The sequence below is a fragment of the Hevea brasiliensis genome, chromosome 4 (genome assembly GCF_030052815.1).
Source record: "Hevea brasiliensis isolate MT/VB/25A 57/8 chromosome 4, ASM3005281v1, whole genome shotgun sequence".
In the NCBI taxonomy this organism is placed as follows: domain Eukaryota; kingdom Viridiplantae; phylum Streptophyta; class Magnoliopsida; order Malpighiales; family Euphorbiaceae; genus Hevea; species Hevea brasiliensis.
In genome coordinates, this window is record NC_079496.1 from 10,078,336 (window position 1) to 10,148,401 (window position 70,066).

General features: G+C 35.7%; 8 protein-coding genes across 16 annotated transcripts; 6 read left to right on the forward strand and 2 right to left on the reverse strand.

Moving 5' to 3' along the window:
• The first annotated feature begins 734 nt into the window (after positions 1-734).
• LOC110648876 (E3 ubiquitin-protein ligase bre1) lies at positions 735-6,590 on the forward strand. 2 transcript variants are annotated; one of them, XM_021803244.2, is made up of 5 exons: positions 735-1,104; positions 1,719-1,999; positions 2,078-2,162; positions 2,262-2,350; positions 6,464-6,590. In XM_021803244.2, the coding sequence occupies exons 2-5, from the start codon at positions 1,742-1,744 to the stop codon at positions 6,494-6,496; spliced, it is 465 nt and encodes a 154-aa protein (XP_021658936.2). In that variant the 5' UTR covers positions 735-1,104; positions 1,719-1,741; the 3' UTR covers positions 6,497-6,590. The 2 variants fall into 2 exon arrangements, with proteins under 2 accessions (XP_021658936.2, XP_021658935.2); XM_021803243.2 differs by lacking the exon at positions 6,464-6,590 and adding an exon at positions 5,840-6,202 and having other exon boundaries at positions 740-1,104.
• Positions 6,591-7,966: 1,376 nt separating this feature from the next.
• Positions 7,967-14,513, forward strand: LOC110648868 (uncharacterized). 2 transcript variants are annotated; one of them, XM_021803228.2, is made up of 12 exons: positions 7,967-8,084; positions 8,186-8,294; positions 8,387-8,450; positions 8,686-8,787; positions 8,863-8,927; positions 9,304-9,363; positions 9,760-9,839; positions 10,198-10,414; positions 10,606-10,661; positions 13,184-13,309; positions 13,512-13,695; positions 14,224-14,513. In XM_021803228.2, exons 1-12 carry the CDS (start codon positions 8,035-8,037, stop codon positions 14,347-14,349), a joined length of 1,239 nt encoding a protein of 412 aa, XP_021658920.2. In that variant the 5' UTR covers positions 7,967-8,034; the 3' UTR covers positions 14,350-14,513. The 2 variants fall into 2 exon arrangements, with proteins under 2 accessions (XP_021658920.2, XP_021658921.2); XM_021803229.2 differs by having other exon boundaries at positions 8,698-8,787.
• A 1,348-nt stretch (positions 14,514-15,861) lies between these two features.
• Positions 15,862-16,947, forward strand: LOC110648874 (F-box/kelch-repeat protein At3g06240-like). Its single transcript, XM_021803240.2, has one exon. It carries the CDS (start codon positions 15,886-15,888, stop codon positions 16,945-16,947), a length of 1,062 nt encoding a protein of 353 aa, XP_021658932.2. The 5' UTR covers positions 15,862-15,885.
• Positions 16,948-16,964: 17 nt separating this feature from the next.
• LOC110648873 (uncharacterized) lies at positions 16,965-19,805 on the reverse strand. 2 transcript variants are annotated; one of them, XM_021803239.2, is made up of 2 exons: positions 18,001-19,805; positions 16,965-17,187 (listed from the first exon to the last, which is right to left on the reverse strand). In XM_021803239.2, the coding sequence occupies exon 1, from the start codon at positions 19,431-19,433 to the stop codon at positions 18,090-18,092; it is 1,344 nt and encodes a 447-aa protein (XP_021658931.2). In that variant the 5' UTR covers positions 19,434-19,805; the 3' UTR covers positions 16,965-17,187; positions 18,001-18,089. The 2 variants fall into 2 exon arrangements, with proteins under 2 accessions (XP_021658931.2, XP_021658930.2); XM_021803238.2 differs by having other exon boundaries at positions 16,965-17,198.
• A 399-nt stretch (positions 19,806-20,204) lies between these two features.
• LOC110648872 (probable magnesium transporter NIPA2) lies at positions 20,205-26,937 on the reverse strand. 4 transcript variants are annotated; one of them, XM_021803236.2, is made up of 9 exons: positions 26,261-26,937; positions 24,786-24,965; positions 24,488-24,544; positions 23,774-23,864; positions 23,407-23,567; positions 22,539-22,666; positions 22,317-22,454; positions 21,553-21,645; positions 20,205-20,966 (listed from the first exon to the last, which is right to left on the reverse strand). In XM_021803236.2, exons 1-9 carry the CDS (start codon positions 26,307-26,309, stop codon positions 20,736-20,738), a joined length of 1,128 nt encoding a protein of 375 aa, XP_021658928.2. In that variant the 5' UTR covers positions 26,310-26,937; the 3' UTR covers positions 20,205-20,735. The 4 variants fall into 4 exon arrangements, with proteins under 4 accessions (XP_021658928.2, XP_021658926.2, XP_021658927.2 ...); XM_021803234.2 differs by having other exon boundaries at positions 26,149-26,936; XM_021803235.2 differs by lacking the exon at positions 26,261-26,937 and adding an exon at positions 25,136-25,527.
• Positions 26,938-27,430: 493 nt separating this feature from the next.
• On the forward strand, positions 27,431-34,024 carry LOC110648871 (uncharacterized). Of its 3 annotated transcripts, XR_009148173.1 has the most exons (8): positions 27,433-28,236; positions 28,837-29,277; positions 29,427-29,943; positions 30,991-32,003; positions 32,345-32,629; positions 32,793-32,927; positions 33,376-33,449; positions 33,686-34,024. XR_009148173.1 is itself a non-coding variant. In XM_021803233.2 (5 exons), exons 1-5 carry the CDS (start codon positions 27,705-27,707, stop codon positions 32,398-32,400), a joined length of 2,559 nt encoding a protein of 852 aa, XP_021658925.2. In that variant the 5' UTR covers positions 27,431-27,704; the 3' UTR covers positions 32,401-34,024. The 3 variants fall into 3 exon arrangements, 1 of the variants encoding a protein (XP_021658925.2); XR_009148172.1 differs by having other exon boundaries at positions 32,345-32,927; XM_021803233.2 differs by having other exon boundaries at positions 27,431-28,236; positions 32,345-34,024.
• A 22,843-nt stretch (positions 34,025-56,867) lies between these two features.
• LOC131179192 (uncharacterized) lies at positions 56,868-63,035 on the forward strand. The gene is made up of 2 exons (XM_058145284.1): positions 56,868-57,289; positions 62,240-63,035. The coding sequence occupies exons 1-2, from the start codon at positions 56,977-56,979 to the stop codon at positions 62,281-62,283; spliced, it is 357 nt and encodes a 118-aa protein (XP_058001267.1). The 5' UTR covers positions 56,868-56,976; the 3' UTR covers positions 62,284-63,035.
• Positions 63,036-64,794: 1,759 nt separating this feature from the next.
• On the forward strand, positions 64,795-66,836 carry LOC110651983 (chaperone protein dnaJ 20, chloroplastic). The gene is made up of 2 exons (XM_021807465.2): positions 64,795-65,578; positions 66,445-66,836. Exons 1-2 carry the CDS (start codon positions 65,135-65,137, stop codon positions 66,592-66,594), a joined length of 594 nt encoding a protein of 197 aa, XP_021663157.1. The 5' UTR covers positions 64,795-65,134; the 3' UTR covers positions 66,595-66,836.
• Positions 66,837-70,066: the final 3,230 nt, after the last annotated feature.

Here is a 70,066-nt window from a genome sequence, read left to right on the forward strand (position 1 = left end):
TTTAAAATTAATTTTTAAATAATTTAAATATTTGATTAAAATATACTTAAAAATAATTGTAATTTATCAAAATAATAAAAAATAATATATTTGAGTGGTTGATAATTACCACGATAATATAGTTTTTTTATTTGGCCAAAAAATATTTTTAAAATAAATAAATAAATCATAAATAAAATAATTTTATTTATGACTTTTAACTTATTTTAAATAATTTTTTAACTTACAAGTTAAATAAAATATTAATTTATTTATATTTTTTACTATAACAAGCGGGTATTTGATTTAATTATTTATTTTTAATTTTTGACTTAAAATATATTTTTTTAATTATAAGTCAAATTAAAAATAAATAATTAATTATTGAGAAAATTACTTAAAAATGACACTTAAAAAGTTTAAGGGTTTAGTTTAAATGTGTTTAAAAGTAATTTAATTGATTAAAATATAAAAAAATATATAATTAAGTGTTATAATTATTTGAATAAGATAATATTAATATTTTTAAAAATTATTAAAATAATATAATATTTTAAAATTTTAAAATAAATATATATAATTTTTTATGATTTATAATTTATTTTAATTAATTTTGTTTTAATTTATAAGTCAAATCGTATACAAATTTACTTACCTTTCTACACTTATAAACATGATTGATTTATAATCCAAATTAAACACTATCTATGCTTAAAAACAAAAAAAACATCTAATACAACGACATCGTTCTGAAGTCGGAAGGGATCAAAGTGGAAAACGAAATTAGAAGGAACCGGCAAACCCATCACCAGCAAGGCAATCAAAATTGGCGGCAGAAGAAGCAAGCACGAAGGTAATGAGGAAAGAAAAAGAAAAGGTAAGATATTAATTCGAAACTAAAAGGTAGGGGCCAGGCCATTAGACGACTTTAAAAGGGATTTGTCTTCCAAATAAAAAGAAAAATAATAAATAAAATATATTGAATAAAAGTGAAAATCCAGAGCTATTAACCATAAAACTCGTTTATTCCTGCTCCTTCTTCTTCTCTATATTGCCAGCCGCCGATCAATTTCTTCCTCCTTCGAATCTCAAAATATCGTCTCCAGCTCTTGATTCTCTCCTCAGGTGCGCTCTCTACCAATTATATTTGTTTGAACAACTCGCGGACCCATTATCTTTTATGTATACATTTTTTTTTATTTTTGATGCGTGCGTCTAATTGAAAACTCATGTTGTATGTATTTGGGGATAGAATTTTTATTTTTATGTTTACAACGATTAGATGTTTTTGTTTGATTGTTTTTTATATGCCAATGTGCGAGAGTTGATATGTGAACTGCGTAATGGGGATTTGATTGGGTGATTGATGTATGATACGAGTTCTCACTATTAATTTACCAGTCTTTGAAATTAGAAAATTTTCTTTACCAGTAATTTGCTTACAATTTTTTTCCCATAATATTTTCTTGCATTTTGATTCTTTCAATTTTGTTTGGGTTATTTTTCATTGGGTGTTGAGGGATACAAGTGTTTTTATTGTTAAATTGCATGTGAGCACAATTTTCCCCTCTTCTTTTTACCCATAAACTTTTACAATGTAGATGCCTCTGTGCAGTACGTGTTGAGATATTTGAAGTTTTTCAATTTCTTGTGGTATTAGCATGCAAAGTGAATTACTTGACACTAAAGGTTTTATTCAATTCAATAAGACAATAACATGCCCTTTTCTGGGTGTTTAGGTTTGTTGTGCTTTGATGATAACATGGATTCCTGGGAACTGAACTGTTTAGAAGGGAACATGACAAACTCTCAAAGAAGAGGATTGGATCTAGACTTAGATCTTAACTATCCTCTTGCTCCTCAAATTAGGGCTCTTGACTTGTCGCTTGGTTTATCTATTTATACTAATTCTCAAGAAGTTCAAGCTCAACCACATGGATGGTCCAGCCATCAAACTACAAATGTCATTGACGTCCTTGATGATGAAGTTACTATAATCTCCCCAAGGACATTTTCTCAAGTATGTTATTATTTCATCTTATATCATTTTAAAATCTTTTCAGGTTGTTTGCCCTAATGGTTTTACCTCTCTTGTTAGGCTAGGGAAAATTCTGAAAGAAACCATTCGCATGGAACGCGTGAAGTGCTTGGTGAAGCTACTGGAATTCTTACAGGATACACAGGTAATTGACCCTTTTATTCTCCATATGCTTTTATTCAATTTGCATATTTTTCAGATCTTTAGCTGCAACTTACGTTTGTATGTAAATTGTAATTAACAGCTGTGACCACTTTATGCACCAACTGCAAAAGAAGAATATCTGATGATGGTGAGCCTTGCTTGAAACCAGAAACAAGTAACAAGAAGAAGGTATTTACAGAAAAAATTGTCTAATTTAATGATGTGTTCCTTGTTTGATCATGCTTTTTTTTTTTTCTTTTAATTTGTGGTGACTGCACGACATCTCTTCTCTATAGTCTATTTCTTGATGCTTTGAAATCTCAGATTATATCAGTTGTTGAGTGAAACTACACTACCTTTTCCTCCATTGAAATCTTTGTCTAATGGACTTGCCTTAGTCTTTTAATGTAAAAACATAGATTGAATGGATATCATTCATTAAAGCTTTGAAATTTTAATCTTGACATAGGGGTTGAGTATTGCATTTTTGGTTATCACTAGTCAGTTATCTTTTGTCTTAAAGTAGTTGGTGATACTTTTTCTCTTTACCATTTGCTGCTTGGTATTTCATTTCTGATGCAGCATGAAGCTTACGAAAAGAACACTCACACAACAAACAATGTGTTTGAGAGAAAATTTCAGCGGAATTTTATTAATGAAATATCTAAAACTTGAAAATACATAGAATTAAGGGCTATTTATAGAGTTTTGTTCTCCTAAACCTAATAGGAATATAAATCTGCTATTTAGAAATTTTAGATAAATTAGAATACAATAAGAGATCTAGATAAAGTAGGAAAAACTAAATCCTAGTCGAAACCGGAAAGTTAAATCTAGTCCTAATTAAAATAGGAAAACTAATAATTTGAATAGAGAACTTCTAAAATTGAAATTCCAATTAACATAGGACTCCAAGACATGTTTGGATTACTTGGAATGTGTAAAATTGCTCCGCATCGAACTCCTCCACTTGGAAAAAAAAAATTCCCCACAATTTTGCACTGTCAACTTCCATACCACTCTTCCCACTTGGAATAAACTCATCCTCGGACTTTAAAGTATTGAAGAATCTTGAACTTCATTAGGGGAGCACGCCATGACCATATTTCTTTATTAGTCGATGTTGATAATGGTGGCCCAAGTAAGATTGGATTGATTAACTTCCCGTTCTCCGTTGTATCTACAAAACTCCTGGACAAACAAAATCAATAGGAACAACAATTATTAAAGAGTTAGAGAAATCTTCATTGTCTTTCATCTCCATGATAAGCTCTAATATTTTCTTAATGGATTGTTTTTCCCCATCTTCCATTGGGATCTCTAGGAGGTGATATTTGTAATTCCCTAGGACACATTCCTCAAGTTCTTCATCTTCAATCATAGTAGAAGGAAATTCAATTAAATTTTCTAGTTTAGATTCTTCAGACTTAGGCTCCTCCACTTCAAGTTACGTGTTTGAATTCTAAAGCTCTCTTTGTTCTTCATTTTTTCACCTCCAAGGAGTTTAGTTGAACTTTTTGTTGACAACATTGTTTCTACTGGGATAAATCTGCCCATAATCTAGTTAGAACACTTGCAACGACCTACAATTTTGCATCGTCAACTTCCATACCATTCTTCCCACTTGGAATAAACTCGACCTTGAACTTTAAAGTGTTGAAGAATCTTGAACTTTGTTAGGGGAGCACACCATGACCATTTTTCTTTCTTAGTCTATGTTGATAGTGGTGAACCAAGTAAGATTGGATTGATCAACTTCCCGTTCTCTGTTGTTTCCGTAAAACTCCTTGACAAACAAAATCAATAGGAACAACAATCACTAAAGAGTTAAAGAAATCTTCAATATCTTTCATCTCCATGATTTGATATTCTGTGATCTCCAATATTTTCTTAATGGATTATTTTTCCCCAACTTCCATTGAGATCTCCAAGAGTTGATATTTGTCATTCCCTATGGCACATTTCTCAAGTTCTTCATCTTCAATCATAGCAAAAGGAAATTCAATTAAATTTTCTAGTTTAGATTCTTCAGACTTAGGCTCCTCCGCTTCAAGTTGCATGTTTGAATTCTAAAGCTCTTTTTGTTCTTCATTTTTTCTTTTTTCACCACTAAGGACTTTGGTTGGACTTTTTATTGACAACATTATTTCTGCTGGAATAAATCTGCCCATAATCTAGAGGCAAAAATTTTTTTTCCAATAAATACTTTGTCATGTATTACGTACGAACTGACCCTTTCCCTTCTCACATCTTTCTAGATTATAGCCATTCCTATCAAGCAGAAGTACCACCTTTCAATCGATAAGCCACCAATTGGACGCTTTTTCGAGTGTTATATCCATATAGTCGAAGAATTTGTCCACATTTGTGATCCAATCTAAGAATTTTTCTGTGTTGGGATCCCCATAGAAATTAGGAATGTCAGTTTTCAACTGATAATCTGCATCTCTTCTCCTATCACCACCATACCTTTGATGCCTATTGAACCATATTGCCTACGTGTAGGAGAATGTCTGTTGATAGAGTCATCACTAGCTGCACAATCTTTTGGCCTTCTATTATCATATCAATCCTTGTTACACTAGACGTTGCTCCCATTGTCGCAATGTTGTGTACCTATGATCAAGGACTCTAGCTCCTCGATTACCGTCACAAGAACCATTGTAATTGCCACCTCTATCAAGATAAGCCATCTCGATTGGGGCAATTTCATTGTTTTGATACCACTTGACACAGCGTGAAGCTTAAGAAAAGAACACTCACATGATACACAATGCGTTTGATAGTTTGAGAGAAAATCTGAGCAGAATTTTATTAATTAAATCTCCAAAACCTGAAAATACATAGAATTAAGGGCTGTATATAGAGTTTTGATCTCCTAAACCTAATAGGAATAAAAATATACTATTTAGAAATTTTAGATAAACTAAAATACAATGAGAAATCTAAATAAAGTAGGAAAAACTAGATCCTAGTGGAAATAGGAAAACTAATAATTTGAATAGAGAACTTCTAAAATTGAAATTCCAGCTAAGATAGGACTCAGGATGTGTTTGGACTGCTTGGAGTACGTAAAATGCTCTGCATCAATTTCTTTGCTCTTAAGTTGTTTAATTTACTATCTGGCTTTAGCAACCATGTAATTTGCTATTGTTTTTCACTATAATTGAGTGGACTTGTATCTGACTCCCATTTTTAAAAATCTGTTAAATTAACAACATAAACCATGTATAATTCTTATATATTAAGGGAGTCACTATTTTCAAATCTCAGGCTTTGGGGACCCCATGTATTTGAGAGGCTTGATTATATGTTTGTCAATGTTTCTTCTTCCTTCTTTTTTTATTTTTTTCTCTCTTGTTCTTTTCTCTCTTTTTTTTAAACTTTCCTTTCTTGCTGGCTGAAAGGCTCATTTTTATTGATCCTTTTGGTTACCCATACAAATTTTTAAAATAAAGTGACTATTATTTGAGCCTTGTGCTTATTTTATTTTTGTAAAATTTTTCATAAGCACTGATAGTAGCATGCTCTTTTTCTTTTTGGGATATCAGAAAGCTTTTGGGCTTTAGTAAAGTCCCTCTTTTGGGCCAATTGTGAATGAGTGTAGCTATTTTCACATTCATAATAAGCTTTTATCTCGTTCCACTGTCTTAACTCATTATGAACTTTGATTGGCAGGCAAATAATGTATCTGTAATTCAAGAATTGTTCCAGCCTGTTCCTATGGCTGAAGAATCTATCTTCAGTTGCCCAGTATGCATGGGCCCCTTTATTGAACCAACTGCAACAAGGTGTGGCCACATCTTCTGTAAGGAGTGCCTCTTGAAATCATTAAAATCATTACATAACAAATGCCCAACCTGCAGGCAGAAGGTTGGAAAGCGAGGCATCATTAGGGTTTACCTTCCAACCACCAATTGAATGAATTTAATGAAGTTGCTAATTATTTAGCTAGCTGCAAAAGCCCCTCATCATTGTTTTTGTAGTTCTCACCTTTACTGAATTAGGTGACATTGTGTGTGCGTGTTTTTTTTTTTTTTTTTTTTTAATGAGTATTGCAATGGGGTTTTGCATCAGCGGAATTAGGCTGACCGTTAGTCTGGCTGACCGGATCTTTATTTCCTTTTAGGTAGGTTCTTCTATGAGTATGGGAGATTTAGGAACTTAGAAAAGTTCTTTTGATTTGAAACATAAATAATTAACCTCATGCCTTCTGTGGCAGATTTATGATGTACTCCATTTTGATTGATTTTATTATTATCTGTATATAATTTAATTAATTACTTTCGTCTTCTTTTTCAGACTTGGATATGTAAGCAACTTTTTGTTGGATGATTTCTTCTGGCATGGCTTTAGCAAACTGTTGTATTTATTCCATAATTTTGGGAAAATCTTGTTAAGTAGTGCACAAAGTTCTGTAGCATTTTGTTGTTTCAATGTTTCTACAGCTTTTCGCCTCTTCAGCTGGGTTGTTTTAGTAATGTTCAGCTGGGTGGTTTAATTTTTGGTCTATACATTTACAGTGATGACTATTTTATGCTGTTCCGTCAAGAATAGGCGAACGAGTTGGGCCATCTTTCTCCATCTTATATTGTTTTAACATGCATCTGACTTATATAAATATATAAATATTATTTTTGAACATATATAATTTTTTTTTTGAAACACATAAATTAGGATTTCATGAATTAAAAAAAAAAATTAATACAAATAGCATGGGGAGGACAAACCCCTCTGTCCTAAAGATTAGACATAGAACAAATTATCATAGCCAATAAAATACGATCTTAAGTGAAACTCTATCAAGACAAACTAAATGGTGAGCATGACGAGAAATTTGATTTTCAAAGTGGCCAGTCTTGATTATCTAAGGATATGTTGTATATGATGAACACAAAGATTTGAACTACTAATTTTATTGAAGGAATGTAGCACATTACTAGGCTTCAATAGAAGAAGAACAAATTGCACGCTACTCCATAAGATGGAGACGGACATTAACCACAACAAACAACCAATAAAACACCACTCTACCAATAATCATCAGGTCTTTTCATACATTTCAATGATAATTAATTATTTAAAAAAAAAACTTGAAAAAAAATTAGGGATTTCATCTTTAATATTTTTTTGAGGAAGATATTTCTCTAATATTAACAAATAGCTTGTAAAGAGTTTGATTAATATAAACGGTCATCAGAAGTAAACCAGAGTATTCATGCATCTCTAGCCAGCATTTTCTTTTACTCTTCTGAGCCTGCCCAAAATCCCAATTCCAAATAGTGGAGATAAAAATGATAAATATATATATATATATATATATATATATATATATATATATATATATATATATATATATATATATATATATATGTGTGTGTGTCCTAATATGAAAATGCAATAAATTAGAGGAAATTAATATTAAAATATTTATAATTTTTGGATATTAATATAAATTTAGTTTTAAATAAAATTGAATGATAAAAAAATTTTTATGTGGATAAAATAATTTTTTATACAACCAACTATAATTAATTTAAAATTAAATTTTTATGAAAAATTTAAAATTAAAATTGAATTATTATTATTATTATTATTATTATTATTATTATTATTATTATTATTATTATTATTGTTATAAACTCCAGTACAGTGTAACTACAGGGTATAGTTCTTGCTTAAAAAAAAAAAAAGAATAGCTTGAAGTTAGGTTTAAGCCCACATGGACCAACCCATTACCAGTCACCGCCAGGCCCAATATGCTGGACTTCATTTTTAAATTTTATTTCAAATGTATAAGCTGGAGCAAATGCTTCTTCGTCGCTGTTTCCCTCCATGGTATAGCTTGAGCGCGAGATTGGATTTCGCCAGAGATGGAAATCGTTCCCTCTTCAGTACCTCTTGATCTCGACACCATTCGCAGGTCTTTCTCCATCTCCCTCTTTATGTATATAATTTCATTTTTAATTGTGTATAATTTAGACTTCAACTCTTTTTTTTTAAAATTTTTTTTTTTAAATTCAGTGGTATAAGAGAGCTCGAAGAAATTCAAAATTGCAATGATGATATTGTCTCCCAAATGCACCCTTCAGATTCAGACCAATTACTGAAAGATTGTGCTCTTCAGCTCGAGGTAGTTGTGAGATCCTCTGTACTTTGTATTACAATTTTGCCTTTTTTTTGTTTTTAAATTTTGCGCCTAATATGAGAATTTTGATTATGCAGAGCAAAGTTCAGCAGATTATGTCTGAGTGCTCTGACTTCAGTTTCTTGGGGATTGAAGCTTTGGGTAAGTTGTTATTTATTTTATTTTATTTTATTTTATTTTTTTATAACTGGAGTTCCCAGTGATAGAGAATAAAATATACACAGTAACACAGATACTGTTTTGAAATATGTTTTCTGTTTTTAGGATGCGAATTTTACTGTTATTTGACACTGAAAATTTTTGCTGTAATTTTTATCCATGCATGTGAAAATCTATGTGTAATTTTGATTTTGGATTAGAGCATGTGTTGATGCAGATGCATTTGTAGAGCATCTGAAAGAGGAACTAAACGCGGCAGAAGCTGAGAGTGCTAAGATCTCCAGTGAAATTGAGGTTCTTACTAGAAACCATGAGGAGGGTAAGGTATCATTGTTCCGAATTTAACATTTAGTTATGCATGTGTTTTTGACCTGGGTTCATTGTATGTTTCCAGATTCTACTCAGTTGGAGAGTGACATTGAATTGTTGAAGTATACACTAGGTCTTATATCATCGCAGGTTGGTTATCGATTCAAATGGAAATGTTTGTAATTTTCAAGAAAGATTCTTTTGCCATAAAATGCATTATGTTAACTTTTGATTTAATTGAAACAATGGTCCTTCAGAGAGTGAAGCAAGAAAGGGTCTGTTGACCTGAGCTAGGTTGTTGGATTAAAAGTTTGTCAAGCGTAACTTAATGGTGTTTGTTTTAATTTTTGAGATTACTTTTCTTGAATTCTCATGTTATTTTATGAATAAAATATTTAATTTGAATGCAGCATTCAGAAACTAAGAATCAGAAATGAATAAGAATTTGTGACCATCTGTGCACTGCACTCTTCTATAACTTTATTCTGAGGTATCTGGCATCCCATTTTCCTGTACCTCTTGTTAGGATGCATTGAGAGGAAAAGAAATAAATTCAACAAATGCAACTGGAGAATGCGAGCTTCAGGTATCGATTTAATATGATCGTTCAATTTACTACCATTTGCACCCTGGATATTATAGTTTAAATCGGATGAACAGATTCATAAAATTTATATGATTTTTTTCAGCGTGTTCAATCATATGATACAACTTAGCTTGATTAATTGATTTCTGTGTGATGATTGAGTTAACACTATGACATTGTGATGTATAGGCTGCTTTCTATATATATATATATATATATATATATATATATATTCTAGTGCATTACAGTTAGATTGTCAAAATCTACCTTGAAATTCTAGAATAATATAGCAATCATTTATTTTTTACTTGCCAGTTATCTGATTTATTTTTGGAGTTGTTTCATTGAGCTAATGTTCATCAATACTGGTTTTGAGATTGTTTGCACATCTTGCAGGTTTTAAAGCTTGATAATCAGATTGAGGAAAGCCAAGTGATGTTGAAGTCTTTACAGGATCTTGATTCAATATTCAAAAGGTAAATCAGTGATTTTACATTTATCTTATTTACATAGATAATGTGGTGAATTTAAGTTCCTCACTGTAGCCATAGCCTGAGTCCAAATTGTGTCCCGAGCTTGTCTTGGAGGAACAAGCCTCTTCACAACTATCATTATTAGTCTTTTAGTAGTAGGAAATCTAATTAGTAAATTTGTATTTTTGTTGGACTATTTAGCAATTTCTAATTTTTGTTCCTCTATATAAGATTGTAGCCTTTACAGGCACCTTTAGTTTTTTTTTTGAATTAAAGTGTTTTGGGGATGAGAACCTATGGTTCTACATCATAATGTCTTTTGCATGAGTCTTTTACATGCTTTTTTAATTGTTGTTGTCAGGATTGATGCTGCTGAACAAATTGAAGATACATTATCAGGTCTAAAGGTCATTGATTTTGATGGTATCTGTATTCAATTGTCATTGCGGACCTATCTTCCAAAATTAGAAGATTTATTGTGTCAACAAAAGATTGAAAATGCTGCTGAGCCATCTGAAGTAAATCACGAGTTGCTGATAGAAGTCGTTAATGGAACTATGGAGCTTAAGAATGCTGAGGTGTGGATACCTTTTTCTCTCAAAATAGATTTCACTATTCTTCTCATTCATCTCACTAACTGAAAAGGCAGAAATAAGGAGGAAAAAAAAAAGAATGGGATAACTGACCTGCATGGACGCTTAGGTAGCTAGCTCCTCTCTATTTATTACTGTTTGATGGGTTTTCTTACACTCTTATCAACTTTTTCCAGATTTTTCCAAATGACGTGTACATAAGTGATATTATTGATGCTGCAAAATCTTTCAGGTTTGTTTTTATTTGTATATTTCTTTCTGGTTCCGAATTTGTATTTGTGAAATTAATGCAAGAAACTAGTTTTCCAAATTTTGGGTAAAACTATCCTCTAAAATTTGGTTTTGGCCATTTGCATCAAGTTCAAAACTATGCTACTGCTCTACTGGATGCCTTTTAACAAATCAAATAATTTCATGTACTTGTTTATATAATCAATTGTATTTGTAACTATATCTTGCCTAAGCCTAGAACTTTTTCAGAATACCACAAGGAACTACATTGCTATTGTCCACTCCTAATGCCAAAAGATGAATTATGCTGGAATATGGCTAACATTATGTGCATTCTTGAAATAAGACACTGTTGTCAAACAAGTTATCCATCTTTTGAAACCATTATCAGATATTGAATCCTGTTCTCTAATCTATTAGGACGCCGGCTGATTGGAAAATAATGTTTGGCAATGAAAATATGACAATTATGGCTATGAGGTGATGTTAGGGGTCTCTTTGTTTTAAGCTGTTTCTGTTATGTTCTAAAGATGAAAATTGATATAACTTCTGACATGAGACAGCTTTAGGATACATGAGTTAAGGGCATAGTTATTAAAGGCTCAAGGCATACTAAGGCACCAAGGGGTCCTGGAGCTTAGGCACCAAGGGGTCCTGGAGCCTAGGCGCAAGGCACAAGGTGCAGGTGCAAGGCGTAAGGGGCAGGCGCGCGCCTGGGCTATGTGAGGGGCAAAAGTTAAAAAAGTTTTAAAAAAATCTATAAAAATCAAATAAATGTGAATATTTCATCAAACTTCAAATAACATAAAATTAAAAAAATAATAATAAACATTCAAGTAATAATAATTTTGCAATCCAAATAAAATAAAAATAAACTACTAAAAGTTTAAATTAATATATTGAAACTTGAATAATCTTTTCATGTCTCAAAACTAAAGTCAAACAATCATAAACACTTTCATCTCTTAATACTCATTTTCAAAATTAATATCTTCATCATCTTTCTAAGAACTAAAGAGTATTAGTTTTCAAGTTAGTGGATGATACTTTTCCTTTTTCCTTTGACATATATCTTGAAATAGGTGTAAATATAACTTTTTTTAAAAAAAGATAATAAGAGATTTGGTAGTGTTGAAAATGGAAATATGTGAGGTTTGCAATCTTGGGTGTGTTGGTTTGATGAGTTTTTTGATGACTAGTTATCACCAATGATACTAATTTCGAAAACTTTCTAGTGTGTTAATATAGGATTATGATAGATCGACAAATATCAAGTTTAAGTGCTAGTGCTTTTTGTCAATGGAAGTACTCGTCAAGTGTGGAAATAAAGATAGCATATCTTTCCAAAGCCTTGTGCCTAAAATAAAGACACACGCCTAGGTGCATAAGGCGCTAGGGTTGAAACCTGGTGAGCTCTGAGCCTGAGGCGCGCTTTAATAACTATGGTTAATGGCAATGTTATAAGTTGATAACTTTTTGCTACAATAATTTGCGCTCTGCTTTGCTATGTAAAAGGAGCAGAAAAAATTTACATATGTCAAAGCATGAGTTGCCTTTAACACAAGTGCAAAATTCTACTTTGATTTCCAAAGGAATTGTATTCATGCCTGTCAGAAAAGGAAACCTCCTTCAGGTTGGCTTAGCTGACAGTGGTCATAATGGGCCTGATGGTTGCTTGCTTTTGTCCCAACGTAAATGATTTTTTTTCCTCAAATATTTCTTTTATTTTTTTTTTCAGTAGGGGAAAAAAATCATCTCCAGTTGCTTCAAGATTTGTTCTTGTTTGCACAACTCTTTTCTTATGGGATTGTCAGTTGTTATCTCAATGCCATATATTTGGCCTTTGAAAGTCTAGATTTTCCTGTCCTGGTTGTGTAGTGGGATCTCTTGCTGTAATAACTTTGTGTTTGATTTTAATTATGTTAGTGGCATAATTATTAAAGGCTCAAGGCGCACTAAGGTGCCAATGAGTCTTAGAGCCTAGGCGCAAGGCGTAAAGCGTAGACGTGCGCCTGAGTGAGGTGGGGCACAAAAGTTAAAAATTTAAAAAATCCATAAAAGTCAAATAAATGTAATGCTTTTCTTTTTTTTCTTTGACATATATCTTGAATTGAGTTTGCTGGTTTGAGTTTAAGTGGTAGTCCTTTTTACTAATGAAAGTGCTCGCTAAAAATGGAAATAAAGAAGGCATACATTTCTAGAACCTTGTGCCTCGAACAAAGGCGCATAAGGCGCTAGGGTTCAAGCCTGGTGTGCCTTGAGCCTAAGGTGTGCTTGAAACACGCCTTTAATAACTATGGTTAGTGATACTAGTTGCTAGATTTACATTTTTGTGCAAAACTTTTTTGGCTACTTTAACCAGCATTCAGCTGTACATCAATGTGAAAACTAGTAATGCTTGTAATTTCAGAGATATAATGCGTATTAATTCACATTCATGATTATGTGAACCAGTTGATTATACTTGCCTTGGAATGCCATTGCTTCAGTTTCATAGTAAACTATTGTTTTGCAATGTTGCAGGCAATTATTTTCACGCTCAGCCATGGAGACTAGATCTTCATTGGGGTGGTTTGTGGGAAAAGTGCAAGATAGAATCATTCAGTGCACCTTGAGAGGTTTGTTAGTGAAGCATGCAAATAAATCAAGGTAAGATTGCCTTGTTTAAGGTCAACTTTTCAAGTGTTGACTTCTGAAATTGACTCAGATCTATGGTGGTATGAATGGAATAAATTGACAGTCTGACACAGATATACAATAATTTGTATGAAATAATGCAATTAGCTTTCAAATAGTACTTTTATTCTCTTAATCTTTTGCAGAATTTAGAATAACTTAGCTCATAATGCAGACACTCCTTTGAGTACTTGGATAGGGATGAGATAGTTGTTGCTCATTTAGTTGGGGGAGTTGATGCGTTCATAAAGTTATGTCAAGGTTGGCCCATATCAAGATCTCCACTGAAGCTTTTGTCGCTCAAAAGTTCAGATCTCCATTCAAAGGAAATTTCATTAAGCTTTCTTTGCAAGGTTGAGGTGCGCATTCATACTTGCACATTCATACTATCTTGCTTCTGGATGAATTGAAATAGTATCACATATTAAGAATTTGATCTTTTAATTGGTATTTTTGTAAATATAGAAATTTAATCCTATACTTTTTAGCCGTTTTACAAGTTTAGCCCCTCATTCGTACTTTTATATAAATTATAGATAGAATAGATAAATAGACAGATAGATAGATTATAAATTATAGATTATAGATAAATTAAACAAATTCAATCCTGCATTAGGCCTATTTAAGTAATTCTGCATTTTGTTATCTTGAGTTCCTAAAGTAAGGAAACAAGAAATACTGAAATTTACAATCATGGTGAGAGAAATTTTTACTGATAAATTGATGATGTATGCATGTCTGCACTTTACATTCCCATAGAAGGCAAGTTTTGTTCAAACATCTTCTTGGAAAAATGTTTATAACAAGGTATATATAATGGTTTATTTGTTAATTCTTTTTTTATTATTTTTTTAATTTCCTTTAGTTGTTTAATTTCAATTGATTAGGAAGTGGTGAACTCCTTGGACGTAAACGTGCAGCTAAACTTGTTGAGCTTTGTGGATGCTATTGAAGAACTACTCGTTGAACAAATGCGCGTAGAACTGCATTCTGACAGCACTTCTAAAGTATGACTACTGCTGCTCCATAGATCATCTTCAGATTGTTTTGAAGGTGTTATAGTTTAACTCGATTATGCATATATTTTTTGAAAATGTTCTCTTGCTTCAGAATACTTGATGGTTTACCATTTGATTGAATATTAATTTTTAATATGATAGTTCATGGTTTCAAGTGATCCAGGTTTCACATGATGAATTTGCATCATAATCAGGCTTGTCCTTTGCATAGTTCTTCCAATAAATGAAACTCGTGATACTTTTAGTTTTTTGAAACTGCGAAACTCGTGATACTCACGGCCTGTTTGGCATTGCTGTTGAAACTGCTGTTGAAAAAATCATTTTTTTAAATATACTAGTTAGAGAGTGTTAAAAAATAATTAAAAATTAAATTTGATCAGTTTTAGTTATAAGAACACTAAAATAACAAAATAGCTTTTTTCAAACTGCTTTTCTCAACAGTATTTAAAATGGTACTTTTATTCAGAAAAGCATTTTTAGATTCTGAAACTCAATGTCAAATAGGGCCTTAAAGCGCACAAGCCAATTCTTTCTGCCAGTAATCCTGTTGCTTTTGGGATCTACAAATTACTTTGAATTCTTGCCGGTTCATTCTGTGGGCTTCATAATCAAGTGGAAATATGTTCCTTTTGTTTGATACAATTAGCTCTGATTATGACTTGAACTCGAGACCTCAAAATTTTGAAACGATTGGATTAAAACTCATTACTTCTAATCATGTGTATTTGCAAGTAAGCTTAAATGATTATTATTATCATTATTATTATGTCTCTAATTAGGTATTATATGCATTAATTTTCAAATATTAAGAGTTTAATCTTTAAAAATTTAATATGATAAAATTAAGTCAATCTAATCAATATTTTCTTGCAAAAATTAAAATAAAAAGTCAATGTATATGGAGAACTTTCTAATTATAAAGGGTCCATTTTTTTTAAATTAATCCACCTCTGCGCATGCTTAACCTGTTATAGCAATGATCAAAAGACCGTTGCTATTTAAATTTCTCATTCTATAATTTTTTTTTTAATTTCTTTAAAATAAATTATAAATGATAATTTTGTTCATTGTAATAGTTATATTTTGAGAATATTTTAAAAAAATTAAAAAAAAATTGCTCATATATATTAAATATATTCTCATTTTCAAACTTACCAATATTTTCCCACCCTCAATTTTAATATAGAGGAGACTGCAAAGTTTCAAGTCCATAATCTTTGCTAGTGTATCAAGTATCAACAAAACTTGACTAGTTCAATTTGGATATCCAAGTCAATGGCCTGGTTTGAATAAATCAAAATTAAAGAACAAAAATGAATTGGTCTAATAGGGTGATAAGAAGAAAATTGGGATTCTAGAAGTTCTACTTGTGATGAAGCTCAAAACAATGGAATTTGTCTAATTTGATAGACCCATGAACAAGACTTGGATCTTAAGTTTATATTTCTTAAAGAGTATAAATAGAAACTAAACCAAAAATTTGCTCAGAATATTAACAGGGACTAATTCAAACCAAGCTGAAGATAAGTCATGTCCAAGCTACCTCAGGATCTCATTGTCGAAATATTCTCTAGGCTACCAGTCAAGCCTCTGATTCGATTTAAATGCCTGAGCAAAACATGGCGCTCAATGATCTCCGATCCTGAATTCGCCAAGCTCCAGCTCAATAGAGCAAAGGAGAACCACAACAACTTTAGTTGCCAGAAACTCCTCCTGTCAACTTGGCCTCCTCAATCTGTAGACTACGAGGCATTCTGTGATGGTAATGTCAGAATCCTCAGTTATCCTGCTATAGTGAAAGGTCCTCTTGACAACTTTTACGTTGGAATTCTGGGATCCTGTAATGGCCTGGTTTATTTACTCGATGATTATGGCAGCATGTTCTTGTGGAATCCGACAACCGGAGACTACAGGGAATTGCCAAACCCCAATGGTGCAATCTATCGTATGTTCCGCTATGGACTCGGTTACAATTTCTCTACTGATGATTATGGAGTATTATTTGCCAGCCAGTTTACTGCTAATGATTCTAAAGAAACTATAGTTGAACTTTACACATTAAAAACTGGCGCCTGGAGAAGAATTAAAGAGATTGATGCAGTTTCTCAATCATATGGAGGATATGGAATTTTTTGGAATGGAGCTCTATATTGGTTGGAAACAAAAAGAAGTGATCTTCATCAAGTTTATGTAATTGTTGCATTTGACATGGTGGAGGAGAAATTCCAGGAAGTCCTGCCACTACCGGACCATTTCAACTCCAATTGTATTGTAAGTTTGGGGGCGTCAGGAAATCGGCTGTGTATATTTTGTGAATGCAGAGGAACCAGTTTTGAGGCGTTGGTATTGAATGTGAATGGCATTGAAGCATCTTTGACCAGATTGTTCAGTTTCCCACATCACAAATTTCCTGGATATGGAAATAATGCTTTGTGCTTGACAGAGAATGGAGAAGTTTTAATGGACTGTGATGGATGGGAAATATACTTGTACAACCCAAAACAAGGTACAATGCAGAGACTTCAAGTAATGAATTATAGAGATTCAGAGTCAGAGCTATATATAGAAAGTCTAGTTTCACCCAATAATTAAGAGACTGCACAAGAAGCTTTCTCAAGTTTATGTAATGGATTGCATTGTATTAAATTCAGAGAGAGTGCTAGACAAATTACATTTTAATTCATGTTTAATAGGAGCTTATACAAGAGGACTTAAATCAATCTGACAAATGCTTAGATAACCCTTCCTTCTAGGTTGGGCGCTCCAGGTTGGTAGTGAGTGTTGTGCTTTTACTTTGAAGCAATGTTGAAAGGTAGGCTGTACTTTCTTCGCCTGTATGGTTGCTACACCAGAAATTGTAACGATTCAAAAAGAAGAACTAGATGTTCTACCAGTAAATTCTGTTTTTCTTTTGAGAACCAGCAGATATATAGATACGGCTATATAACATTACGTGGGCCCCTGCTAGCAACCCATTTGTTACATAACATTGGAAGCAATCCTATGAATCAAAAGTGATCAATTTAAGGAAACTCTGCAAAACCATAGAAGAACAAAAGATTACCAAATACTAAAAGCAACAGCAAACAACATCCACAGTATCAAACACTCCAACAGAGAGTATTGCTCTAATTAGCACTAATTCTAACCATATTATCTGCAAAAGCATTCGCTCCTCGAAGCTCCAATACCTAAATCCAACATGCTAATTGAACTGTTTTTCTTTCTTTTTTTATTTTTTATTTTTTCTCAATTCCCCTTATTCTTCTTCTTTTATTAGAGGCCTGCAAACCCAGATAGCACTAATTAGAAACTCCTAGAACAAGATTCTTCACTAACTCAACAACAACTTTTGGAAGATCCTTCAGAATAAGCATTTTGCTTCTATACACATTGAAACTCCACCCTCGATCTCTTTAACTCATTAAATTCATTTCTGTTATGGTCCTTTCTCATATAGGATAACAAAGAGAGGAAAATAAAAGAAGAAAGAGGTACACAAAATTCAGAAAGACTGATTTATATTTCACAAATATAGTTACAAGAGAAATGGAAACAAATAAATATATTCCTTATTGACTTAAATTTTCACTTAACAGATAGATTTACAAATACATGGTAAAATGCAATTAATAATTCTCTGACCTTTACAACTTGTCACCATCAAAAACCTGCTAGTGTATTTCCTTGTTACTTGAGCTCACCATGCAGATGATGGTGCTGAGAAAAAGACATCATCCATCGACAATAAATTGATCATCTTGAGTATCTCCATCAACCCTGGTGTGTTCATGTACCATACCATTCACATGATGCAAATTCTGCATCATTTGTGAAAGATAATGGTTACTGGCACCAGTATGATCAGAAAGCCCAGTTGGATGACCTGTCCACTGTGAAACAATCCCAAGCAATTGGCTAGTAAGGTTCTGTTGCTCATGGAGAACTCGGGCCTGAATCTGCCCCATTTCTGCTCGGTGTTGACTTAGCATCCCATCAATCCTCTTCTTCCATTCTGACCTCCTCCGATTCATCCTCTCCTCCCATTCTTTCTCTTGAATCAAATCCTCCTCTCTTCTTCTTCTTTCCCTCTCTTCACTCTCCTTTTCCATATCTTCCCATTCTTGATATCTTTGCCATCTCAACTTTTCCCTAGCCTTTTCCCTTTCTTCCCTCTCTTTTTCCTTCTCTTCCAACTTCCGTTCCCATTCTTGCTCCCTCTCCATTCGAATATTCTCCCTCCTCAGCCTCTCCCGCCCTCTCTCTGCTTCATGTTGCTCAAACCGAGCCTCCATTTCCCTCAACTGCCCTATTTGGTTTGAAAGGAAACCAAACACCCTCTTCTCCAATCCCTTCAACACCTTCCTCTTCTTCTTTTTCAAATTAGACACATTAGCATCCACTTCTTCGTACATGAAACCATCATCCCCTTCCTCTCTCACCCGATCATTGCTATTATAATTTTCCTCTGCCTCTTCTCCTTCATACTCAAAACCCAAGCCCAGCATCACATTCTCACCTCCATCAATCCCAGGAAAATCCCCATCTGCCGAATTACCGATTTGCCCAAACTCTGCGATCTCCATCCCCCTACCAGCCCCCAATAATTCCGCACCATGTTCCCTATCCTCATTCAAGACTGCCGTTAAACCACTCCCGTTACTACCATTAGAACTATATGCCATAGGAACATCCCCAAAAACCTCCTTGTACAGCAAAAAATTGGACCAATGTGTAAGCCCTTCCAACCAGTCAAACTCATCTCCATTACTGCCCTCCGCACTACCAGAATTCTCTGCTGCAGAAAGCTCAGGCTTCTTGATCTTTTGCTTAACAAGCAAGTATTGGTGCCTCATATTTTGTACCTTAGTGGACACATCTTTCCAAGTCCACTGCCAAGGGTAGGTGACAGGATCGCGAACATGGTGCACATAATTCACATACAAAGCAATGGGTTTATATTTCTTCTCTCGAGTTTTCATTTTGGCGAGGGTCCCATCAGAGACCATCTCACCATATTTCTCAATTAGGGTTCTCTCTTCTGCTTCCGTCCATTTTTTTCTTCTCGGCGGCACCATTAGACAGCACTAACAATATCAATATCAAGATCAATACCAACGCCACCAATACCAACCCTAACACTCAATTCTTTGATAATGGACACTCCAAGATTATCACATACCAAACCGTGTTGCATAGAACAAGCAGCCCAATCCAGGCCTGCCCAGACGACGAAACCAAACGAAATTGAGCAACAACAGAAAGGAACAGCACTTACCCGTGAGGTGGAGATTGTAGAATTATTGAGGAGAATGAGATGGCTTTCTGCAAGCTTTATGGAGGAGGATTTTCTCGGAAAAATTCAGAGAGAAAGTGAGGGAATTTGTGAGAAAGTGATATATGGGATTACTGCTTGGAAGTTGGAAATGAAAGTGAATTTTTCTTTTCCTTCCGTACAGTCCAACAGATTAAAAAAAAAAGGGAAGGGGCCACGGTAGATGCGATTTTTACTGCCATGGTAAAACTGAGGCATAAATACTATAATAATTGGGAAGCAATTCTCTGTGGACCAAAATTTTCTTTCTTCCTTTTTCTACTTTTCTGAATTAAGAGAACTGTGGACCAAATTTCTAACATTTTTTTTTTAACTGTATTTCTTACATACATTATTTAGGAATTAAAAGAATAAGTACTCGAATCTAAATTTATCAAATGAATAATATACCTAAAATCAATCATAAAGTTGGAGGAATTCTTCATTCATAAAAAAAAAAGCTTAAAATTTTTTTAAAAAATAAAATTTTAATAATTATACTACCTTCTTTCTCTAAAAAAATTAAAAAACAATGTCTAGAAGCATTTCAATTCTTTCCCTTTCTTTTAAACAGTCATGGGTGAAGTTTTTCTTCATATATAGGAATTAAAATTGTTATAATATGATGACAGATTGCTTATTACAGTAAACTTCAATAATAAATAAAGAGAGAACAAGGAAAAGGTTTTGAGTCAACTCAAAAAAAAGCACAAATAAGTGCAATTCTTTCACAGATTCAAGAATCAACTGATCTGGCACTAGTCCTTGTAAAAACAGCTGCCTCACAAAACAGTCATCATCTTTCCCAACATATTCACACACAACTCTTGTTTTCTCAAGAAAAGTGAGAAAGAAAATGTCACCAAGTATATCAGAATCCAAACACATATCATTTCGCATTGCAAATCCCCATCTCTTTATTTTTCAATATAATTTTTCCATCTTGGCTTTCTAATCATCAAGCATATGTGTATCCATCAGCTAAGAAAATGTTTTCTCCTCCATATGCTTGGTGACAAGATCTTTCAATGTAACTGTTCAATATTGTCTCTTGCATTGCTTAAAACTATGATATGTGCTGCTGTTCAGAATTCATGCCCACGTGGGAATTTGTGTTTGTAAAAGCTGGAGATTCCCCTGATGAAGAATTCGTATTTGTAAAGACAGGAGCTTCCCCTGATGGACTTGGACGGCCTCCCATATCCTTTGTTCTGTGAAGGAGAAAGGTACCAGACAGGATTGTGACAAAACCACACAATTCAGTTACAATCTGTGATGCTTCTTGTGAGTCCCATTCCTGTGTTTGTCACCAAAGACACAGCAAAAATACATGATAATAAGTTAAGCCTTAAACCCAATGAAATTTCACCAAATAGACAATGAAAATCAACAAAAAGAAAACTAAAAGAATTATAGTGTCAGATATCATAAGCTCTGCAACATTCATCGTATGGAAACTGAAGCAACTTGCAAAAAACTTCACTATGAAGTGGAATGTTTGAAAATTTGTGTAAGCCGATAGAATTTAGACCCCACCAGTTAGATTTTTAATCAGTGCAGACACAATGGAGCACTAAGTTAGTGCCATGCTACTACCATTTTGATTATTTCCCCAAGTATAGGTTCACATTCCCACAAATACAGCTATTATAGTGATGGAAGCACCAATAAAATCTATTATTATTACTACTAGGTTTAATTGTTTGTGAATTAGACCACGTGCATATAAAAGAGATGATGAGTGTCATTGGTAGGCACCATATAGTATTGCAGATGTGCACCTTCATGAAATGTTAAATACAACTTCATCATCCAATTTTTTTCTACAACTCCAAGGACCTCACACCCCCACATGAAAATCTGGAAAACCATTAGAATATTACCTTAAACATGATCATGCTGGCAAGGATGGTGAAGGTTGTAAACATGACATAGTAAACTGGAGATATAACTGCTGTATTGAAGGTGTCCAATGCCTGCAAAGATATAGGAATCTGGGTTAAGCAATTGCCTAGCAGGAGCGGAATATGTTTCTGGTTAGTGCTGCAAATTTTGAGATCAAAATGTTTCCACTAAAGAAGAAATTGAAGAATTTTAAAAGCAGTTTGTACGTGAGTATAATTTTCAATTTAGACAGGTAGAAAATGAATGGGAGGATTTAGGAACCCTTAAAACAAACAAAAAGAACTAGCTTCTACAAATGTTGTGAAAGAAAACAATCCAAGACCATCATGAATAATACAATTAAATTGTACCCAAATCAGTGTTCCTTTTCCTCTTTGAATTAAGCTACATCCTACGCAAAAATAAAAAGGATAATTTGTTTCTTTTCCCAACAAAACAAGTTAAAACTTATAAAAGCTACTTTTAATTAGATCACAACATCGAATGGCCAAATGCCTATGCTATCCACAATCTCTACCCTCTGACATGTGGTTCATATGTAAATTTAACCACAAATAGATGTTATGTAAAAGGCTAGGTCATCCATAGTAGTAGTAGATCAATGGAAGAAATGAAAATACAAGAAAGAATATGTAAATGATTGCTACTATATCTACGGCTCTAACAACCAGACACTCAGAGCAACATTGGGCACTTTCATACAAATCTAATATTAAACTCAAGGATAATCTCTAAAATTTACCTTGTTCAAGTAGTTCACCTGCAAAAGACAGCAAAAAACCACTATTATAGTAAACAGCCATGTCTGGAAGTAGATAAATTGATTCAGTCCAGAAAAAGTGAGTTTTAAAGCAATTCCCACTGCTTTTACGCCCATTACCTACATTAATACAAATGATTATTAATATCAAGAATTAAAATGAAAGTTCCTAATCATTACAACCTTCAAATATGATAGACAGACCGTAAGAGAGCCCATGAGAGAGCAAATTCCAACATAAACAACCATATGGGTTTGCCCATAGCGTGGTACATATCGGAAAATGAGTACAGCAACAGCAATTAGTACTAGGCCAGTGTAGACGAGAAAACCTGCTAAAAAAAATATCAGTTTCATGTAACTAAAAAGATTTGATGAAATTTTAATTGAGTATAAGATGTCCAAGAAATTGCTTGTTCTTTTATTGTTATTAAAAGCATAAGGTAACAAATCCAGTATTTTCAATCTTCCTCAAAAAATAAATATGTTTTGCTTTCTTAACCAGAAAAGAGATGAACATAAGTTTCCAAATCATGGCCCTTGTGAATTGGATTGGTATACATGGTACATGAAACTCCACATACTTATGCCTATACCTTGAATGGCATCTAAATCCACAGACTTCATTCATTTTCTCACAATAAGATCATTGCAAAGCTCTTTAATTGGCATGGTTTATAGTTTCAATCTGCACCAAATGATGGCATCCACTGTTTTCACATGCCAATGAAATCAAGTAAAGAGTATTCATTTAATGTGCCATCTGCAGTTTTCAGCATGATCTCCATCTGGTTAAATGAATCTGAAAATGTTCAAACAGATCTGCTAACAAAAAATAACTCTCGCAGAATCTATTACTTCTTTGCTTAAGAAGTAAAATCTTGAATAGAACGTAAACTTGGATTAGCTTCATGGTTCCGTTACGCAGACCATCATCATAGAGTATGAGCAATAAGCATGCAATATTTCTTCCTTTTTCTTAAATTTCCTTCTTTTCATGTCCTTAAAAGAAAATTAAGAATAAATTTGAAAGTACTGAAAGAAAATGACTGCAATATAACTTCCAAAATACCTGGCTCCGTAGCAAGGTGCCACACTTCCTTAACTGATTCCATAGCTCTTTCCTGTGGAGCATGCAAAACAATACTTGTAGAGCCCACCACACAAAGAACACAGCCAAGCACACCAAAGATATGCAATTTCTCCTTCAGAATAAAATGGGCAAGCACGGCACTGCAGAATAATATTTTAATCAGAAAAGTACACACCATTCATCCATACACATGCAACTTAATATTGCTCTACCTACTGAATCACACATAAATACACGTAACTATAAAAAACACATATAACTGAACTGCCGTAAATACAATATATGAAACAGGAAAAGGTAAAAACATCTCTTGATTGTACTAATGCAACAGAAAGATACATCATACCTGAAAATAATACTCAAAGCTCCCAAGGGTGTGACAAGAATTGCAGGTGCAAATGCATAAGCTGCAAAATTAGCTGCTTCCCCAACAATCACTACAAAAATACATATCAGCATTAAAAAAAATAAAAAAGTTGTTAGACTGATCAGCAGATAATAATCCCTAATTAAATGATTCTATCAACAAGTAAAACAGTGCATCTTCTTAAAAAAAGTGTTTCATGGCTTTACTATGTCTCCATCTCAACCTCTCAATAACCCAGAATAGAATGCAGAGAAATTCAGAAAACAAGATGTTCGGGAGAACAGTAAATTTTGAGATCAAAATTGTTCAAAGTGGCCTAACTTGGATGAACTTAATCTAGATCAACTCAACTCAACTCAACTAAGCCTTTATCCAAAAAATTTGGAGTCGACCATATGGATTCGCTTTTTCCACTGTAAACGATTTTGGGTGTGAGCATATGTCTAGATTAAGTTAGGCCACTTTGAACTTAATATAGATCAATATTTATAAAATTAGTCCTTAAGCTCAGTTGCATTCTTCATTGCATAGACATTTGGATTTGAATTGAATCATAAAATTTTAAAACACAATCTTTTAGTTATCACAAGTTTACTATTGCTCAATGGTATGTGTCTGAGTGAGTGTGAGCATATGTCTAGATATTTCCACAACGTTTATAGAGGCACAAATTGAAAGTACTGTTGAACTTACTAGATATCATCCCAGCCCACCACCATGGTTCATACAAGTATGAATGCCCTCCCATGCCTGATGACATATAATTAACCACAAATCCGAATACTTAAAAAATAATAACAAAATTCAGCAGCAATCAATGCTTAAATGCAATAGCTGTACTAATTTTCATACTATTATTAGAGTGCATGTACAAGGATCAAATTTTTGACAAACCTTCATTCCCATGCATATGGCTATTATACATTTTTACATGTGTGGGTTTTTGTATAAAAAAAAGAAAAAAAAGTGAAGTAATACAAACGAATTGAACCTGCTCTAGTTCCAGTTGCCCCAGCCTTTTTGAGACCTTTCTTTTTTACAATAAAGCTAGAACCAATAAAAATGCTCGACGAAATGGCCAAAACAAGTCCATGAAAATTGTCAGATGATACCCCCATTGATGAAACACAATATCCGAAATTTGCAGGGCCAAGATCTCCAATCCCAATTCCTACACCCATAAAATCCAACATTGTAACAAAATTGCAGTCAAAATGCTATCCGAGCCTTGTTACCCTGTGAACATTCTAATCTTCATATTGGATTACACAACATAAAACATACTCATACGTGTAACAAAATCTCACCAACCCCATGTTAGAAAACAATAAAGACACCCACCTTCTCTTGGCACACTGCAAAATGGGAATGGGGCTAAAAACCCACTTCCATGATGCCAAGAAATGGATGGTTTGATGGTGATCTTTGGGAAGGAAAGATGAATAAGGTAATGGGTTTGGGGTCTTTCTCTCTAGAAATGGAAAGGGAGAAAAAAAAAAAGTTCAGAAATAAAAGACTGTTAAGAGTTGTATCTGTGTGAAGAAGGGATTGAATAAGCAACGGTAAGTACAATGGAAACGAATCCATATAAACGAATCCACAAATCCCGCGTTCTCCTCCATACAATAAATTAGCTGTTAATTAGATGACATGTGCTCTTCTTACTAATTAGATTTTCTTGTTTCAAAAAACAAATTTCTTTTTGTTTGTTATGGTCAAACCAATATTTTAATTTTATTTTATGCTAATTTTTTTATAAATAACAATTACTCTCAACAATTAATCATTAGTTAAAATAAAAAATAAAATATTTAATTAAAATTTTTTAAATTATTTCTGACTTGTGAAATTTATAAAATATTTACTATACCCTAAAAGAATTACATCAAAATACAATTTTTCGATTTAATTCAGAATTGTAAAAAGTAGTAAACACCTTATTAACGGTCTTCCTTAACTTTTTTATCATAAACTTATTTTATTATGATTTTTTAATTTAATTCAAAATCCCAAAAGCCATAAAAGCCCTACTAACAGTCCCCCCCCTTAACCGACCTCAACAAACCCCTTTACCCCAGGACCCAATTTTCTCAAATATAGTATGTTATTGTTTGTTTTCATTTTCTCTATTTCATCGATATGAATTTCTCTCTTATGCAAAATTTAGAGCCATGAAGTAATCAAATACAATGCCTACTTAGTTGTGAGTCCAGCCACTTTGCAATACCATTTGACTCTGGTAACAACGCGTAGGCATGCTTCCAATTTAGTTGGGAAATCAGGAAATAGACTCATCAAATAAACTGACCTTATATAATGAAGTAAGCTTTAGATAATTATTTCACTAAATTGACCTTGTATTGATCCTTCAACCAATCAAACAAAGTCATTAATCTCACAGACCAGAGTAAATTACAATTAAGTTTTTTTTTTTTTTTCTGGTAAACTAAAGAAAGAGCTACAAACCACAACTACACAGCACAAGCTCGAGAATGAACAACACCAACACTATCATGAGAAAGCCACTTCAGCGAACCCGAGGGAGGAGACCTGAATCCGTGCACACCCATTGGCAAAGAGTGAGCTTCCTTAGCCATCCAATCAGCACTAAAATTAGATTCTCTGTAAATATGGGAAACTCTCACCAACCACTCTCTATCCAACATCTCATGAATCTGATGCAGCAGAGAACGAATACTAACCGGAGGTTTTTTAATTTTCAGCACAAAATGAACAACGCTCAAATTATCGCAATCAACTAGCAATCTCCGAATAACTAAGTCCGAAGCTAACCTTAAACCTACCAATACAGCCAAGGTTTCAGCCACGTTTATATGACACTTACCCAAATTCATCATGAAACCCCCAACCTAATTACTATTGTCATCTCTAATTACGCCACCACCAGAAGCATATCCAGATTCACATAAAAACGCACCATCCGAATTCAGCTTAAACCACGAATTAGGCTGTTGAATCCAACCTCTCTAACTATCCACAGTGCTACGCTTACCCTCGTCAAGACAACCAATAATTCCCTGGGCATTCGAAAACACCAAGGCCTTGTGTAAAATGAACTGCAACAACTCTTCAACAGTACTGTGGTTACCTCCAAACGCCACTCTATTTCACTGTTAATAAATCAGTGCATATATAAACTCCATTAATTATTTTTTAATATCTTGTTTCAATAATAAAATAATTCATATACCTAAATTTTATATTTAAGTAATTATTTTTTTTATATTTAAATAATTATATAATTTTAAAAAATATTATCTTTTATATTTATAATTATTTAAATATAAAATAATAAAAAAAATATAAAATTTAAATATATAAACATATTGTTAATAAAATAGAATTTCAAATACTAAATTATTTTAAATTAAAAAACAATTAATCACAAGAACTAATTTATTAACATAATTTAAATTTAAAAATTAAATAATTACTAAAAATAAATAAAAATTAATTTATAAATTTTATTATATCTTAAAAACTTAATTATAATTTATCCCATTTTTAATTGCAAATAGATTAGAAAGACTACTATGTAGTTTTTAGCAAATCAAGGGACTAACTTGTCATTTGGCCTTATTTATTTTATTATTATTATTATTTTATCTATATGCTTCAATGCCCTAATGCCCGTTCTGCTGCTATTTTTCTCTGTTCAATTCCTTATTTTTCCAAACTCGAGTGCTCAGAAATCCTCCAACTTTTCCCCCTAATCAAACAGGATTGAGCAGGTTTCGACTATTCTAGTGCCGCCTTCCCTATTTTTGACCCAGTTGTGCTCGATTTGTTCGTTTGAAAACTCAACGAGGTTTTGAGCGGATGAATCCGTCGGGGTTTTAGGTTGTTAAGCTTCATTCTCTGCCTCAAAGCTTTTGGGGTTTAATTAACAATGACCGATCGCATCAACAATAACAACGCTGCTGTTAAGCCGATATGGATGAAGCAAGCCGAGGAGGCCAAGCTCAAGAGCGAGGCCGAGAAAGCTGCCGCTGCAAAAGCCGCATTCGAGGCTACGTTCAAAGCCGTGACCAACAATCCTGATAAACCTTCAGATTCTGATTCAGAAGGAGAAGCAGAGGAGGACTTGGCCGATAAACCTGTGGGCCCTGTGGATCCTGCCAAGTGCACTGCGGTTGGGGCGGGCATTGCTGGTGGGACTGCTTGTGCTCCCTCTACATTCATGGTGGTGACAAAGGACGCGGATGGAAGGAAGGTCCTGCATGGGGGAGCACAGATTAAGGTGAAGGTGTCGCCTGGAGTGGGTGTTGGGGGTACGGAGCAAGAAGGGATTGTGAAGGATATGGGGGATGGGACTTACACCGTAACTTATGTGGTGCCCAAAAGGGGGAATTATATGGTGAATATTGACTGTAATGGCAAACCCATCATGGGTAGTCCATTCCCCGTTTTCTTCAGTGCTGGTACTCATCATTATAACTTTTCTATAATTTTATGCAAGTCTTTGTTAGCCATGCAATACCAAATATCATTGTGTATACTTGCTACCGTTTCTCCTTCATTGGAAGTTCATTCTCGTGTTTGGTGATCTGTTGCTGGGACATTAGAGGTGGACACCATTTTGATATGCATACATTTGGTTGTTTGTCGACTATTCTGAATGTCTGGTTTCTTGTGTACTTTTGAATTTTGTAGATTGTGCATGACTTGGGGAATGGTGTGATTGATTTCTGGATTATATGAGAAATATCGGTATTTGTTTTACTTGTCCAGTTTGATGCAATGTAGAATGTTCGATTTCAGTTTGTATGGAAGTGAAAGGTACAAATGCGGGGAAGATTTTTCACCTGTGGAATATGAAGTAGAAAAAAATCTAGTGGATGGTTGCAAATAATTTTGAAATTAGGAAAATTATGTCTGACTGCCAGTTCCCTTTAGTTACCATTGTTTGCTTGCCACTCATTTTGTAGTTAAAATGTTCTTGGCTCACAATTCTTGCATCCAAGCCTAAATAACATTTTCTTTGGCAGAGAATTTTTAAATATTGAAGTGTTGTTGTGTAGGTACTTCAACTGGAGGACTTCTGGGTGTGGCTCCTGCTTCAACTTTTCCAAACTTAGTTAACCAGACCATGCCCAACATGCCAAATTATTCAGGATCAGTTTCTGGGGCATTCCCTGGATTAATTGGGATGATTCCCGGCGTTGTTCCTGGTGCTTCTGGTGGTGCAATTTTGCCTGGAATTGGAGCATCTCTTGGGGAAGTTTGTCGAGATTATCTTAATGGCCGGTGTGCAAAAACTGACTGCAAGCTGAACCATCCACCGCACAATTTGCTAATGACGGCATTAGCTGCAACAACCTCAATGGGGACCCTTAGTCAGGTGCCTATGGCACCTTCAGCAGCTGCAATGGCTGCTGCTCAAGCCATTGTTGCTGCCCAAGCTCTTCAAGCTCATGCTGCTCAGGTTCAAGCACAAAATCAGTCTGCCAAGGATTCAACCGGTATCTTTATCCCATGCTATTTAGCTATGCTAATGCATATATCGGATAGCTTTTATGCAACCCTTTTCTTCCATTTCCTGTTGCTATTGCTTTCTTTCTAGTCTCTATAGTGCAATTTGTTTTGTTTTGAGTGTTTCTCTTCTTACTAGGTTCACCTGATAAAGCTGGGAAGGAAGACACACTGAAGAAGACACTTCAAGTTAGCAATCTTAGCCCACTTCTGACAGTGGACCAGCTGAAACAACTATTTGGCTATTTTGGCACAGTTGTTGATTGTACAATTACCGATTCAAAGCATTTTGCCTACATAGAATACTCAAAACCTGAAGAAGCAACCGCAGCTTTAGCATTGAACAATATGGATGTTGGGGGTCGGCCCTTGAATGTTGAGATGGCTAAATCACTTCCTCAAAAATCGATTTTGAATTCTTCTCTGGCTTCATCTTCTTTGCCAATGATGATGCAGCAAGCTGTTGCCATGCAACAGATGCAATTTCAACAAGCTTTGCTTATGCAACAAACTATGACTGCACAGCAGGCAGCTAATCGAGCTGCAACCATGAAGTCTGCAACAGAGTTAGCAGCAGCTAGAGCTGCAGAAATTAGTAAGAAGTTAAAAGCTGATGGACTTGTTGATGAAGAGAAGGAAACAAAAAGAAAATCTAGGTATAGTACTTATGTCTTCCCTAAATTGCTATTATCATTTGTCTTAAATGCTGTTTTTGCCTCACTTGAAGTTTTGAAATATTATTGACAGAGTCTTTGTTATAAGGACATGTCTTAGGTCACATACTATTATTTGCAAGCTGTTATCACCAATGATGTGGCTTTGATGTTAATTCGGTGCTTTTTTATAAGGAGTTGTTTTATGCCTTAGCTTGAATGCATCTTTAGGAAGGAAAGTCATCCTCTAACATAGATCAGTTCAACTTTGATATCTGTTTATCCGAAACTTCCCTTTCTATTAATTATCAGGGGAATTTCGGTGATATCCAGAAAATTTCTCCATTAATGGTGGGTTGATTTGATGTACTTCAATGAACAAAAACATAGAATTTTAAATGTTCTTGGACCTGAGTTCTGACTGTGTTACAACATATGTTTTCTGTAAAACTGGAATTTTCTGCATGTGGTGGCCATGTGCAGCTTCTTGTTTGTGTTATGTTAATTTTACAACACAAAATAACAAAACAGAAGGTTTATGTTTGCATTGTAATTTCTCAAAAAGAATATTAATAAGATAGGTGTGGTAATAACACTTCTTTGACTGCTCTTTTAATCTCTTTTTCCTTCTCATTCTCACTGTGAGGAGCTTATTGCCAGTTTCCCTTTGCTGGAGACACAATCTAAAAGTGAACATGAGGTGTTCTTTTGAATGAGTCTTAAACTTATATGCCCTTCTTTTATCTCCCACACCCCCCCCCCCCCCCCCCCCCCACGCATTCTTATTTTGTTTGCTAAATCATGCTTTTGAATGGTTGCTGAGAAGTTGAATTTAGATAAGAGACCAATTTGGAGTTTATTGTTCTCTATTGTTAAGGTTAATACATATGAGGTTCACTTGTTCTATCCATGCATTGTGATTTTGGGATCTCTGACTCTTCTGTGATGATTACTTAACAATACATATGGAAAAAGAACAATTATAGAGTTGAAGACCTTATATTTTTATGGATTTGTTTTTGCCACTAATGAATTATCTGCCTTATGAAGGTCACCATCCCAATCTCGACCAAGGTCCAGATCAAAGTCAAAATCACCAGTTAATTATCGGCAAAGGCGCAGGTCTCCTTCGTACTCACCTCCTCGCCGGCATAGAAATCGTAGATCCAGGACACCTTTGAGATCTCGTCATCACTTCAGATATGATGATGAAAGGCGGTCATATAGAGATTTTAGGGATGATAGTGACAGAACTAGGAGGCAGGATCGATTGTATGATCGTCATTCCTCTGTTTCAAGGAGAAATAGGAGTAGGAGTGTGAGTCCTCGAAGGAAAAAGTCCTATAGAGCTGATTCAGGCTCACCAAAACACCGCCGAGAAAGTTCACCACATAGAGTGAGAAAATCATCCCATGGTGGTTCAAGATCACCAAGGCATCATAGGGGAAGTAGGTCATCTCCAATAAATGACAGCAATGACAAACAAAAATACAGAAAACGTTCTAGGTCCAAATCTGTGGAAGATACCAATGACCGGGCAAAAGAAACCCAGGATGAAAAGACAAAGAAACACGAGAGGAGGAGATCCAGGTCATTATCTTCTGAAGAGAGGAATAATGGAAGTAAGTCATCCCCTAGAAGTTCGGATGAAAATGAAACAAAACACAGGAGGCGGTTGAGGTCAAAATCTGTGGAAGCACATAATCGCTCCAATGAAAAAGCGAATGAAACCAGGGATGAAAGATCAAAACGTCGTGATAGAAGGAGGTCTAGGTCAAAATCTGTTGAAGGCAGGTACCACTTCAGAGAGAAAAGAAATGAAACCATTGATAAAAAGTCTAAGCATCGTGACAGAAAGCGGTCTAGATCATTGTCTGCTGAGGGGAAGCATCACAGAGGAAGCCGGTCATCCCCAAAAGGTGGGGATGAAAATAAATCAAAACACAGAAGACACTCTAGGTCAAAATCTCCAGAAGGCAAGCTGCACTCTAGTCATAAAATGGGTGAAAATAGAGATGAAAAATCAAAGCATCACAAAAGAAGACAGTCAATGTCTGTTGAAGGTAGGCATTTAAAATCTCCAAAATCTGAAGTTTAATATAAATCAAAACGCAAAATGTGATATGGGTTAAGATCTGTAGAATGTTTGCATCACTTGAATGATATAAAGGATATAAATGGAGATGAAAATCCTATGCATGATGACTATATCTCAGATGAAACTGAAAATGTGACCAAGGAACAAGATGCTGTTGCGAGGGATGCAACTAATATGTAGAATAACTGAAATTCGATTCAACTGTCTGTTAATGTCAACTAATATCAATGTGAAAAAAAAAACGGAACTCTTAGTATTTCTGTTGATTATTTATTAGCTTTGCAATATCTTTAATGTTGTTTACAGGACTAGAAGGACACAATGAATACCAGAGTCCATCACCGGAGGATAAAATTGACTGAACTGGTGCAAGCAATGATGTGGAATACATCGATAGAGAGCCATAGTTGATGGTTGAGGATGATAGTTATCTCAAGTTCCCCATGGAAATTGCAGGAGAGTAGCTTTGTATTAGCTGATGGATATCCGAGTTTTAAGAAGAAATGAGCTGAAGGGAGAAATGTTGAATTGGACAACATATTGGAACTTGACTTATCTGGATGAACTGCTAAAGCTCAATTGATTTTAGAAGTCTGTTGAGATGCATGAACTTTAAATTCTAAGGAATCAGCCTTTGCTACACTAAGGATGGTTCTCTTAGAAGATTTCTTGGTGTTTCTTTGGTGCTCAGATTTTTCTGCCTGTAGTTGGTTCCTCATAAATATGCGCACTTTGTGTTTGTTTATCTTTGCAGGTCCACTTGTAAGAGATTGGAACTATGTTTTGAGGCATGTTCTGACCTTGATATGGATTAAATATTACAGAGATCTCCTGCTGTTGTCTTCGTCAACCATTCAATCTTTGTAGCAAGCTTCTATTTCTGCTAGATGTATGTTGGACTATTGCCTTTATTGCTACATTGTAGACTTTTTGATAAAAATGTTTGTTTGAGGATAGTTACCAGTTGCCATATTTTGGTTTTCAATCCTTTAAAGTTGCGTGATTTATTAAGTGAAGCTAGAATGTTAATTAGATCTCAAGTCCTTTATGTGCTTGAGAATAGTGGGTTATTAGTCAATTGTTTGTTGAGATTACAAACATGATCAGTGTCTGATAAATTGAAGGCTTAGCACAGAGCTCTCTCTTCATCCATTCCCATTCTCTGTATGAACCGTTTTTGATTTAGGTCTTTACTGTTGACATCTGTCTGTGGTCTTTGTTTCCTATCATTATTGTTTAAGGTGAAAACTTTTAGAGTATGTGGTAGGCTGATCGTAGGCTCAGCTTTATTTACCTTTGATGGTGTGGTCGACCTGTCATCTCCCAAATACATGCAGGTCATAAATGGTGTTTTCATTGGAGCTTCTGACGATCAGAATGGCACAATTGAATTTTACTGATGCAAGTAAAGGTATGCAGTCAGTACAGTAGAGAGCTTATGCGTAAAGCTTTCTACCTATCTTGGAACTTTTTGAGACTGTTGATTAATAAATTGGGTTGGATACATTTGTGAGTACTAATGTAACATGTGCCACTGTGTTATAAAATCTTGTGCCTTACCTTTTTCCCATCTTTTTTCTTCTTTTTTTCTCTTTTTATTTTTATTTTTTCTCTTTTCCTCCTTTTTCTCTTTTCCTCCTTCCCAAGGTATTGTCTTGGTTATAGAAGCTACTTTTGAGGTCAAGTGAAACCAGAAGTTGCTGGGATGAGTAGCATTACAATTGCGAAGTGTTGAGTATGAGCAGATTGGCTGACTTTAAATATTATTGTCAAATGCGAATTTGGTTTTTGACAGGTAACTTCTCATTGAACTGCTGGGTTAGTTCTGTTTAGTGATAAAAATTTCTGTAATAATTCATCTTCCATATGATAGTGATACCTTTGGTAATTTTAAGTAATTTGAAATGCTCACGCTTTCTGCTTTGCAGTGTATGTATTTTTTTGCAATGTATGAATATGATTGCCATAGATTTCGTTTTAAGACAACTTTTTTGGTGGGTTGTGATATTGCTAGGGGTGGCAGATGATTCCTAGTTTTCTAAACCCAAATTTCAGGCCAGTGCAGTGTTCAGGTTTCTAGGAACATATGGGTTGAAGTACTTATGCCTCAAGCATGTGAATTATTGTGACCTGTTGTGAATGTGTATAACCTGTTATGATTTTCCCTGGTTGTTTTTTCAGCCTTCTTCATTATACTCATCTTTATGCGTGAATCTCCGTGGTCAAGTGTGTGTGTCCATCGTGATTATTTAAGAAAAGGGTTTCTGCTGAGTGCACATGGCAAACATAATTACGAGAAACTCTGCTGGTCTGTGTTTTTTAGCTTGTTTAGTTGTTTTTTCCCCATAAATACAACCGGTTGGACATCTGAGCTTTGGGAAAATTGTTTGTTGCTGTGAGAGCAGCTAATAATTTCTCAACCTGTAGACATCTCTTGTATTTTCTTGTTTCTGACTCCACCTTAAAAAAAAAAAAAGAAGAAGAAAGCCTCCAGTCTCTAGCCATGCACGGAAGCTACTATATAATTTTGTCCCCTCCTTTTCTTTGCTTTTTGGTTTCTTCCTTCCTGTTTCTTGGTAGGATGGGGCATGGATATGATGGTAGGAAAGCCGAAACTTTGGGTCTATATTGTGGATGGAACAGCACCTTCTCTTCTTTCTTTCTTTATCTTCCCCCACCCCACCACACAACCCCCCTTCCCCTCTCTCTCTCTCTCTCTCTCTCTCTCTCTCTCTCTCCGAGCCAGCTGTGCAAGGAGTTCTCTAAGGAAACGTACTACCTATGTTGAGATGTTGAATCTTGCTGCGGCGTTTCACCATCCTAATCTGTGCATGATGGTCTTAATCAAGAGAATAGGGATGAGCAAATTTTTTTGGTTTGGGCCTTTGTTGTCACCCTTGCATTGTAGGTTAAATCAAAGCAGAACCACAATCATCTTTACTTGTTACCTCTAGTTGGTGAGTTTTTAGGTTCTGCTCGTGCAAAGGATATAGCTCGGCCTGGATCATTGAATGTATGCTTGCTACTAATTTTCTTTTTCATCTGGTAAAATACAAATGTGTGCATCAGTCTACCGTTTAGTATGTTAAGGATGTACATTTTTGGTCATTAAGGTAAATCAATATTTGGTTCAGCAGTAATTTTATCATACTCGACACAAGGGTTTTACTCGAGAAATCAATATTCTGTTCCTGTGCTGGGATGTTCATCCTTTAGTTGAGATTTTGGGTGGGTGAATTGCTACCCGGAACAAGCAAGGAGGGTTTCTTCGTGCAATCCTCTACTGTTGCTACGAGGTTGAAATTATTGGGATTTAGATTAGTAGATGAAGATGGATTGGGATTTGACATAATCATATATATATATATATATATGTTATTCAATTCATATTAATTCCAATATTAAAATTGAAAATTATGCAGAACGAAAGTTGCTGTTTCAGTCCTCTTAACTCTCGTGGCATAATACTGCCTAAGCGGAAAAGAGCATTTGCATTTAAATAGCTTTTGGTGGAAATACGTACAGGAAAATTTATTAATACAACCTTTTAATTTTTGGTATTTTTTGTTATTGAGCACTTTAATTGAATTTGCATTTTATTAAGTATCCAAAAAAAGAACTTTATTTTGTAGTACTGAATACTAATGGAGAAAAGAAATAATTTGCTTAAATATAATGAGTCTTTAATTAGCACTTTGAAAAAAATAATAATAAGGTTAAGGCTCTGGCTATAACTTTTAAGATAGTTTTTATATTATTTGGTAATATTGTGTTTATATTAGTATTCGAATGACTTGTTCGTAAAAAATTATTTGCCTAGTAAGTTGAGGGAGCTATTTGATTAGTATAAACAAGATAATAATATTTTTTTTATATTTAATAATTAATTTAATAATTATTTTTTAATAAATTTTTTTATTTTAAATTATTATATAAATAATTAATTATTAATAGTTAATAACTTATATTTAGCAAACTACTAGTAAACAGTGGCCTAACTCTGTTGGATTGTGTAAAATGATTCCATAGATAAAGTTAGTAAGGCTAGAAAGTTAGGTAAAATGAGGAGAGACGCGAGAGAATTTAAAACACAAATTAAGTAATAATTATTTATTATATTAACATTTGCAAGAAAATTTCCAACGACTCAAGACTTTGGCTGACAGCATGAAATGAAATGTCGTCCCATGCCAAACAAAAAGACCCACATAAGCCTTGTTTCTTAATGGAATTTGGGACACCTTTTCTTTTAAAATGTGTCTCTCTTTCAAGGACACTTTGAGTAGACTTGCTATCCAACATACTGTTTTCTTTTTTTAATGAGTATAATGATTATTAAATTAAATATTTATATTAAAAAAAAATATATATATATATAATTAATTAAAATGTATAATAAATTAATTAAATAATTATTGTATATTTCTTTCACAAGATTTGCAGTGTTATAGCATTTTTTTATTTTTTTTAAATGACATAATTACTGTATATTTATTTTTTTTCAAATCTAAGTTGGTTGGTTGGCTAGTTCACATCAAACCAAACCATGTGGTTGAATATTGGGCTTTCAGCTAATGCCTATTTTCAACCACCCTCCAAAGTTATACGGAATGGGACCTCTTGCCTACTACCAAATAACTTGGCAATTAATGTGTGAATTATACATTCATTTTTATTTGTTGCATTTGATTATTTTCAAATTATTTATTATATTTAAAAAATTATGAGTATTAATTTTTTTTAATTTTAATCTTTATTTATAATAAATATTTATATAAATTTTTAAGTGAGATAAAAAAATAATTTAATCAATTACTTGTATATTTTTATAAAAATAAGATCATTTTCTTAATTACTATATATAATTTAAATACAATAGATAAAAATGGACAAATGAATAGAAATGACAATATAATTTTTTTTACCTTAACCTGATCTATCATCGACTCAAGATATAAAATATATGGCGAGATTCACCTATTAAATACATAGAGTCCCACATGTTTATATTTTGACACTATAGTGAATCGAATTTATGTAAGAATTTTTCATAAATTTAATTATTATATTTTTTAAAAATTATATTTTTAATTTTTATATATGTTGTATGATACATTAATAACTATATGTCTATTTCAATAATAACATAAATAACATGACATAATCTTAATTATTCTTTTTACATATCAATAATAATAGTTAGACATAATTTTATTAAATACTTAAGATATATTAACTACAATAAATTATTAACTAACAGCTATTAATTATTAATTATTAACCATATTTAACAGTTAAATCAAATAGGCCTTAAAATTTACTGTTAGTCAATCATAATTAAAATAACCAACCAAAATTCAACAAATTAAAATGTCACAAATATTAAAAAATATATCAATTAAGGTATTAAAAAAATATATGATAAACTAAATTGTTACAATTTTTAACTCACTAAGGGTGAATTTTGATGGAATAATTATTTTGTTACTAAAAACATACCTCAAAGACTAATATGGAGTTCTCTTCACTGTTTATCATACTTCAATGACTAAATTATAGATCAGTCAATATTTTTTTAATCAAAATTAAATTATGCATCCATGGACTCGTCCACAATTAAATTACCAAATTTTTTTTAAAAATTTAACAATTGATGGGTAACAAATAAATTAAGTTTGTTGTGCAATTACTTAATGATATTGATTATTTCACCACAAAATTGAGCATATGAATTTTTTTTTTTTTGAATGAAAGTTAATTTATGATCAAGTCCTTAAAATATAACAAAAATTTTATATTAATTCTTAATATTTTTTCTAATAATAATTTGATCTCAAAGTTTAATTTCGTTAATAATTTTAATTTTGCATTCACTTTTTACATCATCTACATATTATGTACACATACCATGTTGAAAGAGAGAGTTTATTTTTAATTTTTTTTATTCAATACAAAAAAAAAATTAAATTTAATAATAAATAATGTCTTAGCCCATAAATGATAAAACTTAAAAAAGAAAAGGAAAAAGTGAACGGCTTAGTTGAAACAGACTATACGTATGGAACTTAAATTTATTTATTCATGGATTGAAATTATTGCAGAAGAAGAGAATAACAAGTTGTGTTCATCCTTTACCTTTTTTAGCCATCCAATTATTTGGTTAAGCAATTTAAATTACTTAGTCAATCAACATAATAATAAATCTCTCATTAATATATATAAGTTATAATTTAAAAAATTAAGCTATTTAATTTAATATTAAATTTTAAAAAAAATTGCCATGTTGCTTATTTTATAAGCCACATAGCTTATTTGTTCCTATTTCTGTTTATTTTTATTTATAATTTAAAATTTATTAAGAAAACAATTAATTAAATCATCAAAATTATAATAAAATTTTCTATAATTTGACTAAAAAAATTAATTATATAGGGTGGCTATTAAAATTTATCTTTTTCACATAATTATTTTAATAATTTAATTGTTCTATTTTTAGATTTGTATAATTATTTTATAATTATTTATTATGTTTTCTTTTTTCAAATTCAATATGTTTATGTTCATAATGCTAAATTATTTTTCATATCTTTTTCTGTTTATATGCATAATTATTTACTATACTTTAAAAAATAAATAATCCTATAAAAAATATAGAGTTTGAAAATTAAATGATCAGAACAAAAAGATATGCTATGTAACTTTTCAATAATTCATATAGTTGAATAAATATTTTAAAAAATATAAAATATTGTATAAAAAAAAAGAAAAATTGCAATTACTGATAAGCATAAAAAAAATTAAAATTTAAAAGAACAGACTACAAATATAAAAAAAAAATCATGAAAGAAAAAAAAATGATAATAAATTAGAAAATTATTTTTTACTCTAAATTTTTTATTATTGTTATTATTATTATTATTATTTATTGAATATTAGCATAAATTTAAGGTTTTTTTAACATATTTATTATTATATTTTTTATTATAAAAATATTCTTTCTAATAATATATGACTTTTTTAAATACAATTATAATATAAAAATATTAAATTATTACATTTTATATTTAAAGAAAAATAATTAACAACCATTTAAGAAATAAAAATTAATTTGGTTTTAATAGTCATATCATTAAGAATTTCAATACAAATTTAAATTGTACTTAACATAGGAAATTTTACCATTAATAAAACTTTATAAAATGATTTTAAAATATAAAATATTAAATATTAAATAAGTTGTGTAACTAATAAAAATTATTAGTAAATATAAATCTGGGATTCTTATATATATATATATATATATATGAGAGATATGCAAAAGTAATAAACACAGAGTAAATGATCACATTTTTTTTTAAAGCAAATCACATATCGATTTAATAAATCCAAAGTAATGAGTTTAATTTAAACTATACTTAATCTTAATTGATTTTTGTTATATATCTTAAAAAGTGTAATTAAAGAGTATATATAAGATTTAGGTTAGAGGTCATTTTATTTATTAATACAATGAGAGTTATATATATAAATAAATTTATTTTATATCATTTATAATATAATTTTATTATTAAATATAATTCTACTATTTTTATCTTGATAACTATTTACAAAATTATTATTATTATTATTATTATTATTATTATTATTATTATTATTATTATTACTCAACTCAGAAGTTTTCATAAAAAATTTGTTGAATTCACAACTTCGGTAAATAAGGAAACTCTCAAAGAGAGGTAGTGTTTTAGTTGACAGGGGAGTGTCAAATTCTATGTGAAAAAGCTTGTCCAGCTATATCAAATCAAAATACCATCCAAATTTGAAAGTATAGCTGTCTTAATGTTATTGGTTAGGTATCAATTTGGAGATGCAGTGCCGGTGGTGGTGGTGGTGACACTTCCTTTTTTTTTTTTTTTAGTTTAATTTTGACTTGAAAATGTTAAAAAAAAAATCTATCTTAGAAAAAGAAAAATTAATTGAAGTTAATTATTTTTTGCGAAAATATATTTTATTATTTAGTTATAATATTAATGTCACGACCCAACCTATGGGCCGGACCGGCACTAGGACCTGGGCCAGCCTAAAGCCCCCGAGGCTCGTAGTAAGCCTAACTGTTCATTAACCCAACTCTAAGGCCCATTTGGGCCCAATATCAAGAAAACAAACGGACAGAGTCCGGCCATAAAATGGACTTACCAACGGGGAGTTTTCGACTCACTCGACCTGTAAACACAATATATAGTCAATTGGGGAGCTCAGCTCACCCTCCACATACTCATCAACATAATAATAAATGGGAGCTCAGCTCCCTCATCCAATCCATCAAACATGCATAGCATATTAAGTTTACAGGTCCCAAAATAATAATTTAGTTTACAGACCCAAATCAAATAACATTTCTAACACATGCGGAAATTCTAAGATTTAACAAGTTTATACAAGCGGTAATAATTGACTGCGAGGAGAAAAGCGAGTTAACCAAAATAAAATCCTCTGTAGCTGAAAAAATATTGAACAGAGTGAGCGTTCGACTCAGAGAGTAAAATATCAATTTTAACCATAATCTCTATAACTATCTAGAACTAATGCACCTGAGAGTGAAATGCAACATCAACAATATTTTCACATCATAACATCAAAAGGTAATTTGGAGCATTCACACACCTGTAGTATCAATCATAACATATGGGAGTGATCCCTATCTGACTCTCTTAAATCCAACACGGTGCGGTGAATTACTCAAGCTCGGACTTCCACTTAATAACCAAATCGAGGGTCCCAGAATTACTCAAGCCGTGACTACCCCTCGAAGGATCAGTCCCAACGAATTACTCAAGCCGTGGATCGCCTGGCCCTATCCATAGTCCACACCACATCACACGCACGCCAACGCACGCACACTGCTCCAAATTACCACAACAACATCCATGGCACATCAACAGTTATGTATGCAACATAAATCGTGCCTAGAGTTTAACTACATAAATATATGCATATAAGTGATGCATGGGCATGCTGAACATATAATAATATCGAAATTACAATTAAAATTAATATTTTACTCACAGACTTGACGATGGTCACTGAGGCGGTGGGCGGAGGAAGAAGGTCATCGCTCACGACAATTATATTACAATTATTTAATACAATCTGACTCAATACAAACAAAGAAAAAGACCAATACATCCTAAGTCGTGCCGAAAATCCGGCAGAGTCTCCCCTACATCTAGGACCTACCCAACCTGCAAAAGGGTTCAAAACAGACTTCTATACTCACAATCCATATATCCACAGTTCAATCATATCACACAGCCCCTCCTAGGCCCATCAAATCAGTCATCCATCACAATACGCAAAATTTCAATTTAGTCCTTATTATTGATCATTTTTGCAAAAACTGCCCAAACAAGCTCTAAAAATTATAAAACATTGCCCCGCGGTCCTTAGCAATATTACTAAGCTATTGCAAAAAGAATTGTAATTTTCTAAGCTACCACGAATATTTTATGGATTTTTAATCCTATTTAAGCACTAGAAAATTACGAAAAAGCAAGGTTCGGATTTACCTTTGCCGATTCCGACTTCGGGAACGCGCTCGGGACGTCTGACAATGGGGGGCTAGCCAAAACCTCGGTCAAATTCGGAGACTTTTCCGTGCAGTGCATCGCCGAATTTCGAGACACTGGTCAATCGTCCGAATTTCCGCGAATCGAGGATACCTACACGAAGCCCATAACACGGGGGTTAGTACATAAATTTTTCAGAATTTTCTAAGCTCATTTAATGCTCGGAAAAACACTGCGAAGTTCCGTGGGACCCACCGAAAAACGGTGTCGGAAAAATTTGAAATTTATGTCGTTGCGAAGCTCTCGACGAATGGAGCGTGCTGGTGGCCTCGGTTTTCTCGTGGGATTCACGGTTTTCGAGAAATCTAGCCCAAAAGTCGAAATGGGCTAAAATCTTCCCTAGCAAAAATCGGACAATCCGCTCTATGGATTTCGGCGTTCTTGGTGTCTATGGAAAGCTCTCGCCGAGTAGATGATTTTGGACATAAGACCCGGTCCAATTGGTGGCCGGATCGGCCGGATTTGGCCGGGGAAGCCGAACGGCAGCGCCACGCGTCCCCTTCCAAGGCCGTTTCCGCTGCCAGTGCCGCGCGATCGTGGGAAGGGTCGAGGTGGGGCGCCGGCAGGTGGGGACGCAGGGAGGCGCGGCGCAAGGGAGGAGGGAGGAGAGAGAAAAGAGAGAGAGAAGGGGAGAGGGTCGTCGCGCGCGGGAGGGAGGAGAAAAAGAGAAGAAGACCGGTCCGATTCGATCGGTCCGATCCGGTCCGGTTCGATTCGGCCGGTTCGATTCGAAATACAAAATTTTGAATTTTTACTCTGCCTCGGGACCGAAAACGAGGTCCAAAAATTCCGAAAAAATTCCAGAAAACTCAGAAAAATACGTAGACTCCAAATATATTTTTAGTTTTGTCACGTGGTCTTTAAATTAATTTTTTAAAAAATCATCAAAGTTTATATTTTCGAAAAATCGAATCCGATTTTTAAAATTCGAAAAATCTCAAAAAAATTCCTAAAATTTAAATAAAATTAAAATACCAAAAATGCTCATAAAATTTAAAATTTTGGGGTGTTACAATTAAAATAATTATATATATTTATGACATATATACATATATATATATATATATAAATATATTAATATTTTAATAAAATTATTAAAATTTTAAAAAATAAAAATATTATTTTTTAAAAAATAATTTATTTTTTATTAAAAAAATATTTTTTATTAACTTACTCTTCAGAATACCTTAAATAAAAAATATTTTTATGAAATAAACGAAGCTGACTTGAAATAAAAAAATATATATTAAAAAATACTCATTTAATTCATTTTTATTTATTATTTTTTTAAAAAAATATTTTATACATAATTATTTAATATTTTAAAAAATTAAGAAATATTAATTTATTTTTGAATTTTATTTTTATTTATTAAATATAATAATTATTTATACAACTTTATAAAGCGTATTTAAAATCTCTCCCTCTCTTAATTAAATAAAATAAATAATAATTTAATTAAATTAAAAAATATTTTATTCTAATTTATGCGATTTAATTATTTTTTTAATAATTTAATAAACAAACTTTAAACCAAAAATAATTTATGTATAATTATTTCAATATACAAATATGAAACTCCATTTGTTTAGTCAAAGTCAGGAGAAATTTAATGAATTGGGTTTGTTATGCAATTAATGAATGCTTTTAAATTATTTTGTAAGATCGCAGTTTTCATTCTCTTTATTTTTTTTTTAAATAAAAATAAATTATTTCGCCCAATAATTGGAGGTTTATAAAACCACATGCTTCTCAAATTTGTACTTTCTGAGAGAGCACGTGGTTAAAAAAAAAAAAAAAAAAGCCTGTGAAGTCTTTTTTATAACCCAAAAATACATTTTAAAATTTTTATTTTTATTTTTTTTTTCATTTAATTTTGATTGACTCTATAAAAAATTGCATATTTATATGAAATTGAGTTGAAGATTGTTCAAAAGAGCCCAATATGCTTAAATTTAATTTGAAAGACCGTAATATTTTATTTTTTATTTTTTTATTTTTTTTAAAATTTAACTTATGATAAGTTCAAAACTATTATAATTAAGTTCACCCCACATTCTTTTTGTGTATTTTATTTTATTTAATTATTATTAAATTTAAATTTTATTTATTTATTTATTTATAACATATATAAAAATACCCTAAAATTTTTGAGGTAAAAGTTTAGTTGAATTGAGTTGAATTTTATATATAAAAACATAAATAAGGGTGAACCGCCTAAAATTCCTTTAATTTCTTGAACTATTTATAATATTATAAATTTTAATTCCTCAGAAATGCAATTAAAAAATAAAAACTTATACCAATTATTAAAACAAAAAGGAAATAGAAGCCTTTATCTACTACAATTCTATCTTATTGTAACACCCCAAAATTTTAAATTTTATGAGCATTTTTGGTATTTTAATTTTATTTAAATTTTAGGAATTTTTTTGAGATTTTTCTGATTTTAAAAATCGGATTCGATTTTTCAAAAATATAAACTTTGATGAATTTTAAAAATTAATTTAAAGACCACGTGGCAAAACTAAAAATATATTTGGAGTCTACGTATTTTTCTGAGTTTTCTGGAATTTTTTCGGAATTTTTGGACCTCGTTTTCGGTCCCGAGGCAGAGTAAAAATTCAAAATTTTGTATTCTTAATCTAACCGGCCGAATCGAACCGGACCGGATCGGACATATCGAATCGGACCGGCCTTTTCCTTCTTCCCTTTTTCTTCCCCGCGCGCGCCGTTCCCTCTCCCTTTTCTCTCTCTTTTCTCTCTCCTCCCCTCCTCTGCTGCCGGCGCCTCCTGCGTCCCCCTCGCGCGCCGCCCGGTATCCCAGCCAGTGCGCCGCCGAGCGGCCGGAAAACGCGTGCGATATCCCTCTCTCGCGCGCGCGGCGTTTCGGCTTCCCCGGCCAAATCCGGCCGATCCGGCCACCAATTGGACCGGGTCTTGTGTCTAAAATCATCTACTCGACGAGAGCTTTCCATACACACCAAGAACGCTGAAATCCATCGAGCGGTTTGTCCAATTTTTGCTCGGGAAGTTTTTAGCCCATTTCGACTTTTGGGCTAGATTTCTCAAGCGTGAATCCACGAGAAAAACCGAGGCTACCGGACGCGCTCCACTCGTCGAGAGCTTCGCAACGACATAAATTTCGAATTTTTCCGACACCGTTTTTCGGTGGGTCCCACGAAACTTCGCAGTGTTTTCCGAGCATTTAATGAGCTTAGAAAATTCTGAAAAATTTATGTACTAACCCCCGTGTTATGGGTTTCGTGTAGGTATCCTCGATTCGCGGAAATTCGACGATTAGCAAGTCTGCGAAATTTCGGCGAATGGACCGTTCTGGGAAAAGTCTCCGAATTAGACCGAGGTTTTGGCTAGCCCCCCATTGTCAGACGTCTCGAGCGCGTTCCAGAAGTCGGAATCGGCAAAGGTAAACCCGAACCTTGTTTTTACGTAATTTTCTAGTGCTTAAATAGGATTAAAAATCCGTAAAATATTCGTGGTAGCTTAGAATATTATGATTCTTTTTGCAATAGCTTAGTAATATTGCTAAGGACCGCGGGGCAAAGTTTTAGAATTTTTAGAGCTGATTTGGGCAGTTTTTGCAAAAATAGTCAATTATAGGGACTAAATTGAAATTTTACATATTGTGATGGATGATTGATTTGATGGGCCTAGGAGGGGCTGTGTGATGTGATTGAGTTGTGGATATATGGATTGTGAGTATAGAAGTGTATTTTGAGCCCTTTTGCAAGTTGGGTAGGTCCTAGGTATAGGGGAGACTCTGCCGGATTTTCGGCACGACTTAGGACGTATTGGTCTTTTTTCTTTGTTTGTATTGAGTCAAATTTATTAAATGATTGTAATAAAATTGTCAGGTGAGCCGGGACAGCCTTCTTTGTCACGACCCAACCTATGGGCCGGACCGGCACTAGGACCTGGGCCAGCCTAAAGCCCCCGAGGCCCGTAGTAAGCCTAACTGTTCATTAACCCAACTCTAAGGCCCATTTGGGCCCAATATCAAGAAAACAAATGGACAGAGTCCGGTCATAAAATGGACTTACCAACGGGGAGTTTTCGACTCACCCGACCTGTAAACACAATATATAGTCAATTGGGGAGCTCAGCTCACCCTCCACATACTCATCAACATAATAATAAATGGGAGCTTAGCTCCCTCATCCAATCCGTCAAACAAGCATAGAATATTAAGTTTACAGGTCCAAAATAATAATTTAGGTTACAGACCCAAATCAAATAAACATTTCTAACACATGCGGAAATTCTAAGATTTAACAAGTTTATACAAACAGTAATAATTGACCTGCGAGGGAGAAAAGCAGGTTAACCAAAATAAAATCCTCCTGTAGCCTGAAAAAAATATTGAACAGGAGTGAGCGTTCGACTCAGAGAGTAAAATATCAAATTTTAACCATAATCTCTATAACTATCTAGAACTAATGCGCCCTGTATAGTGAAATGCAACATCAACAACATTTTCACATCATAACATCAAAAAGGTAATTTGGAGCACTCACACACCCTGTAGTATCAATCATAACATATGGGGTGATCCCTATCTGACTCTCTTAAATCCAACCTGGTGCCAGCGAATTACTCAAGCTCGGACTTCCACTTAATAACCAAATCGAGGGTCCCAGCGAATTACTCAAGCCGTGACTACCCCTCGAAGGATCGGGTCCCAGCGAATTACTCAAGCCGTGACTGCCCTGTCCTATCCATAGTACACACCACATCACACGCACGCCAACGCACGCACACTGCTCCAAATTACCACAACAACATCCATGGCACATCAACAGTTATGAATGCAACATAAATCGTGCCTAGAGTTTAACTACATAAATATATGCATATAAGTGATGCATGGGCATGCTGAACATATAATAATATCGAAATTACAATTAAAATTAATATTTTACTCACAGACTTGACGATGGTCACTGAGGCGGCTGGGCGGAGGAAGAAGGCTGTCCCGGCTCACCTGACAATCATATTACATTTATTTAATACAATCTGACTCAATACAAACAAAGAAAAGACCAATTATGTCCTAAGTCGTGCCGAAAATTCGGCAGAGTCTCCCCTATACCTAGGACCTACCCAACCTACAAAAAGGGTTCAAAACACACTTCTATACTCACAATCCATATATCCACAGTTCAATCATATCACACAGCCCCTCCTGGGCCCATCAAATCAATCATCCATCACAATATGTAAAATTTCAATTTAGTCCTTATTATTGATCATTTTTGCATAAACTGCCCAAACAAGCTCTAAAAATTATAAAACTTTGCCCCGCGGTCCTTAGCAATATTACTAAGCTATTGCAAAAAGAATCGTAATTTTCTAAGCTACCACGAATATTTTATGGATTTTTAATCCTATTTAAGCACTAGAAAATTACGAAAAAGCAAGGTTCGGGTTTACCTTTGCCGATTCCGACTTCGGGAACGCACTCGGGACGTCTGACAATGGGGGGCTAGCCAAAACCTCGGTCCAATTCGGAGACTTTTAGGTGCAGTGCATGCGGCGAAATTTGCGAACGGTCAATCGCCGAATTTCCGAATTGAGGATACCACGAAGCCCATAACACGGGGGTTAGTACATAAATTTTTCAGAATTTTCTAAGCTCATTAAATGCTCGGAAAAACACTGCGAAGTTCCGTGGGACCCACCGAAAAACGGTGTCGGAAAAATTCGAAATTTATGTCGTTGCGAAGCTCTCGACGAATGGAGCGTGCTGGTGGCCTCGGTTTTCTCGTGGGATTCACGGTTTTTGAGAAATCTAGCACAAAAGTAGAAATGGGCTAAAATCTTCCCGAGCAAAAATCGGACAATCCGCTCGATGGATTTCGGCGTTCTTGGTGTCTATGGAAAGCTCTCGCCGAGTAGATGATTTTGGACACAAGACCCGGTCCAATTGGTGGCCGGATCGGCGGATTGGCCGGGAAAGCTGGAGCGGCGCTTCCTTGTGATGGGCATTTCAGCGTTTTCGGCCGTTTGGGCGGCCATTGGCGTGGTGGCGGTCTCTTTGGCTGGTGGCGCGGTAGGCGGCGTGGGGAGGAGAGAGAAACGAGAGAGAAAAGGGAGAGGGACGACGCGCGCGGGGAAGAAAAAGGGAAGAAGGAAAAAGGCCGGTCCGTTTCGACCGGTCCGATCCGGTCCGGTTCGATTCGGCCGGTTAGATTCAGAATACAAAATTTTGAATTTTTTACTCTGCCTCGGGACCGAAAACGAGGTCCAAAAATTCCTAAAAAATTTCAGAAAACTCAGAAAAATACGTAGACTCCAAATATATTTTTAGTTTTGCCACGTGGTCTTTAAATTAATTTTTAAAAATCATTAAAGTTTATATTTTAGGAAAATCGAACCCGATTTTTAAAATCCGATAAATCTCAAAAAAATTCCTAAAATTTAAATAAAATTAAAATACCAAAATACTCATAAAAATTAAAATTTCGGGGTGTTACATTCTTCCCCCCTTACAGAAAATTCGTCCTCGAATTTTTACACAAGGCAGAATAAAGCACATGATTATACATTGAACAGATAAGGGTACTTGCTACGCATGTCCCGTTCTGACTCCCAGGTGCACTCTTCCACTGACTGACTCCTCCACAAAACCTTAACCATAGGGATCTGTTTGGATCTTAGCTGTCTTACTTGGTAGTCCACTATGGCTACAGGTTGCTCCTCAAATGTCAAGTTCTCTTTTAGCTCTATCACATCCGGCTGCAGTACATGAGAAGGATCGGGAATGTATTTCCTGAGCATGGAGATGTGAAACACGGGATGAACGTGAGAAAGGTTGGGTGGTAGCTCCAACCGGTAAGCAACTGCTCCAACTCTATCCGTAACCTCAAAAGGTCCAATATACCGAGGTGCTAACTTGCCCTTCTTTCCAAATCTCATGACTCCCTTCATTGGAGAAACCTTCAGGAATACATAGTCGCCCACTGCAAACTCCACATCCCTCCGTCTGGGGTCTGCATAACTCTTCTGCCTACTGAAAGCTGTTTTCAGTCGTTCCCTGATTAAGGGAACCATCTCTGAAGTGTACTGCACCAGGTCTACATCATGCACCTTCGCTTCCCCCATTTCTGTCCAACACAGAGGAGACCTACACTTTCTTCCATATAATGCCTCATAGGGTGCCATCCCTATGCTGGAGTGGTAACTGTTGTTGTAGGCAAACTCCACCAAAGCTAGCTGCTCATCCCATTGACCTCCAAAATCCAAAACACTCATGCGAAGCATGTCTTCCAGTGTTTGAATTGTCCTTCAGTTTGTCCATCTGTCTGAGGGTGGAAAGCCGTACTGAAGTTCAACTGTGTGCCAAGTGCCTCCTGCAACTTTCTCCAAAACCGAGAAGTGAACTGGGGCCCTCTGTCAGATATTATGGAAGCCGGAACTCCATGCAATCTGACTATTTCTCGAATGTAGAGCCGGGCGTACTGTGCCACAGAATATGTAGTCTTCACAGGCAAGAAGTGAGCTGATTTGGTCAAGCGGTCTACAATTACCCATATCGAATCATATCCTCGTGTGGTACAATGCAACCCAGTCATAAAATCCATAGTGATCATTTCCCACTTCCATTCTGGGATAGGGAGCTCTTGCAGCTTCCCTGACGGTCTCTGGTGTTCAAACTTCACCTTCTGACAAGTCAAGCACTTGGACACAAAGTCTGCTATGTCTCTCTTCATGCCATTCCACCAATAGCTATCTTTCACATCATGGTACATCTTGGTGGAACCTGGGTGGACACTGTACGGGGTATAGTGTGCCTCTCGCATGATTTCATTCCTGAGGTTGTCTACATCGGGCACACATATCCTAGAACCTTGTACTAGGGCGCCATCATTGGCAAATCCAAACTCACCACCTTCACCTTGCTGTACTCTTTCTATGATCTTCATCAGTTGTTGGTCTCTGTGCTGGGAAACTCTAACTCTATCCCTCAAGTCTGGCCTCACTGAAAAGTGAGCCAACAATACCCCCTCATCTGAAAGATATAGGATTAAACCTTGATCCATCAACTCATGGTCTCTTCTCTACTGAAATGTGCGCTAAACTGCCAGAAGATTTTCTACTCAAGGCATCTGCCACAACATTGGCCTTTCCAGGGTGGTACTGGATGGTGCAATCATAGTCTTTTAGAAGCTCCATCCATCTCCTCTGTCTCAAGTTCAAGTCCCTCTGTTGGAAGATGTACTTCAAACTCTTATGGTCGGTGTATATCTCGCACACTTCACCATCTGAGTAGTGTCTCCAGTTTTTAGTGCAAAGACTACACCGCCATTTCCAAATCATGGGTGGGGTAGTTCGCTCATGCCTCTTCAATTGCCTTGAAGCATAAGCCACTACCTTTCCATTACGCATCAAGACACACCTAGGCCAACTCTGGAGGTGTCACAATACCTGATGTATCCTTCACCACTCACGGGTAGTGTCAACACGAGGCGGTGGTTAGACACTCCTTAAGCTTCTGGAAACTCACCTCACAGTCATCTGTCCAAATGAATGGAACATTCTTCCTGGTCAACTTAGTTAGGGGAGCCGCTATCCTGGAGAAATCTTATACAAAACGCCTATAGTAGCCAGCTAAACCCAGAAAACTTCGCACCTCAGTGACTGTTGTAGGCCTAAGCCAATCAGTTACAGCTTCAATTTTCTTGGGATCCACTTGAATGCCGTCACTAGAAACCACGTGTCCCAAGAATGAGATGCTTCCTAGCCAAAATTCACATTTTGAAAATTTGGCATATAGCTGGTGCTCCCTCAACGTCTGCAACACCATCCTCAAGTGCCTCACGTGTTCTTCCTCGGTCCGAGAGTATACCAGAATGTCATCTATGAATACAATGACAAAACGGTCCAAAAATGGCATGAACACCCTGTTCATCAAGTCCATGAAGGCTGCTGGTGCATTAGTGAGTCCAAAAGACATCACCAGGAACTCATAATGACCATATCTTGTCCTGAAAGCCGTTTTGGACACGTCCTCATTCACGATTCTCAACCGGTGGTAGCTCGATCGCAGTCTATCTTGGAAAGAATCTAGCTCCTTGAGTGATCAAACAGATCATCGATCAGGAAGTGGATACTTGTTCTTTCTTGTCACCTTGTTCACCGTATGCGTAGTCAATGCACAACCTCAATGACCCATCCTTCTATCTCACAAAAAAAACAGGAGCACCCCAGCGTGAAGTGCTCGGACCAATCAAACCCTTGTCCAACAACTCCTGAAGATGCTCCTTCAGCACTTACAAATCTTCTGGTGCCATCCTGAAAGTTGGCAAGGATATGGGGTTTTTACCCTGCACAACATCAATACAAAACTCTATTTCCCTACCAGGTGGCAACCCCGAAGCTCCTGCAGGAAGACATCCATAAATTCTCTGACAACAGGAACATTTTCCATGCTGACACCTTCTACAGATGTATCTCTCACCAATGCCAAATACCCTTGGCATCCACGCCTCAACATTTTTCTGGCACTAACCGATTGATGAAAAGTTCTACAAACTGAGCCCATGTCAAACCCTCCATCCGGGGTAACACATAGTCATTCATCCATTGTCTAGGCATAGGACCCATGACATGCTGCATACACTCTATCAGTCTCCTGTCGATCCAATCGTAATTACATTCTGCACATGCGCAAGAATCCAGAAACCAATATGCATCGTCTGACACATCATAAGTACCATGCACCAACTTCTTAAAATTTATGATCTGTTTGTAAGGATCCCCTCTTGGTGCGGTGGACTGCTGCTGCTGTGGAGGGTGGACCATATACTGCGCCATCATATCAATGGTCCTCTGCAACCCAGCTAGAGTAGCTGCCATGGGGTCCATGGGACCCTGTGCCATGAAAGACTGTTCCTGAACTGTGGGTAGCTGCTCTTCTACTTGAGCAGCTCTAGGCCTCCTACCCCGCCTCCTCGGGGCAGGCTCCTCATCCTGTGCCGACACCTCGTCGGGCACATCTGTTACAGTGCGATGGCAGCTCTCCCGCTTCTATGCATTTTCACGAAATTCAGCATTAGCCCACAAAAATTCAAAACTGCTCATTGCACAGCTCTATAGACTCATATTTACCCACAATATATGAAGCAGAAACTAGAAGCAAAGACGAAAATGCAAGACGAATATGGACCCTATTTTTCCGCATGTGACTCCTATTAGACTTTTCCCAACACTTTAGACAACATTCCCTAAGAATATGGAGCCTAAGCTCTGATACCACATCTGTCACCACCCAACCTATGGGCCGGACCGGCACTAGGACCTGGGCCAGCCTAAAGCCCCCGAGGCCCGTAGTAAGCCTAACTGTTCATTAACCCAACTCTAAGGCCCATTTGGGCCCAATATCAAGAAAACAAACGGACAGAGTCCGGCCATAAAATGGACTTACCAACGGGGAGTTTTCGACTCACCCGACCTGTAAACACAATATATAGTCAATTGGGGAGCTCAGCTCACCCTCCACATACTCATCAACATAATAATAAATGGGAGCTCAGCTCCCTCATCCAATCCATCAAACATGCATAGAATATTAAGTTTACAAGTCCAAAATAATAATTTAGGTTACAGACCCAAATCAAATAAACATTTCTAACACATGCGAAAATTCTAAGATTTAACAAGTTTATACAAACAGTAATAATTGACCTGCGAGGGAGAAAAGCAGGTTAACCAAAATAAAATCCTCCTGTAGCCTGAAAAAAATATTGAACAGGAGTGAGCGTTCGACTCAGAGAGTAAAATATCAATTTTTAACCATAATCTCTATAACTATCTAGAACTAATGCGCCCTGTATAGTGAAATGCAACATCAACAACATTTTCATATCATAACATCAAAAAGGTAATTTGGAGCACTCACACACCCTGTAATATCAATCATAACATATGGGAGCTGATCCCCTACACAGCTCTCTTAAATCCAACCTGGTGCCAGCGAATTACTCAAGCTCGGACTTCCACTTAATAACCAAATCGAGGGTCCCAACGAATTACTCAAGCCGTGACTGCCCCTCGAAGGATCGGTCCCAATTACTCAAGCCGTGATCGCCTGGCCCTATCCATAGTACACACCACATCACACGCACGCCAACGCACGCACACTGCTCCAAATTACCACAACAACATCCATGGCACATCAACAGTTATGAATGCAACATAAATCGTGCCTAGAGTTTAACTACATAAATATATGCATATAAGTGATGCATGGGCATGCTGAACATATAATAATATCGAAATTACAATTAAAATTAATATTTTACTCACAGACTTGACGATAGTCACTGAGGCGGCTGGGCGAAGGAAGAAGGCAGTCCCAGCTCACCTGACAATCATATTACATTTATTTAATACAATCTGACTCAATACAAACAAAGAAAAGACCAATTACGTCCTAAGTCGTGCCGAAAATCCGGCAGAGTCTCCCCTATACCTAGGACCTACCCAACCTGCAAAAAGGGTTCAAAACACACTTCTATACTCACAATCCATATATCCACAGTTCAATCATATCACACAGCCCCTCCTGGGCCCATCAAATCAATCATCCATCACAATATGTAAAATTTCAATTTAGTCCTTATTATTGATCATTTTTGCAAAAACTGCCCAAACAAGCTCTAAAAATTATAAAACTTTGCCCATGGTCCTTAGCAATATTACTAAGCTATTGCAAAAAGAATCGTAATTTTCTAAGCTACCACGAATATTTTATGGATTTTTAATCCTATTTAAGCACTAGAAAATTACGAAAAAGCAAGGTTCGGGTTTACCTTTGCCGATTCCGACTTCGGGAACGCACTCGGGACGTCTGACAAAGGGGGGGCTAGCCAAAACCTCGGTCCAATTCGGAGACTTTTCCAGAACGTCCGTGCATGCGCCCAAATTTGCGAATCGGCCAATCGCCGAATTTCCGCGAATCGAGGATACCTACACGAAGCCCATAACACGGGGGTTAGTACATAAATTTTTAAGGATTTTCTAAGCTCATTAAATGCTCGGAAAAACACTGCGAAGTTCCGTGGGACCCACCAAAAAACAGTGTCGGAAAAATTCGAAATTTATGTCGTTGCGAAGCTCTCGACGAATGGAGCGTGCTGGTGGCCTCGGTTTTCTCGTGGGATTCACGGTTTTCGAGAAATCTAGCCCAAAAGTCGAAATGGGCTAAAATCTTCTCGAGCAAAAATCGGACAATCCGCTCGATGGATTTCGGCGTTCTTGGTGTCTATGGAAAGCTCTCGCCGAGTAGATGATTTTGGACACAAGACCCGGTCCAATTGGTGGCCGGATCTGCCGGATTTGGCCGGGGAAGCTGGAGCGGCGCGCGCGCGCGCAGGGGGCATTTCGCGCGCATTTTTCCGGCCGTTTGGGCGGCGGCAGTCGGGCCGGGTCATGGCGGCGCGGTCATTGGTCGGGTGGCCGTGGAGAGGAGAGAGAAACGAGAGAGAAAAGGGAGAGGGACGACGCGCGCGGGGAAGAAAAAGGGAAGAAGGAAAAAGGCCGGTCCGATTCGACCGGTCCGATCCGGTCCGGTCCGATCCGGTCCGGTTCGATCCGGCCGGTTCGATTCAGAATACAAAATTTTGAATTTTTTACTCTGCCTCGGGACCGAAAACGAGATCCAAAAATTTCGAAAATATTTCAGAAAACTCAGAAAAATATGTAGACTCCAAATATATTTTTAGTTTTGCCACGTGGTCTTTAAATTAATTTTTAAAAATCATTAAAGTTTATATTTTCGAAAAATCGAACCCGATTTTTAAAATCCGATAAATCTCAAAAAAATTCCTAAAATTTAAATAAAATTAAAATTCCAAAATACTCATAAAAATTAAAATTTCGGGGTGTTACATTCTTCCTCCGCCCAGTCGCCTCAGTGACCATCGTCAAGTCTGTGAGTAGAATATTAATTTTAATTGTAATTTCGATATTATTATATGTTCAAGCATGCCCATGCATCACTTATATGTATATATTTATGTAGTTAAACTCTAGGCACGATTTATGTTGCATTCATAACTGTTGATGTGCCATGGATGTTGTTGTGGTAATTTGGAGCAGTGTGCGTGCGTTGGCGTGCGTGTGATGTGGTGTGGACTATGGATAGGACGGGGTAGTCACGGCTTGAGTAATTCGCTGGGACCCGATCCTTCGAGGGGTAGTCACGGCTTGAGTAATTCGCTGGGACCCGATCCTTCGAGGGGTAGTCACGGCTTGAGTAATTGGGACCTCGATTTGGTTATTAAGTGGAAGTCCGAGCTTGATTAATTCGGCACCAGTTGGATTTAAGAGAGTCAGATAGGGATCAGCTCCCATATGTTATGATTGATACTACAGGGTGTGTGAGTGCTCCAAATTACCTTTTTGATGTTATGATGTGAAAATGTTGTTGATGTTGCATTTCACTCTACAGGGTGCATTAGTTCTAGATAGTTATAGAGATTATGGTTAAAATTGATATTTTACTCTCTGAGTCGAACGCTCACTCCTGTTCAAAAATTTTTACAGGCCACAGGAGGATATTTTTTGAGGTTAACCTGCTTTCTCCCTCGCAGATCAATTATTACTGTTTGTATAAACTTGTTAAATCTTAGAATTTTCGCATGTGTTAGAAATGTTTATTTGATTTGGGTCTGTAAACTAAATTATTATTTTGGGACCTGTAAACTTAATATGCTATGCATGTTTGATGGATTGGATGAGTGTGCTGAGCTCCCATTTATTATTATGTTGATGAGTATGTGGAGGGTGAGCTGAGCTCCCCAATTGACTATATATTGTGTTTACAGGTCGAGTGAGTCGAAAACTCCCCGTTGGTAAGTCCATTTTATGGCCGGACTCTGTCCGTTTGTTTTCTTGAAATTGGGCCCAAATGGGCCTTAGAGTTGGGTTAATGAACAGTTAGGCTTACTACGGGCCTCGGGGGCTTTAGGTCGCCCAGTCCTAGTCTTGGTCCTACTATAGGTTGGGTCGTGACAGATGTGGTATCAGAGCTTAGGCTCCAGATTCTTAGGGAATATTGTCTAAAGTGTTGAGAAGAGTCTACTAGGAGTCACATGCGGAAATATAGGGTCCACATTCGTCTTGCATTGTCATCTTTGCTTCTAGTTTCTGCTTCAAATAATTATATATAAATATGACTCCATAGAGCTATGTAACGTGCAGTTTTAAATTTTGTGGGCTAATGCTGCTGAATTTCAGGAAAATGCGTAGAAGGTGAGAGAGCCGCCATCGCACAGAGCGGATGTGCCTGACGAGGTGTCAGCACAGGATGAGGCTCCTGCCCCAAGGAGGCGGGGTAGGAGGCCTAGAGCTACTCAAGTAGAAGAGCAGCTGCCACCAGTACAGGATCAGTCTTTTATGGCACAGGGTCCCATGGACCCAATGGCAGCTACTCTAGCTGGGTTGCAGAGAACCATCGATATGATGGTACAATATATGGTCTACCCTCCACAGCAGCAGCAGTCCACCGCACCAAGAGGGGAACCTTACAAACAGATCATAAATTTCAAGAAGTTGGTGCCTGGTACTTATGATGTGTCAGATGATGCATTTCGGTTTTTGGATTCCTGCAGCATGTGCAGCAGTCTGATTGGTGATAGAAGACTGATAGAGTGTATGCAGCATGTCATGGGGCCTATGCCTAGACAATGGATGAATGACTACGTGTTACCCCGGATGGAGGGTTTGACATGGGCTCAGTTTGTGGAACTTTTTATCAATCGATTTGTGCCAGAAAGCTTCAGAGATCAGAAGCAGTGGGCCTTTGAGGCCTTAAGACAGAATGGCAGGTCTGTAGATGAATATGCTACAGAATTTCTGGAATTGAGCAGATATGCCCCTACAGCAGTAGCTACAGAAACTATGAAGGTGAAGAGGTTCCTAAAGGGACTTGACAGGAGGTATGCGAACCTGGCCATGATGTCGGATCAGTCTTTTGATGTGGTGGTTGATCGAGCCAGACAGATTGAGATTAGCTATGCTATGGATGACAGCGGAAGAGCAAAGAAAAACAGAGCAGAGGGTTCTTCAGGTGTTCCCCAAATGGGTACTCCGGATAGTGGTGGCCAGAGTAATTACAGAGGAAAAGGTAGGAGCAAGAGAAGTGGTTTTAGACACAGACCACGAGGATTCAGATCAGGGTACGGATCCAGTAGTGGTCACAGTTCGGGGTACAGCAGTTCTGGGTCTGGTTCAGGATCCTCCTTGGCACCTTGTGCACAGTGTGGAAGAGGACATTCAGGACCTTGTTTGATGGGATCAGGAGTATGCTTCAGGTGTGGCCAACCGGGTCACTTTGCTAGAGAATGCCCCGTGTTCAGCGAGCCACAGATGGGGTCACAAGGTTCTGTTGTGAATGTTCCTCGACAATTGTATCCGGGTGCTTCCAACATGGCAGGCAGTCAGTTCAGTGGCCAACATGGCCGAGGACAAGGGGGACGTGGATTTGGAGGCAGATCAGGAGGTAGAAGTCAGTATCAGGGTTCTGCCACTCAGGGTAGGGGTCAAGCTCGAGTTTTCACCCTGACCCACCAGGATGCTCAGGCTTCCAATGCAGTTGTGGCAGGTATTCTTCTGGTCTGTTCTTATGAGGCTCGTGTTTTGATAGATCCGGGTGCTACGCACTCATTTATCTCCCCTGTGTTTGCCATGAGGTTGGGTAGAAACCCTACAACTTTAGAATGCCCTTTGTCGATAGCCACCCCACTTAGTGACAACATAGATGTAGATATGGTTTTTCCGGGTAGCCCAGTAGTAGTGGATGGAAAGATCTTCCCAGCAGACTTGGTTCCTCTACCGGTAATGGACTTTGATGTAATTTTGGGGATGGATTGGTTGGCAACTCACTATGCCACTTTAGACTGCAGGAACAAAAAGGTGTATTTCCACATACCTGGTGTGGAAGAGTTTAGCTTTGATGGTGACAGGAGCGTGGCTCCATATAATTTGGTGTCAACAATTAGTGCTAGAAAAATGTTGAGGCGTGGATGCCAAGGGTATTTGGCATTGGTGAGAGATACATCTGTAGAAGGTGTCAGCATGGGAAATGTTCCTGTTGTCAGAGAATTTATAGATGTCTTCCTGCAGGAGCTTCTGGTTGCCACCGTAAAGGGGGAATAGAGTTCTGCATTGATGTTGTTCCGGGTACAAACCCCATATCAATGCCACCTTACAGGATGGCACCAGCAGAATTGAAAGAGTTAAAGGAGCAACTACAGGAGCTTTTGGACAAGGGTTTCATACGTCCGAGTACTTCACCTTGGGGCGCTCCTGTTCTATTTGTGAGAAAGAAGGATGGGTCATTAAGGTTGTGTATCAACTACAGACAGCTGAACAAGGCGACTGTGAAGAACAAGTATCCACTTCCTCGGATCGATGATTTGTTTGATCAGCTCCAAGGAGCTAGATTCTTTTCCAAGATAGACCTGCGATCAGGCTACCATCAGTTGAGAATCAGGAATGAGGACGTGTCCAAAACTGCTTTCAGGACAAGATATGGTCATTATGAGTTCTTGGTGATGTCTTTTGGACTCACTAATGCACCAGCAGCCTTCATGGACTTGATGAACAGGGTGTTTAAGCCATTTTTGGACCGTTTTGTCATCATATTCATAGATGACATTTTGGTGTACTGTCGGACCGAGGAAGAACACGTGTGGCACTTGAGGATGGTGTTGCAGACGTTGAGGGAGCACCAGCTATATGCCAAATTTTCAAAATGTGAATTTTGGCTAGAAAGCATCTCATTCTTGGGACACGTGGTTTCTAGTGACGGCATTCAAGTGGATCCCAAGAAAATTGAAGCTGTAACTGATTGGCTTAGGCCTACAACAGTCACTGAGGTGCGAAGTTTTCTGGGCTTAGCTGGCTATTACAGACGTTTTGTGCAAGATTTTTCCAGGATAGCAGCTCCCTTAACTAAGTTGACCAGGAAGAATGTTCCATTCATTTGGACAGATGACTGTGAGGTGAGTTTCCAGAAGCTTAAGGAGTGTCTAACCACTGCCCCTGTGTTGACACTACTCGTGAGTGGTGAAGGGTACACTGTATTGTGACACCTCGAGTTGGCCTAGGGTGTGTCTTGATGCAGAATGGAAAGGTAGTGGCTTATGCTTCAAGGCACCTGAAGAGGCATGAGCGTAACTACCCCACCCATGATTTGGAAATGGCTGTAGTCTTTGCACTGAAAATCTGGAGACACTACCTGTATGGTGAAGTGTGCGAGATATACACCGACCATAAGAGTTTGAAGTACATCTTCCAACAGAGGGACTTGAACTTGAGACAGAGGAGATGGATGGAGCTTCTGAAAGACTATGATTGCACTATCCAGTACCACCCTGAAAAGGCCAATGTTGTGGCAGATGCCTTGAGCAGAAAATCTTCCGCGCTTTGCGCACATTTCAAGAGAGAAGAGACCATTGATTCAGAGGTACATGAGTTGATGGATCAATGTTTAATCCTAGATCTTTCGGATGAGGGGTATTGTTGGCTCACTTTTGGTGAGGCGGACTTGAGGGACAGAGTTAGAGTTTCCCAAAGACAGACCAACAATTGGTGAAGATCATAGAAAGAGTACAGCAAGGTGAAGGTGGTGAGTTTGGATTTGCCAATGATGGTGCCCTAGTACAAGGTTCTAGGATATGTGTGCCCGATGTAGACAACCTCAGGAATGAAATCATGCGAGAGGCACACTACACATCGCATGATGTCCACCTGTGTTCCACCAAGATGTACCATGATGTGAAGGATAGCTATTGGTGGAATGGCATGAAGAGAGACATAGCAGACTTTGTGTCCAAGTGCTTGACTTATCAGAAAGTGAAGTTTGAACACCAGAGACCGTCAGGGAAGCTGCAAGAGCTCCCTATCCCAGAATGGAAGTGGGAAATGATCACTATGGATTTTGTGACTGGGTTGCCTCGTACCACGCGAGGATATGATTCGATATGGGTAATTGTAGACCGCTTGACCAAATCAGCTCACTTCTTACCTGTAAAGACTACATACTCTGTGGCATAGTATGCCCGGCTCTACATTCGAGAAATAGTCAGATTGCATGGAGTTCCAGCTTCCATAATATCTGACAGAGGGCCCCAATTCACTTCTCGGTTTTGGAGAAAGTTGCAAGAGGCACTTGGCACACAGTTGAACTTCAGTACGGCTTTCCACCCTCAGACATACCTGACAAATTGAAGGACAATCCAAACACTGGAAGACATGCTTCGCATGAGTGTTTTGGATTTTGGAGGTCAATGGGATGAGCAGCTAGCTTTGGTGGAGTTTGCCTACAACAACAGTTACCATTCCAGCATAGGGATGGCACCCTATGAGGCATTATATGGGAGAAAGTGTAGGTCTCCTCTCTGTTGGACAGAAATGGGGGAAGCGAAGGTGCATGATGTAGACCTAGTGCAGTACACTTCAGAGGTAGTTCCTTTAATCAGGGAACGACTGAAAACAGACTTCGAGGCGTAAGAGTTATGCACCTGCACGAAGGGATGTGGAGTTTGCAGTGGGCGACTATGTATTTCTGAAGGTTTCTCCAATGAAGGGAGTCATGAGATTTGGAAAGAAGGGCAAGTTGGCACCTCGGTATATTGGACCTTTTGAGGTTACGGATAGAGTTGGAGCAGTTGCCTACCGGTTGGAGCTACCACCCAACCTTTCTCACGTTCATCCCGTGTTTCACATCTCCATGCTCAGGAAATACATTCCCGATCCTTCTCATGTACTGCAGCAGGATGTGATAGAGCTAAAAGAGAACTTTACATTTGAGGAGCAGCCTGTAGCCATAGTGGACTACCAAGTGAGACAGCTGAGATCCAAACAGATCCCTATGGTTAAGGTTCTGTGGAGGAGTCAGTCAGTGGAAGAGTGCACCTGGGAGTCAGAACGGGACATGCGTAGCAAGTACCCTTATCTGTTCAATGTATAATCATGTGCTTTATTCTGCCTTGTGTAAAATTCGAGGACGAATTTTCTGTAAGGGGGGAAGAATGTAACACCCCAAAATTTTAAATTTTATGAGCATTTTTGGTATTTTAATTTTATTTAAATTTTAGGAATTTTTTTGAGATTTTTCGGATTTTAAAAATCGGGTTCGATTTTCCGAAAATATAAACTTTGATGAATTTTAAAAATTAATTTAAAGACCACGTGGCAAAACTAAAAATATATTTGGAGTCTACGTATTTTTCTGAGTTTTCGAATTTTTAAATTTTTGGACCTCGTTTTCGGTCCCGAGGCAGAGTAAAAATTCAAAATTTTGTATTCTGAATCGAACCGGCCGAATCGAACCGGACCGGATCGGACCGGTCGAATCGGACCGGCCTTTTCCTTCTTCCCTTTTTCTTCCCCGCGCGCGTCGTTCCCTCTCCCTTTTCTCTCTCTTTTCTCTCTCCTCCCCTCCCCTGCCGCCGGCCAGCCGCCTCCCCTGCGTCCTCCTCGCCGCGCCTCCCGGTATCCCGGCCCGGTACGCGCCCGAGCGGTCGGAAAACGCGCGCTATCTCCCTCCCTCGCGCGCGCGGCTTTTCGGCTTCCCCGGCCAAATCCGGTCGATCCGGCCACCAATTGGATCGGGTCTTGTGTCTAAAATCATCTACTCGGCGAGAGCTTTCCATAGAAACCAAGAACGCCGAAATCCATCGAGCGGTTTGTCCAATTTTTGCTCGGGAAGTTTTTAGCCCATTTCGACTTTTGGGCTAGATTTCTCGAAAACCGTGAATCCCACGAGAAAACCGAGGCTACCAGCACGCTCCACTCGTCGAGAGCTTCGCAACGACATAAATTTCGAATTTTTCCGACACCGTTTTTCGGTGGGTCCCACGGAACTTCGCAGTGTTTTTCCGAGCATTTAATGAGCTTAGAAAATTCTGAAAAATTTATGTACTAACCCCCGTGTTATGAGCTTCGTGTAGGTATCCTCGATTCGCGGAAATTCGACAGTTGACCGGATCTGCAAAATTAGGCGAACGGACCGTTCTGGAAAAGTCTCGGTGGACCGAGGTTTTGGCTAGCCCCATTGTCGACGCGTCGAGCGCGTTCCCGAAGTCGGAATCGGCAAAGGTAAACCCGAACCTTGTTTTTACGTAATTTTCTAGTGCTTAAATAGGATTAAAAATCCGTAAAATATTCGTGGTAGCTTAGAAAATTATGATTCTTTTTGCAATAGCTTAGTAATATTTCTAAGGACCGCGGGGCAAAGTTTTAGAATTTTTAGAGCTAATTTGGGCAGTTTTTGCAAAAATGGTCAATTATAGGGACTAAATTGAAATTTTACATATTGTGATGGATGATTGATTTGATGGGCCCAGGAAGGGCTGTGTGATGTGATTGAGTTGTGGATATATGGATTGTGAGTATAGAAGTGTATTTTGAGCCCTTTTGCAGGTTGGGTAGGTCCTAGGTATAGGGGAGACTCTGCCGGATTTTCGGCACGACTTAGGACGTATTGGTCTTTTTTCTTTGTTTGTATTGAGTCAAATTTATTAAATGATTGTAATAAAATTGTCAGGTGAGCCGGGACAGCCTTCTTCCTCCGCCCAGCCGCCTCAGTGACCATCGTCAAGTCTGTGAGTAGAATATTAATTTTAATTGTAATTTCGATATTATTATATGTTCAAGCATGCCCATGCATCACTTATATGTATATATTTATGTAGTTAAACTCTAGGCACGATTTATGTTGCATTCATAACTGTTGATGTGCCATGGATGTTGTTGTGGTAATTTGGAGCAGTGTGCGTGCGTTGGCGTGCGTGTGATGTGGTGTGGACTATGGATAGGACGGGGTAGTCACGGCTTGAGTAATTCGCTGGGACCCGATCCTTCGAGGGGTAGTCACGGCTTGAGTAATTCGCTGGGACCCTCGATTTGGTTATTAAGTGGAAGTCCGAGCTTGAGTAATTCGCTGGCACCAGGTTGGATTTAAGAGAGCTGTATAGGGGATCAGCTCCCATATGTTATGATTGATACTACAGGGTGTGTGAGTGCTCCAAATTACCTTTTTGATGTTATGATGTGAAAATGTTGTTGATGTTGCATTTCACTCTACAGGGTGCATTAGTTCTAGATAGTTATAGAGATTATGGTTAAAATTGATATTTTACTCTCTGAGTCGAACGCTCACTCCTGTTCAAAAATTTTTACAGGCCACAGGAGGATATTTTTTGAGGTTAACCTGCTTTCTCCCTCGCAGGTCAATTATTACTGTTTGTATAAACTTGTTAAATCTTAGAATTTTCGCATGTGTTAGAAATGTTTATTTGATTTGGGTCTGTAAACTAAATTATTATTTTGGGACCTGTAAACTTAATATGCTATGCATGTTTGATGGATTGGATGAGGGAGCTGAGCTCCCATTTATTATTATGTTGATGAGTATGTGGAGGGTGAGCTGACCTCCCCAATTGACTATATATTGTGTTTACAGGTCGGATGAGTCGAAAACTCCCCGTTGGTAAGTCCATTTTATGGCCGGACTCTGTCCGTTTGTTTTCTTGAAATTGGGCCCAAATGGGCCTTAGAGTTGGGTTAATGAACAGTTAGGCTTACTACGGGCCTCGGGGGCTTTAGGCTGGCCCAGGTCCTAGTGTCGGTCCGGCCCATAGGTTGGGTCGTGACACTTATAAACTGGTAAATAACATAAATATATTTTAAAATAAAAAATTGTTAATACAAGAAAAAAATTATACGAAAATAGAAGAATATAAAAATTATGTTATTGTCGTGTTTGAAGGTGGATAAGTGGGTGTAGGACCAATAATAATAATAATAATAATAATAATAATAATAATATATTTATTCCTAAATTATTTACCTCACAATTTAATTTTAATATTTTTAAATTTTAATTAATTAATAAATTTAAAATATTAAATTAAATTATTAATTTAATATAATAAAGGGACGACATTTTTTTAATTTAATTAGGAAAATATTTATGAATATTTTTTAGTTTAATTTGGAAAATATTTAAATACTAATAAAAAGTTATATAAAATAACAAAGGGGACAATATTTCATCAAATTAATCCAAATAAAATCAGCTTTAAATGTATGCAAATTTAAACATTTTCTGCACTCATTTAAACTAATTTTATTCTATAAATATGTTATTAACAGTAAATTTATAATTTATTTAAAAATTAGTGTTATTTTTTTTTCTATAGCAAATAAGTTTATTAATATTTCATTGAAATAATCTACCAAAATATAAAAATTTAGACTACAATTTAATTTTTTTAATTTCTTTTCAAATAATAGATTTGATAAATAATAATTTCTTATATTATTCTCTACTACATTCATAACTATTATTAATTATATTTTTATTAAAAATTAATAAAATTTTCAGCATCGTTTAATTTCATAATTAATATATAACTATTCATGAAAATGTAATCCATAATATAATAATTTGTAAATCGATAAATATTCCTGATTATAGAATTAATTAACTAAAAAATTTTTTAAATTAAATAAATACATTTGATATTTATTTATTGGCCTACCTAATTTAAATAAAATATTATTTAATCTGAATAAATTTATAATATTTAATAAATTTTATTTTTATGAATAAAATATTATTTTAAACCTAAATTTTAATCAATTTGATCAATCAGGTAAAATCTCACTCACTTTCTAAAATTTAATCTTAAAATTAAAAAAATTAAAACATAATTTTGGACATTAATTTATATTTTAATGTACATATATTTTATTTATGTAAGCAACAATAATAAATTATTTACACTAGCTTCAAAAACTAAGCATATATAAAACAATTAAGGTTTTATATGATGTGTTTCAAAAATTATTAGTAACTAAGAAATAATTATTCAAATATATTAATTAAATAATTTTAAAATTTTATATAAAATTAAATTTAATATAATAAATTTTTAATTACTTTTTAATATTTAAAATATTTTTAGTTTTTTAATAAAATGTTGATTATTTTTTTCTTTTTTCACATCAGCCTGCATATTATGTACACACACCATCATCAAAAGAGAAAGTTTTATTTTTTTAAGAATATTTTTCCTTATTCAATTAATAAAAGATATTAAAAAATTAAATTATTTAACAATAAAAGTGTCTTATTTTAAATAAATAAATTATACAAAATATCAATTCTTTAAAAAAAAGAATTGTCAATTTACAGAATTTTTTTTCCCAATTAATAAATAATTTTCTGAAAATAATTAAATGAAAACATTGTTAGATTGACAAGTGGCAAATAACAATAGGACTATATAAATATCCACATCTTAGATGTTGTAGTCCTCACCACAGCTCGAGCTTTCCCTTTCTCCTCCCTTCATATTATCTTCTAATCCAACAGAGCTGTGTGCGAAGCCACAGAAAGCTTTTACACAAACCCACTTAAAAGAAACAGAGAGAGATGCGTAGCTATGGCTTAATCATCCCTGGAAGCGATGCCTCTCGCTTCTGCTTCTCCTCCACTGTTGCCTCTCCCACCGTAACGTCCAAGTCGGACCCAATTCTCCGCTTTAAGCCAGTTACACGTTTCCCACGCGCGTCGTTCAAAACGAAGGCTGCTGTGCAGGAAAGAATCGCCGCCGACATGAGCTTCTATGAGCTGCTGGGAATTACTGAGTCCGGTACCTTGATTGAGATAAAGCAGGCTTATAAGCAGCTCGCCAGGAAGTACCACCCTGACGTGTCGCCGCCGGATCAGGTTGAGGAGTACACCCAGAGGTTTATTCAGGTTCAGGAGGCTTATGAGACTCTCTCGGATCCTAGAAGGAGAGCTCTTTATGATCGGGACATGGCTCGGGGTCTTCACCTCGCCTTCTCTGCTAGGAGACGATACCAGAACGATGAGGTATTTTTCTTGTGCTTTTTCTTCTTTTAAATGAATTTTGTGCTTTAATTTGAGGTGGGTTTGTTTAGTTTAGTGTAAATTTGCTTTAATTTTTTGTGGGAATTCGAGAAAAAAAAAAACGAAGAAGAAGAAGAAGAAGAAAAAGAGGTTTTCCCTAATGATTTGCTGATGCAGGTTTAATGCGGCACTAGGTATTTTGTTCCTCTTTGTTTTCCCAATTCGGTGGACTTTGATGCAGGTCTTGAAGAATAATTTTTCATGCACTACAGTTTTTCCTCTGTTTCAACCTGTGTTTAATTGTATTTAAAAACGAATTATTGACTTTGGGATGGATAAATTGAAAATTTTTCTTGTTTATTTAATGGTGGATTTGGGTTGATCTAGAATCTTGATAAACCAAAGTTATGACGTTTGGCGATAAAAATTTCCATGAAACGAAGACGGAGACTTTGAATGTTTATGTGTTCTATGGACCGAATTTTTAGTTTGTGCCAGGCTAAGCTAGTGGAGACTTATATTTTGTGTTTATCAATTAGTGGAAGCTGAGAATTCAGATTCTGATTTCTTGAAAGTTCATTTCTTTGTAGACCTTTTCTCCACATCCATAGAACTTTGCTTGTTGCCAAGTTTGGATTTTTTGTTCCTTGTTCTGTTCATATCTATTCATTGAACAAAGCAATTTTCTAATTTATGGGGTCAAATCTCTATTATTGTGGTACATAAAGAAGTTGTAGTTCACTACTAATTTTTGGTTTTACTCTTTGGTCTTTGATCTATTGGAAGAACCTAAAGATTCTTTAGATTTGGCTTCACTCAGTTTTTTTATTTCATCACTGTTTATTCATTCAGCTTCTCTTTGATATCAGGAACTGGGAGTGAGAGGCAAGTGGAAGAATCGCTGGGAAGATCAGCTATCCGAATTGAAGAGAAGAAGCATGAACAAGGATGCAGAAGGGAACATGTCATGGGCAGCTCGCATGCGCAGGCAACGGGAACGAATGTCACAGGAAGTTTAAATGGGTTCTTGTTTTGTTCTGTATATACACGTCTTTCAATTTTCTACGTGGTTGGTACTCTGAGAGAGAGAGAGAGGGAGTGATGAAGATGCTTTCTGGTTAAGCATTTTAATGAAACAGCTAAGTATACCTGCTTATGCTAACCACACAGATATGGAAAATCGGAAATCAGAAATCTTGTATAGTTGTTTTTCTGGCCATGTCAATGATACGTATTTGCCGGCTTTTTATGCTGTATATAATTGTGAATGGTATGATAATGCTGACCTTTTGGGAATTAAATTTTTCTCCGTTGCTCACCTCTGAGGTGAGCAATCCGTCGATTCGGTACATGATTTGAAAAAAAAAAAAAAACAAATAAACTAAAATTTTAACTGATCAAATCAAATTAGTGAGAAAACTTAATTGAATTAGACTAATTTAGTTAGGTTTGATTTATTAATTGAATTATTAAAAAAAAATTTGAATTAAAGTTAATACGGCAAGAGTTTTTTATTTTTTAAGTTAAATAGGAGAATAGAGGAGCAGGAGTTTGAACTAGAATCTATCAGATTAGAAATATTATTTCAACCACTAAATTTAGTCGAATCACGCAAATAAGAGGGAAAAGTGTTATAATTGCTAATGATTTTCCACAAAATCAGAGGGGTTGGGTGACGTATCTCCCGTGTTGTTTACTTTATGTATTCTATTGTGGTTGCGTGTTAGATTTGAGTTGCATGAGTTTCCCAGAATAGCTATCTTCTAATTCTAGACGATAAGCCATGATCCATAAATAACCAACTGCTTCCATCTCTGAAGAAAAGACAGCCTCCTCATTCAATTGATAAATAGCTAGCATGCAAGCGTGTGTTTTTGATGCATTGAATACCCTCAAAGAAAAAAAAAAAAACAATTAAAATTTCTTCTATCTGATATTGAGGTTTAGAATTTTTATTATATTAAATTTAATTTTTAATATCTTATAATAATACATTTTAAAAAATAAATATTTTTATATCAATTTTAATAATAATGTCAAATTGAAAAAAATATATATATCTTAATGTTTAATGCACATAGCGCAACAATGTGATGAAGAAATGGTGGAAAAAAAAAAAGAGTGGATTTTGTTAATTTCTAAGTCAATTCTCGCTTGCAAGTGAATGTTTGGCTTATTAAGTATTTGGCATATTTGATAACAAGAGCCCCACCACCACAGCTATCAGCTATCAGCTAGTGATCTGGCTCAGGAAAACTGGAATTCTTGCTTGGTGGATATGATCCTCTGCTCTTGTTGGATTCAACCTCTACCCTCATCTTGCAGTACAAGTTATTTTCTGCGCAAATTGGGGACCAAAAATAAATAAATAAATACATGCCAATTAATTCAGCATAATTCTTTCTCTTTTTGGATGAATTGAATTGATGCTATATATAGAAGAGCATTGTTGGTGGGCTTCATTTTAGATTTTTTTTTTTTATTTTAATTATAATAGACATGAGAATATTTAGAGGCCTAACCTGATTTTATATAAAAATTAGTCTAGCAGTTTTTAAATTAAATATTTATAATAAAATTTATTTATTTATTATTTTAATTATATTAATTAAATTATACATAAATTTTGATTTAAATATTTAAAATTAATTTTAACTTTTATATTATTTATAGTGATAAATATAAAATTTTAATGGACTTCAAAATTTTCAAACTTCATCTATAAAAATATGATGAGAATATCATATATGCAAGACATCAATAGCTAAAATACAAAATAGTGGATGAAAATATAATATTATTTATTTCTTTTTTCTTTTTTACCATGATAAGACAACATAATGAATACATGTGACATGTTACATCAAATTTACTTTTTTTTTTTTATATATTTAATTAATTTAAAGATGTACCTGTGGATCACCTTTGGCCTGAATTTGTAGCAACAAACATGGTTGCCATAAATTATTGCATTACAGCATTGAAAGTGTCGCTATTACTATAGTGGCATGTTGATGATCTCTATCTTGCAGATGTGTGATAGGATGGTGACTTGAATAAATTTTGCTTTAAAGCCACTTTCGTCTTCAATAATTTTTAGAAGATGAGGACAAACCCTATAATTTTACTTCTATAGCTGTGGAATGTTCATGGTGGTGGCTTTTGGAGACAACATTGAGTTACCAATCAAGTCACTATGGTACTTTGATTTGGAGCCAGTTAATCTCAACATTTTTTTTGACCATATACTTTGATCAAGACTCGAATTCAAAATCTTACTGTATGTGAAGACTTTGTTGGTTATACCTAAAATTTTAAGATTTTTTATAGATACATATTTTTCTTTTTTAATGCTCTCACTGAAATTTATTAATGTCTTCATTGCAAATTTTCTCTGTACTCTATGTAAAATTTAATATATGAGTGTTTATACCAAAAAAATAATACTTTTTTTGTATTTAGGCTTAAGATTAATTAAATTGATTTTTTAAAATTAATTTAATTGATTTTTTAAAATTAATTTAATTAATTTTATCCTATTGATTTAATTAGTTACAAGCTTGAAGATAATTTTATAGAAAATAGATAAATATTAGGAGAAGTTATCATGTGTGGATAGTTATTAGGAACAGTTAATGGAGGTTGTGAGAAGTTTAAAGAACTTACAAGTAATTGACAAATAACTTTTGCAACACCCATAGTTTTTAAATTTATTATTTTATGGGTAATTATTTATATTTGGTTTTATTTAAATTTTGAAAAATTATTTGAAATTTTTCGGATTTTAGAAATCATGTTCGATTTTCTGAAAATATAAAATTTTGATGATTTTTAAAAATTAATTTAAAGACCACGTGACAAAACTAAAAATATATTTGGACTCAATGCATTTTTTTGAGTTTTCTAGAAATTTTTTAGAATTTTTGGACCTCGTTTTCGATCCCAAGGTAGAGTAAAAATTCAATTTCGGGTATCTTGAATCGAACTGGCCGAATTGAACTGGATCGGGTCGAACCGTTCGAATCGGACCGGCTTTCCCTTTTTCTTTTCTCCTCCCGCATCGCCCGACCCTATCCTCCCTCTCTCTCATTTTCTCTCTCCTCCCTCCGCCCCTCGCCGGTCAGCCACCACCCAGCCCTCCCCCACACTCCGGCGTACCTCTCTCGCCTCTCCCCTGCAACAGGCAAGCCTCCAGGTCGCCGGAAACGTCTCGCAAAGCCCATCCCGCGTGCGCACGCCGTTTCACATTCCCAGACAAAATTCAGCCAATCCGGCCACCGATCGGATCGAGTCTTGTGTCAAAACCCATCTACACCTCGAAAGCTTTCCATAGACACCAAGAACACCAAAATCCATTGAGCGATTTGTCCAATTTTTGTCCAGAAAGTTTTAACCTATTTCAATTTTTGAGCTAAATTTCTCGCAAATTGTGAACCCCACGAGAAAACTGAGAGCATCGAAGTGCTCCACTCGTCGAGAGCTTCACGGTAA

Coding starts and splice junctions, on each gene's coding strand:
- LOC110648872 (XM_021803236.2), bottom strand. CDS start 26,309: ATGATAGTGTTGGTGTTGTTCATTCTCGAGCTTGTGCTGTGTAGTTGT. Junction 23,865..24,487: donor GTGGGCTGGGATGATATCTA/GTAAGTTCAACA, acceptor GTATTTTTGTAG/TGATTGTTGGGGAAGCAGCT. Junction 21,646..22,316: donor AGGTGAACTACTTGAACAAG/GTAAATTTTAGA, acceptor ATATCTTTGCAG/GCATTGGACACCTTCAATAC.
- LOC110648873 (XM_021803239.2), bottom strand. CDS start 19,433: ATGGTGCCGCCGAGAAGAAAAAAATGGACGGAAGCAGAAGAGAGAACC.
- LOC110651983 (XM_021807465.2), top strand. CDS start 65,135: ATGCGTAGCTATGGCTTAATCATCCCTGGAAGCGATGCCTCTCGCTTC. Junction 65,579..66,444: donor GACGATACCAGAACGATGAG/GTATTTTTCTTG, acceptor CTTTGATATCAG/GAACTGGGAGTGAGAGGCAA.
- LOC110648874 (XM_021803240.2), top strand. CDS start 15,886: ATGTCCAAGCTACCTCAGGATCTCATTGTCGAAATATTCTCTAGGCTA.
- LOC110648876 (XM_021803243.2), top strand. CDS start 1,742: ATGGATTCCTGGGAACTGAACTGTTTAGAAGGGAACATGACAAACTCT. Junction 2,000..2,077: donor CCCCAAGGACATTTTCTCAA/GTATGTTATTAT, acceptor CTCTCTTGTTAG/GCTAGGGAAAATTCTGAAAG. Junction 2,163..2,261: donor AATTCTTACAGGATACACAG/GTAATTGACCCT, acceptor TGTAATTAACAG/CTGTGACCACTTTATGCACC.
- LOC131179192 (XM_058145284.1), top strand. CDS start 56,977: ATGGGATCAGGAGTATGCTTCAGGTGTGGCCAACCGGGTCACTTTGCT. Junction 57,290..62,239: donor TTCCAATGCAGTTGTGGCAG/GTATTCTTCTGG, acceptor TAAAATTGTCAG/GTGAGCCGGGACAGCCTTCT.
- LOC110648871 (XM_021803233.2), top strand. CDS start 27,705: ATGACCGATCGCATCAACAATAACAACGCTGCTGTTAAGCCGATATGG. Junction 28,237..28,836: donor CCCCGTTTTCTTCAGTGCTG/GTACTCATCATT, acceptor GTTGTTGTGTAG/GTACTTCAACTGGAGGACTT. Junction 29,944..30,990: donor GAAACAAAAAGAAAATCTAG/GTATAGTACTTA, acceptor TGCCTTATGAAG/GTCACCATCCCAATCTCGAC.
- LOC110648868 (XM_021803228.2), top strand. CDS start 8,035: ATGGAAATCGTTCCCTCTTCAGTACCTCTTGATCTCGACACCATTCGC. Junction 8,928..9,303: donor TAGGTCTTATATCATCGCAG/GTTGGTTATCGA, acceptor ACCTCTTGTTAG/GATGCATTGAGAGGAAAAGA. Junction 9,840..10,197: donor CTTGATTCAATATTCAAAAG/GTAAATCAGTGA, acceptor TGTTGTTGTCAG/GATTGATGCTGCTGAACAAA.